The sequence below is a fragment of the Pseudorca crassidens genome, chromosome 10 (genome assembly GCF_039906515.1).
Source record: "Pseudorca crassidens isolate mPseCra1 chromosome 10, mPseCra1.hap1, whole genome shotgun sequence".
NCBI lineage: Eukaryota > Metazoa > Chordata > Mammalia > Artiodactyla > Delphinidae > Pseudorca > Pseudorca crassidens.
The window spans coordinates 62043140-62114173 of record NC_090305.1 but is presented as its reverse complement, the minus strand read 5'-3'; the positions used below and the strand labels follow the sequence as shown (position 1 = coordinate 62114173).

At 42.5% G+C, this 71034-nt stretch overlaps 2 protein-coding genes, 1 long non-coding RNA gene and 1 other non-coding gene across 10 annotated transcripts in view; 2 read left to right on the top strand and 2 right to left on the bottom strand.

Moving 5' to 3' along the window:
- The window catches only part of LOC137233091 (uncharacterized), a 6117-nt gene extending 2369 nt beyond the window's left edge, over window positions 1-3748 (top strand). The window contains exon 3 of the long non-coding RNA XR_010947293.1: window positions 2001-3748. This is a non-coding gene — a long non-coding RNA (uncharacterized lncRNA). The remainder of the gene's footprint in view (window positions 1-2000) is intronic.
- Window positions 3749-21533: 17785 nt separating this feature from the next.
- Window positions 21534-63823, top strand: CTNNB1 (catenin beta 1). Of its 4 annotated transcripts, none has more exons than XM_067753984.1 (16): window positions 21534-21745; window positions 50243-50303; window positions 50744-50971; window positions 51179-51432; window positions 51564-51802; window positions 51891-52092; window positions 53225-53369; window positions 56790-56893; window positions 56974-57312; window positions 57591-57749; window positions 59249-59368; window positions 59995-60145; window positions 60233-60354; window positions 61451-61511; window positions 62526-62745; window positions 63208-63823. In XM_067753984.1, the coding sequence occupies exons 2-15, from the start codon at window positions 50291-50293 to the stop codon at window positions 62732-62734; spliced, it is 2346 nt and encodes a 781-aa protein (XP_067610085.1). In that variant the 5' UTR covers window positions 21534-21745; window positions 50243-50290; the 3' UTR covers window positions 62735-62745; window positions 63208-63823. The 4 variants fall into 4 exon arrangements, with proteins under 4 accessions (XP_067610085.1, XP_067610084.1, XP_067610086.1 ...); XM_067753983.1 differs by having other exon boundaries at window positions 63049-63823; XM_067753985.1 differs by adding an exon at window positions 39219-39395 and having other exon boundaries at window positions 62526-63823.
- Window positions 55662-55734, bottom strand: TRNAR-CCU (transfer RNA arginine (anticodon CCU)). The gene has a single exon. It is a non-coding gene; the product is annotated as a tRNA-Arg (tRNA).
- A 5315-nt stretch (window positions 63824-69138) lies between the features above and the next one.
- ULK4 (unc-51 like kinase 4) overlaps window positions 69139-71034 on the bottom strand; it is a 518420-nt gene continuing 516524 nt past the window's right edge. For all 4 annotated transcript variants that reach the window (XM_067753978.1, XM_067753980.1, XM_067753979.1 and 1 more), the window contains one exon: window positions 69139-69316. In XM_067753978.1, the coding sequence (XP_067610079.1) occupies window positions 69253-69316 (64 nt within the window). In that variant the 3' untranslated portion in view covers window positions 69139-69252. The remainder of the gene's footprint in view (window positions 69317-71034) is intronic.

Here is a 71034-nt window from a genome sequence, read left to right as displayed (position 1 = left end):
GCATTTCCACAAGACCTACAATGAGTGAATAAGTGACGTCCCTGACTGCAGAGGACCCCATCATCAATCTTGTGCCTCAAGCAGGCTCTCAAGGAGACCGAGTCGCTTTGTCCATCTTTGCTTTAGTTGGTTGTACAAGGCACAGCTTGGAGTGTTTCTCTGTTTCCTCGGCGGCTGTGGACCGCACCCGCAGTGTTCACCTGTGAAGTCTCTGCCGGAGCAGAACCAGCGTGCTGCCCCCCCCCCCCAGTAGTGCCAAGCCTCAGGGAATGCTGCCCTCCTGTCTCCCGCCGACAGCCAAGGCTCTGCAGAGCCTCAGAGGCGAGAAAGCAAAGCTCCCCAGAGGCCCAGTGCTCCCTGGCAGGCATCCCCAGGGATTCAGGGCAGGCAGAGAATTGTCTCAGGGGCGGGCTTCCCTCCCACTTGACTGTGGCTCTGTGCAGGGCATGGAGAGGGAGTGGGGCACTGTGTGCAAGGCCGGGGAACCAGAGGAGGGCTGACACTCCTGTGAGACTGCTCGGCTCCCCAGCTTCCAGCCCTGCACAGAATCTCCACATTGCTTCTCCTCCAAGTTCTCCAGAAGCAGTGGTCTCAGGAGGTACAGCCTGGACACCCCCCCACACCCAAGGACCTCAGGGTGGGCGGTGCCCTGCCATGCTGAGGCCACGCTGATTTGTAACTCAGCTGAGTTGACATCAAAGCCATCACTGTGCTCATCTGAGTTTTCTCTCCCTGGGCAGCTCATCCACAGCTGGAACTAACCACCCCAGTGCAGACCGTACCCACTCTGAGCCCGCATCTTCAGGGAGGAGCTGCCACTGGGGCCTCCCACAAGCATCCCAAACTCAGCATGTCCCAAAGCTCATCTTCCCCCAAACCTGCTCTTCATCCTGCCTTGGGCAGCGTCACGTTCCAGCCAGAACCGTGAGAGCTGCTCTCCCCACAGTCCCGCTCCTGCACCCAGTCATTCACAAAGCACAGCTGATTCTACCTCTCGACTCACTCATACGCCTTCTCTCCTCGTTCTCCCTCTCCATTTCTGTTGCCCTGTTTGGTCTAGGTGGGTCACCTCTTCCCTGAGCAACTGGGGAGTGCACTGCAGGTCTCCCTCACCCACTGCCTCCTGCCTGACTCTATGGCCCTCTACAGACACCTGTGGATGTACAATGTCTTCCCTTGTGGTTTTCCAGAAACGTAATTCTGATCCTGCCACCCTCCTGCTGAAAATCTTTGGAAGGCTTGCCCTAGCTTCCAGAAAACTCCAATTCCTCTGTGCTGGGCAGAAGGTTCTATTGATATTTGACCCCTCCTTTTCTTTTGAGCTCACCTCTGGTCAGTCAAATCCCAGGGAGAATGATAATTAGACAAATCAGTCACAGGGAGAGCAAAAGCCTCTGGACCCATGGCTTTGCCCATTTTAAAGGTCATCCAGGCAGAGGCAGCCATCCATGCGGGGGAGGCTGGTCAGAGTTGAAGGCTCCCAGCTGCCACTTGAAAGGGCAATAGCAGTTGCCCCAATACGCTGTTCATGCTCCTGCACCCCTTTCAGGATTCCAGGCTCCCAGGAAGCTTATGTCTCTCTCCTCTGCCCACATCTGAGTAACGGGCTAATGATTGATGTTCGCTAAGCTCCTACCGAATGTTCCAGGTACCAGGCTATGCCCTGTCTCATTTAATCTTCACAGCACCCCTGTGACGCAGTACAATCGTTACCCTCATTTTACAGATGACCAACTTGAGTCGCAGAGGTCAAGTTGCTTGCCCAAGGTCACGTAGACAGAGAGTGGCAGAGCCGGGATTTGTAATCATGGGTATGCCCTACACTGCCAGGCCATGATGTTTCTTAGGTTCAGGAAGCCAAAGCTCTTCCAAGAGCAGAACGGGGAGGGCGATCTACAGCATGGTGTTTTATTCTTTTGTGTATACTTCTAGCACGGGTAATCAGCAGCTGATTTGGCATCTCTTCTGAAAAGTTGCTTTTGCCCCCTTTGTGGATTTAGGCATCCCGTTGAACAGAAAAAATGCAGAAGTATCTTGGTGGTGAGTTGCAGCTTGGCCTACTGGAAGATCTTGTCTTGGCCAAATTTGGGGAGAAAAAGAGGAAGCTCTACTTGGTCACTCTGATCTCGGAGGCTGCAGGCAGGGAACCTCAGTTCAGAAAGTGACCTCCCACATGCCCAGAAATGAGTTTGATTGTGGATTTAAACCCACTGCCGTGGTTCCACCAGGGACAGGAGGAAGTGTGCTCTGCATCCCAGAGATGGCAGCTGAGAAGTGTGTGTCCTGTGTCTCCCCTTCAATGTGAAGAAAGCCTCGTCATCTCCTACAGATGATAGGAGATGAGACCAGAGCCCACAGGATGCCACAGGGGAGGTCGCGAGAAGCAGTGTATTAGGCGTGAAGACCGGCACTTGGGAGCCGAGATGAGATTTCAGACATGGCTGATCCCTTAAAAAGTGAATCTCTCAAGCTTCCTGTCTCATCCTTATGGCTCTTCTACATCGATTTGGCTTTGGATTTAAGGTCAGTGAAAACATACAGCATAGGTTATTCAGAAACTGCCTCTAAGGAGGTGGCTGCTTCCTTCACAGTGGAAACATGGAATTTGACCTGTGTTCTTATCCCATCCTGGGCAACGCAGAGGAGCCGGGCTTGAGGATTGGGGATGCAGGAGCGGACCCTAACTGCGGGGCAGTCCACGCAGGGTGGATGTGTATTCCTGGCATTCAGGAGAATGATTTATGACTTCATTTTATGTTTTAATGCTTTCTGTCAGAATTCCAAGAAGCCATAGTGACTGATGGGCAGCACAGAAAGAGGAAGAATGCTGTAGTGGAAACAGCCCAGATGAATGTTTAAAGTGAACAAGCAGTTGTTCAGCAAATGTCTTCTGAGCACCTACCATAGCCTCCTCACTGATTCCCAGGGAAGCAGAGTTCAGAGCCACCCCCCGCCCCCCTTGAAGGACACTGAAGGCTCTAGCAATGCCTGACCTCTCTGGCAGAATGAAGGTTGACAATCCTTCTAACCGGGGTGTGGGGAGAGAAGAGCGTCTTAGAGGAGCCCTGGTTCATGCCAACCCCACCCCAACCAGCAGTGAAGCTTCAGAAAAACTGAGCCGATGAGCTCACCCAGGGCAGAGAGAGACAAGACACAGCTCTTTGCTCTTTCCGTGTTCCAAATCCTGCACAGCCCCGAGCACACACCAGTTAGACGCGATTCTGGCCCCGCCGATGTCTGCCCGACCTCATCTCTCTGACACCAAGGTGTTCTCCCCACAGGCTACCCAGAGCCTCCTGCAAAACAGCCGAAAAGCCCCGCCTCGAGGAGCTTGGTGTCCATGGCGGGCCCTCCGCCCATTTCCACTCTCTACTCCAGCCTCTCCTTTGAAATAAATGTATTCAGTACAGCGGTACAAAATGGATGAAACAGTTGTTTTTAAATGATTTCATGCCCCTCCCAAAGGCACTCTTTTGTTCTTCTGTTTAATTTTTACATCACCTTGGCAATAACAAACTCGAGGGCGGATTCATCAAAGGAAACTGATAATTGCTAACTGTACATTTTATTTGGTTCATTATTTTGTTAACACCTGATTCCGAAAAATACTCCTTCTGAACAGGGTGGAAGCGGCATAAAAATGATTAGCAACAAAGAGATCCTTTTTTGCATAGAAATAGGTTCATTACCTGCCAGCTGCAGTAAGTGTGTGGGACTTGCTTTGTGGCAGCCAACAACATCTATCAAGCACTTTCCACCTGCCTCCAGGTAAACAAACACCTTATAACCTAAGGGCTTGTTTCTGTTTTGCTTTGCAGAAACTTACCCGTATTGTCCTGGTTGGGATTCCAGATGGGTGGAAAATAGTACAGTACCAGGGACGTGGGGTCGAAAAGTGGGCCTGGGGCAGCCCCGAAAGGGCAACAAGGTGTAGGATGTCCTAAGGGTTGGTTGGGGGGAGCATACTGGGAGACCCCTGAATCACTGAGAGCAGTAGAAAGTGTGTGGGATTCATTCCACGTTTATGAAGTACTTCCTATGCGCACAGTCAGCAGCAGAATTCGAATGTATGTAAGTTGTGGGTAGTGGGTACCCGTGGATGCCTCCCAACGTTTTTCAATGCCTTTACTGTGTTTGGGGAAATTCCCTGGTTCATGACTGCCCCCCTCCCGCCCCCACCCAATGCAAGAGAGAAGCTATTTAGAATGCCTCTTGCCCAGCTGCTATTGCTTCTCAGGTGCAGGCACGAGATAGCCTTCACCAACCTGATACCCACAGGAGACTTCGATTGGGAAGCTAATGCCATGAAGAATTTGGTGGTGCATGGAACCCATTCAGCTGAGCGAAGCGGCAGAGTATCCAGTTCCCTGTGACAAAGGTTCCAAGGAGCATCCCAGCCCCAGACTCGGGTACGTGAACGTGATATTTGTGTCCAGGGATGTATTCTATTTGTGATAGAAGCTGGCCACTGTTTTTTGCCGCTGGGCGTTCAGGTTTGTTCCTCTGGACCTCTCAGATTCTCTGAGTTACCTGATAATGCTTGAACAAATTCCTTTTCTGCTGAAACCGGCTAGAATGAGTTTCTGACATTTGCAGTTGGGAACCCACTGTGCTCATAGCTCTATATGCTGCAAATGACAGAAGCCCAAAGGACATTTGCTGGGTTGTGAAACCGAAAACATCCAGGAGTATGTAGCTTCAGATATGGTTAGATACATGGACTAGGTCCAACTACATAATGTGCAAGGCCCAGCACAAAATGAAAGTGCAGGACCCTTTTTCAAAAAGTATTACGAATTTCAAGTTGACGATGTAAGAGCATTAAACCAAGGGTCCTTCTAAGTGCAGAGCCCTATGTGACTGCACAGATTGCATTCCCACAAAGCTGGCCCTGCTCCAGGACCCCCGTGTTTCTCTCTCTACATCTTGCTTCTGTCAAGTCCCACCTGACCCCTTGCCTGCCCACGCAACTCCAATTTTCCAGAGGGAAAGGCTGGATTCACACAGTTAAGACTCGGAGACCAGTTGTACCCACAGTGTGCCTAGGCACGCTAACCACCAGCACACAGATTAGCCGTGGTATGTGGACTCTGGTCTTAGGTCAGGCCCCTGAAAGTAGCCTCTGCTGTGAGGATCCCTGTGCAGGGGATTTCTAGAGGAAGTGCTCCCAGGGGAGACCTGTAGGGAAGCAGGGAAGGGGAGGAAACTAAGCAAAGGTGCGTTCCCCCGCAGAGACCCTCGAAGGGGCCTTGCCTGATCCCATAAGGCAGGGGTCCCCAACCCCCAGGCCGCGGACCAGTCTGTTAGGAACCGGGCTGCACAGCAGGAGGTGAGTGGTGGGCGAGCAGGTGAAGCTTCATCAGCCGCTCCCCATTGCTCCCCATCACTCACATGACCGCCTGAACCATCCCTCCCCCCCGTCTTCCGTGGAGAAATTGTCTTCCAGGAAACCGGTCTCTGGTGCCAGAAAGGTTGGGGACCGCTGCCGTAAGGGGCTCTAGAGTGTGAGTGAGGCCTTAGCGTCGTCTCCACCTGGCATTTCAATGCTCCCCGTGTGCACCCATCAGTCATTGATTGAGGGCCACGCCCCGTGTGGGTGGGCACATCTCTTCCTAGGCACTGCTGGCTCTCTGTGCATACGGTTCCTATAGACTGAGGACCAGCTGCTAAAAAAGAAACACAGGTGCTAGCTCTTGGAGGTCAACACCAAAGTGAGGGGAGGGGTCCCAGGCATTCTAAAGCCCTGGATTCAATGACTTCCCAACATCCCGACCCTACCTGCAGCTGCCCTGAGAAAATGCTGAGGTACACGACCCCAGAATTCCACTGGGAATGTTTGTGTGTGATCCCTCCTGCCAGTGAATCAGGAAGTAGCAGGTGACGGGCAAGTGGTGACCAGAAGATTATGTGTATTTCTGAGCTTTTATTTACCCTAACATTTTAAAAATTAATCTTAGGCTACGTAAGTAAGTAATACAAAACTCAGATTCCCTATTTTGAAATGAATGAATTGCATAACAGTGTTTTGTAAGAACTATGTGAGCTTCTGAGTCTGTCACAGGAACAAATTTTGCACCAACTCTGCTCATCTATTTTGACACCTGCCCTTAGTCCCAGGTGATTCCTATTGGTCTTGAGAGATGCATATCATTAGATTCATTAAGGATGGGATCCTCTAAGCATAGGATTAATTATTAACAATCAAATATATGAATACAGTTTTATAACAGCTTTGTTGAAGTACAATTCACATACCATTCAATTTCCCTATTTAAAGTGTACAATTCAGTCATTTTTAGTATATTGATAAAATTGGGCAACAATCACCACAATCAATTTTAGAAAGCTTTCATCACTCCAAAAAGAAACCCCCATACCCATTATCATTCTTTATTCCCACTAAGGATTTGGAAAAACCTTAGTCCTAAGCAAAAAATATTTAGGGCTGGTGGACCATCCCTCTCGTTCCTAATTTCAGGAACCATCCAGAAAGCCCTCTGGGAACAAATAGCTCTGGAAAATCCTCTGTTGTCTACATGCACTTGGGAGAGTCATGACTTCGATTGCCTTTCTGACTGCCAGACTCAGGGACTGAGAAACAGAAGAAAGGGAAAGGCTATATCAACAGAAAGAAAGGGAAAGGCTATATCAACTCAATCAAGCCATGCCAATAGGTCCGGCCCGGGTCCAGTCCAAGAGAAACGTGAACATTTGCATCCCCAGCTACCGTGAGAGCAGCAGTCCCCTCCAGCACATGAGGCAGAGTTATGGCCTGTTTCTTCCCTGAACACCGAGAGGACCTCAAGTCACTTCCTAAAGAGGTCTTGCATCTCCAAATTCCAGCTTGGAGAAAACAGGGCGTTCCTTACACAGGAAGCTGGCCATGATGGCTGACCCAGTTTATACACTTCTGTTCCAAAAAAAAGCCGCCTTTTAGGAGAAGAAAAGGGTAACGGAGCACCCAGCTAAGCGTGTTAGAAAATCTTTAAGAAATAAATTGACAACGTTATTAAGGGATTTATGTCTGACAAAACATTTTTTTAAATTCTTGTAACTGAGACAAAGAGTTTAGAAAAAATTATCTATGAGCCCCAGGGTTATTAAGTCAATTAAACATATACCTGCATGTAACTTTGCTGTAATAAAAGTCCTGCCCAGAGTGTGGTGTTACCGAGTGAGGTACACTGAGTAAACACTCATTTGAAGACCTTTCCACTGGAACATAAGAGTAAGGCAGTGAAAAGAATATATGTTCTGAACATCACATCGGCCCCATTAGGAGGGCTCTGTGATCACATTATTATGTGCTTTGTCTTCAGAGACTTCCCTGTCTTTTTCACCCATAAGCAGAAGAAGTCCTCTCCCTCTCATTATCAGGCTCCCAGGGCCCGTTCTCTCTGATGTGCCTCCCTCCCTCACTTTGGAGCTCAGACTTCCTTGAGATCTGTCATTGTCACCTTTATTATAATGGAGTCTTACAATCCCACAGCTAGTGACACTCAGGGGAGGAGTATGCTGATGAGGAAGGTGGGGATGCCTGGAGGAGACGTCTGTGATGGAAGTTTCCACAGAGGCGACACTGCAAACAGGCAGGAAGAATGAAGGTCTGGTAGGGAGATGGGCACTCCACCGCCCAATTTTCCTCCCGTGGTCTCGTGCAGGAAAAAGGAAGAAAGGCCGTGGAGGGTATCCATGAAAGGGGACCGTGTGTTACTTTAGTTGCAGCAGGCAGGAATATTCTCTCCTCAGGTAGAACAAGCAGAGTCTGGTACACACAGAGGCAGATGAGTAAACAGACAGAGGTGATGCATTTTCTTTGTGGCATCTGTGGGCAAAAGGAGCTTAAAAGGCCCGTGGGAGGAAGGAATGATAGCTGGTTTCCTTTTCTCTCGTTGAATAGAGCCTCTGATTCAATGGTAGGACAGTTAACCAGGCCAATAGAACATGATGGGCTTCTTTCATTCCAAGAAGAGACTAGCCCTCCATGGGTGTTACTTAACTAGAAGAAGGTCAAAGATCACTGAGTATGATTCACCCACATTTAGGGGGCAGAATTGACCTAGAATGTCATAAAAAAGCACCAAAAGTGCAAGAGCAGTATTTTTAGAAGCACGCCTAAGGGATGGCCAAACAGAAAGGCAGCAACAAATCAAAAAAAAAGGTTTAATCCTTCTAATTTGTCCACTTTGGCCAAAACAACAGAATTTAATCAAGTTCATATGCAGATGTGATTTGGGTGACTTATTTAACACTCTATAGATGAATACAGATCAGGTCTGTCTATCTGTCTGTCGATCTGTCTATTTTTGGTATTTTTCTCCCTAAGAGTGAATAATTATCAAGACAAAAATAAATTTAAAATGTACACTGCAACATCCCGAGTTGCAAAAGGACCCCACAGATTTATAAAATTGTTTGTGGCACTCTCAATCCTTTTTATTACTTTTTTGAGGCTGCAAGGAAAAACACACCGCAATCTTGAGGAGACATCCGGTCCAATACCGTATGAAAATGGCACACAAGTTGCTCTGCCATTTTGAACAGAACAAAAGGGAAAAAATGAAGAGTTGTGGGAAAGGAAGAAAATGTACACTATCAGATGAGATAAACTATGGGCTCAGTAAGAAAAAGATACAGGGGAGCTATTGCAGGTAGAAAAAGGCTGCAGCGGGAAACTCTTCTGCTACTAAGGGTGGTAAAGGCCAACTTAAGAGGAAAGCCAAGAGATCTATAATCATCTACAAGAGGAAATAGGTTGGGGCAGTGAAATAGGACACCTCGCTCAAAGTAATCCAAGGGCAGTTTCAGGGTGATCGTGATTCTAGGGGAGATCACAGTGCAGGAGAAGCATGATGAAGGTAATAGTTGATGAATATCCACTAGGATAAATTCCAGTGGGTTAAAGATGCAAGCCAAAGGTTTTTTTTAAAGATTTATTGGAAAACATGGAATTCTTCTATAACTTGGAACGGAGGAAAGCATTTCTTACTATGACTCAAAATACAGAAGAGACAAGAGAAGATTGATTAATTTGTCTACATAAAAAGTAAAACTTCTGAATGGCAAAAAAAAAAAAAAAAGAGAAGGAGAAAAGAAAGCAGAAAAACAGAAAAAAAAAAAGGACAACAAACTGGAAAAAATATTCATATTGCAGACAAAGAGCTCATCTTCCTATTATGGAGTGATTTTTATAGAAATTGAAGAGACTAATAGACAAAAGATTTGACTATCAGTTCACAGAAATAGAACTAAAAATAGCTCAAATGAATGAATATGTGCTCAACTTCACTCACAAGAGAAATGCAAATCCAAATGACATTGCAGTATCATTCATACAATTCCAAAATTTTGATGACAGGCTGTTCAATTGGGTTCTCCCAGAAGCAGGCCCTGAGATGAATATTTCAGTGTAGGTAGTTTATTTGGGAGGTGAGGGCAGGAAACACAGGTAGGGAAGTAAGGAGGAAAGGGAAAGGTGTTATGAAGGGCGTGTTCTGAAGCCAAGCCTGGAGCCCAGTTGGAGAACCGTGGGGGACAGTGCAGAACACATTCCAGGGTTATCCCCTCTAAGAACGGGAAGCTGAGGTATTTATCCACCAACTCCCTTACCATCACTGGTTGATGGTTGCTTGTGGAGAATGAACTCTCAGGCCTTTCTGCCTTGTCCTTCCCCCAGGCTCACACACAGGTCAAGCCTGTTTCCTGGAGCCAGAAAGAAGCCCTGGGGCAGAGTGGCAGCTGGTCTAGAGAAGACCTTCTAGCAGGTGTGGGTCAGGCAGGGCAGCATCTTTCCCCACACTCTCCATCAGTGAAGCTCCCAGGGCACAGGCTCTCTCTCATTGCTGGTGAGAACAGACACTGTTACAACACCTATCTATGGCAATTGGGAGTGCCAACTAGTTACTGGGAATCTAACAGTACCTAGTACTGATTCCGCCCTCCCGGTACATATACCCTTTGACTCAGCAGTCCCACTTCCAGGAATTTATCCTACAGTTAAGATTTGCACCTGTCGTAAATGACACACGTGTAAGATGATTTATGCAGTGCTATTTGTAATGACAAACTCTTGGAAACAATCTAACGTCCATCGATGGGAAGGGGAGAGTTAAAATGAAGCTTTTTAAAAAAGTATAGTTGCTGTACAATATTATATAAGTTACAGGTGTACGATATAGTGATTCACAATTTTTAAAGGTTATACTCCATTTATACTTATTATAAAATATTGGCTATATTCGCCATGTTGTACAATATATCCTTGTAACTTATTTCTTACATGATAGTCGAACCTCTTCCTCCCCTACTCCTATGTTGTCCCTCCCTGCTTCCCTTTCCCCACTGGTAACCACTAGTTTGTTCTCTGTATCTGTGAGCCTGCTTCTTTTTTGTTATATTCACTAGTTTGTTGTATTTTTTTAGATTCCACATATAAGCGATATCATACAGTATTTGTCTTTCTTCAGCTTTAAAAACAATTGAGGCAGTTCTCTGGGTAGTGGATGTGGTGAGATTTCCAAGATACGTTGTTAAGTGACAAAAGTAAAGTGCAAGAAGATTATACTATCTTTTGCGTAAAAAGGGGGGAGGGTAAAAGGAAAATAACACAAGGTCATGTTTGTTTACATATGCACAGAGAAAGTGGCGGAATAGGGAAGAAATAAGAGAGCTAAGGTGAGGGTTGTGGTGATGGTAACTTGTGGATAGGGTGAAATATATTTAAAATATGTGAATCTATTATTTGCTTCCAAAATAAATTTAGAAATGCTGATGAACGTGGAAATCTGAGGGGCATGGAATTATGTAGCACTTTTTTATTCCATGTTACATCTTTCGGATTTGTTTGACTGTTGTACATGGTGCCTGCGTTGCTTTGCAATGTGAAAGGATACTGGAGATATAGTGACTAGATGCAAACTAGGGAGATAGATAGACAAAAGTCAAAAATACATTACGGGGCTTCCCTGGTGGTGCAGTGGTTAAGAATCCACCCGCCAATGCAGGGGACACGGGTTCGAGCCGTGCTCTGGGAAGATCCCACATGCTGCGGAGCAGCTAAGCCCATGCGCCACAACTACTGAGTCTGCGCTCTAGAGCCCGCGAGCCACAACTGCTGAAGCCCGCGCACCTAGAGCCCGTTCTCCGCAACAAGAGAAGCCACCGTAATGAGAAGCGTGCGCACCACAACGAAGAGTAGCCCCCCCCCCCGCTCGCTGCAACTAGAGAAAGCCCGCGCGCAGCAACAAAGACCCAACACAGCCAAAAATAAATGAATTTATTTAAAAAAACACATTACAATGGAAATGCTTATCAGAGCAAGTGTTGAACTTAAGGAAAATGACTGTCTGGCTAAAGCAGAAAAGGAATGTATTGAAAGGCTATTAGATAATTCACAGAATCACCAGGAAGGTAGAAGCAACAGGCTCAACATAAAAGCTGAAGCCCAAGGAGGTGAGGAAACAATACCCACAGAAGCATCTGATGAGGTCACTGTTGTCATCGCCCTCACTGCTGTCCCTAGGGGAGCAGGAAGTCAGGCCAGAAGGTTCAAGTGAGCCACAAAGATATGACAATTTTTAAATGTCAGAGTAAGGTATGGGGCAGGTCACCCGGCAGAAATGTCAAAGCAGATGACCCAGAACTGAGCGTAGTGAGGACGTGAAAGGGATGAGAGATCGAGGTTGGAGGCAGATCCTTGAAGAGAACGTCAGAGGGGCTGTTGTGGAGTCACTCCGTACCCAAGGGAGTGGCAGAGTGTTCTGGCAGGGGAGCTGCCCAAGAACCCACAAAAATGTCCACAACAGGGCCACCTTTAATCATTGGCCGGGCCCAGAGAGCAAAAGCCAGTTGACAACAGTAACTAGTCTGTTAAGAAATACTACGTTCCTCTTACCTTTCCTCATGGCCGCAACCCCAGAAGGGTCAAAAACAGCAACTGGGTGGCGGGGAGGACATGACGGTGTGAGGCAGGAGTCAAGCCACCCTCCTCGCAGCCCTAGCTGGGACGAGGGGAGAATTTTTACCTTCGACTGAAGATGGAAGTGTTAAATTGAGACCGTGTTTTGCAACGTAGTGACCAGAAAACTTGGTTAGCTGACAAAGACCAGGAAAGTCACGGGCATTCATTTCATGTGGCATCCAATGGTAATGGTGGGACCACCCCTAAGAAGGAGGCTTAAGGGGGTGTCAGGTTGGGGTGGACAAAATAAAGTTGCTTTTAAGATTAACCATCGTAGATCCGGTAAAGTGACAGTTGCGTAGAAAGTGGACATTACTGCTGCAGTCACTGAAATAAGTAAACCTGCTTCTTCACGTCATGCGCTCTAGTTTCAAAGTCCCAAGCAGAGAATCTGATTGGCTGAGCTGAGGCATCATGCCCATGATCCAGCTCCACGGCCCGTACGCTACCTGATGAATTCCCCTAATTTAGGAAAAGGGTTCAGAAAGTGAATGGATAAAAACTGACACATATGCACTATAATGGGAAGCTGTGCATTCACATCTGATGGGTACGTGCTGGAGGTGGGGTGGGGGAGGGAGGAGAGAATTCCAAGAAGAGTAATATAGACCCTGCCCTCAATGAAGCGGAGTCCAACTATTATAGCAACTGCAACCTACAAGTATCTCACTTTCATCTAAAACTTTATAGTTTAAAAAGCTCTTTTATGTCTATACATTTGCCCTTGACAACAACACAGTGAGATAACTCCCCAGTGTTCAACGTGGTGCCTGGCATGTAGTAGGTATTCAGTAAATGTTTGCTAAATGGATGGAAAAGTAAAGGAATGTATGAGTAAGGAAGATTCAAATCCAGTGGCAAAAGTACAGCCTTTGCAGTTGGACAGTCTTGTTCAGCAATGCCCAATGGAACCGATGATGGCTCTTTATTCATGCTGTGCAATATGGTAGCCAAATGTGGCTACTGAGTGCTTGAAATGTGCTAATGAGACTGAGGAATTAAAATTTAATTTAACCTTATTTTATTTTAACTTTAATTCATTTAACTTTAAATAGCCACCCACAGCTAATGGCTACTGCACTGGACAGTACAGAGTTCAAATTCCAGCTCTGTGTATCTAGCTCATAACCTGAGCAAATGGATGTCACCATTTGGATTACTGTGACTCCCGCCACCACTGCTGTTTCTGCCACTATAGAGGGGATGCCAGGACTCAGAGAGGTTAAAGAGTCTGTCCAGGTCACTGAACTAGTGCACCACAGAGCGGGATTTGTGTTTCCTTTTTTCATTCCTGCAGTGGCTTTCTCATTACCAAGTTAAGCAAGGGCCCAAATACCCCAGAAGGGCATGAAGAATCGTCTGTGCACTGAAAAATGAGTCTTCCACGTATGTTTGTGATTAGTATTCACATTCATGTAGATTCCACAGTGATTAATAAAACATAAATTTGTTTAAAAGCCTTATTGATTTTATAGTAGCTTTTTGTCGTCATGCAGATTCTTAATCAACAGATACTAAAAGTACAGCAACTATCGTGTGAGGTATCTCAGAATCTTTTGACATTGAAAAGGCATCCTCATCCTCTTTGTTGAAAATGTCATTAACACCCCCTTCTTTTATTTATTTATTTTTGGCTGTCAGGTCTTGGTTGTGGCACGTGGGATCTGTCATTGCGGCGGGCGGGCTTCTCTCTAGTTGTGGTATGCGGGTTTTCTCTTCTCTAGTTGTGGTGCAGAGGCTCCAGAGCACGTGGGCTCTGTAGTTTGCGGCACACGGGCTCTCTCATTGAGGCATGTGAGCTCAGTAGTTGTGGCGCTTGGGCTTAGTTGCCCCGCGGCACGTGGAATCTTAGTTCCCTGACCAGGGATGGAACCCACGTCCCCTGCATTGCAAGGCGGATTCTTTACCACTGGACCAGCAGGGAAGTCCCCAACACCCCCTTCTTAAAACATAGTTAAAGAAAGAAATGGGATACATATCCACATACACAAAAGAGTTAAATACCAAGAGAAGATGGTGATGCAAGAGACCCCACAAACCAGTATATAGTCTAGGTACATTTGCTAGAAACACAAATGGTGGTTTTTTTTGTTTTTGTTTTTTTTTACCAAAGGGGGTTTATTTGAACTCAGTTAATAGAAAAGATCAATGTGTAATTTCCAAAAGGGTCCTGCAACAATCAGCAACTATGATAAATAAAGCTGAGTTTAGTTTTAAAAAACAAATTGCACACATTCAGAATAGATGAACAATGTTTTAAGGCAGATTTTGTGGAAGATTTCATAGTTTTAGAAGAGTGGTCCTGAATAGTGGGAATATAACCCAAAAGGTGCCCAGGAGGATCTATTGGGATGAGGAAATAAAATACTGCAACTCCTATACTGACTTTTTATCTTAAAAAAAAGAAGCCAAGCTTCATTGGTATTTCATATACGTATTGACAGCAGTACCTGTATATGATTTAAATAAATAGACATCTAGAGAGCATATGCTCAAATTTTTTTTTACTAACCAGACTGCATAATTTAAAATCTTTAGACATTTTTGTTTTAGAAGACAACAAGCTCAGGATAAACCTGTGGTATGATGTGATTATTAAAAACAAGGCAAAAGTTGTATCATCTTAGCTATATTAGTTAGCTTTTCCCGTGTAACAAACCACCCCAGAGCAAGCTGGTTTACAACAATCATTTTCTACTATTTAGAACTTGCACAGTGTCCCTTGTTCTGATAATGTAAGAATAAGGGTTCTGAAAACTAAGTCTTACGAGGAAAGGTTGAGAGATTTGGCATCGTGATGCTAGGAAAAGAGAACATTCACAGGAAAGAGGAATATGTGTGTTAGACACTTACAGTCTTGATTTCCTATAGCTTAGATTCTAATACAGTTTATAGGGGAAGGGTAATATTTTGAATGGATGATCCCTTAAAGCAACAGAAATTAAAGCATTTTTTCTTTCTCTAATTGATTTCATAATTATAGAACTATATGATTTCACAGAGTTCCATTTGTGTGGAACGACACAGTCGACTAACATCAAAATTACTGGAAAATCCCAGAGGAGATGGATATAGTCCATACTTACCAACTTTTCTCATTTTTATCAAAGAATTGGCTGTTTCTCCTCTTTTTATGAGAAAAACAATACAGCCTTTGTTTCTATTTCTTTCCCCCCTAATTCAGATTCTATAATCACAAATTCAAAATGTGGGCAGATTTGAAAGTGGATTATGAAGAAAAAGCTTTAGCATAAACAAAAGAAAGATGGAGTAAAATGTATGTCCGTCACTGCATGAGAAATGGTGTGACAAATACACGGTAATTCCGTCTAGAGAATGGTGGTAACTCAGAGCATTGCTGTCCACCTGAAAGAATATGTGAAGTAAAGTATATTTAAAAGAAAACCCGTGCAAATGCAGTGTCCCTTCTGGATACAGCCGGAACAGTGTTCTGTTTGAATAATTTTGTATCCTCTCCTAGAAGTAAATTTCTGCAAAGTTAAAGCAAAATGCTATTTTAAAAAAATCTATGCATTGTTTAAGAAACTATAGATCTAATTTATTGTAAGATTTACAATTAAAATTTAAGATCATCCAATAAAGTAAATTTGAATAAACAATATCCTTGAAAATTTAGATCAATGGTCAAATTTATATTTTTTGACTTTTAAACAAACAACAAACTGAGGCTGCAATGAAAACAGAAATGTCATTTCCTTCGGTAGCATTATTGGGAGAAAACTCAGAAATGACTATATCCCTATGCTAAGAGAATTTTTTTTTTTTTTGGTCAAGTAGTTAAAAAAATCAATCTATATGTTCCTCCACTTTTCTAGGCTCAAAGTTATTTTTTGCTGAGTGGTGCAAAATGGAAAATGGACATTTGCTTCTGGCACTGTGACCTTCCCCAGGCCCTGTCCATGCTGCCCTGTCTCATGCGGTGTATTTCTGGAACACACTTGTGATATAACCAGCAATCATTCTCCATAAACACTCAACTTGACAGCAAGTGAGAGTAAAGAAAAAGTCTCTCTTTCACATCAATGAAGAGTGCCACACTATGAACACATTTCCTCTTTTTGTAAGAGAGGTGATTTTTTAAAAGATTAATCATCTTTAAAAGATGGGCTACAGCTCAACACTGTTATTTTCCTTCTGGCTATACACATGAATACACTAATTTTTGTTTTAAAACCAATGGAGCTGATTTTTAAAAAGAAATCTATAGCTGTTCCATACGTTTTCCAGCTAAGACCCAGCATCAAACTTCCATATGTTTAAGAAAGCTATACCCTCCACCTGCGTACATACACACTCATACACATAAACACCCGATCCAACTCCACTGTTATCCACTGATGACTAAACCATTTGAGATAGGTTGGTGGGGGACAGGGGGGGAAGGGGCTGGGGAGGATTTTTTTTTTTTACAATAGGCACGCATAATATTTACTGAACAAGACGTTTTGCTCTGTATTCTTTTAGCATGTGGGGGGACTCATCATTTTATTTAGACTTTATATGGCATGGGTTACTCAGTTCGCAGCAGAGGCACCTGCAGCAAATTAATTTGTTGTAGCACATTAATTATCTCATAGCTTCTATTTAGGCTGCAGCTGTTGCTATTATGTTAATAATATTTTTTATCACCACTGTATACAACAGGTTATGGCAATAATAGAAATATCTCTTTTTTTGCCCCCCCTCCCTGTTGTTTCCATGTTTCTGTGTCAGAAGGGAAGGCTGGGAGAAATTTAGGCAAATTAAGCCCCAAAGCACACTATAATTTTCTATTTCTGAACCGATTTGTGAGAGAATGGGTAACTGAAATTAGCAAAGAATCACCCCACACAAAGATGGCGCGTGCAGAATTTGTGAAAGCGAAAAAGAAGACGAAGGAGAAGCAACAGAGGGACGGAATACTGCAGTGCTGGGGTGGTGAGTGTTTGGATGGGGGCGGGGAAAATGCTGCAGTTTTCATGAAATAATAAGGTGGGGGAAAAAAGGCATACAAAGAGTAGGTTTTTCATTGTTTGTAAAATATAAACACAGATGAATTCTGTCTTTGGTTTGTTCATGCTTTTCACTCTGCACAGCAGGGATGTTCTTAAGAAGTTGCCCTCTGCGAAATTTCACTAAATGGGAACCGTGGACCCTGCATGATGGGATTATAATCACACCAGCCACTCCTTTTACATAATTTTTTGTTTAAGATCCAGTAAGACTCCCTGTTTTTAATATATATAAAGCAATAGACCTGGATATGTCGATAAACTGAGGGTTTGTGTCCCTATAGCCTAGTGCAAGCTAAAACAAAAAACCAGTGGTATCACATCTACAAATCTCAATGGATTCAAAAACAATATGAAAATTTTTAGCTGACAAGAACATGTCTGCTGCCTGCAGTCCCTGCAGTAGCTCACCATGTTGCCTACTAACCGAAAGATCAAAAATTATCGATTTCATGGCGCTGCGTGCTCTGGAAAGAAAAAGCTACTTTAAAATTTGCATTGTTTAAGAAAAGAGTTAAAAGAAAAGAATCATTTTTTTCCTGAACACTTTGGAATGTGAAAATGGCTTGTTTTAATCTTATCCATGATTTACTATAATTCTATTATTTTTAACAGCTGGAGTCTAGAAATGATTTTTTTCGATGAATTTAGGATTTTGTCGCAGTATACATCTGCAGTCCCAGAATCCTCCGGTAAGTTAATCCTTCTTTCGATGGGAAACGCCTTTAACCTTCTTGTGAATGAAGTATCTGCAACCATTTTGAAATTTTTAATAGGTGTGTGTGTGTGTGTGTGTGTGTGTGTGTGTGTGTATTTGTGTATGTGTGTGTGTATGTTTGGGGGAGGTATGTCTCCAAAGCATGATTTCTTAGCAATGCAGCGGTGTTTGCCTTAGTTCTTAGAAACATTGAGAAACATATACCTTTGTGCTCTTTGAATATGATGGACGATGTCTCCATTGCTTCTCCTTACACCTTCTATGGTAGCCATTAAAATGTACTTCCTTAGTATGGCAGAGACTCTTGTGTCAAGCCAATGAAGGCCTGGAGAACACATAACTCCAAGCATGAAAAGTGTTCCTGGCATAGCTGAAGCGGCCATGAACATAACTACCACTGCTGCTGCCGCCGCCACCACCATGGACATCGCCTCCCACCACCTTCACTGCCCCCCCTCGTGCCGCAGTGCACACCAGATGCAAGCTTTCCATAGTGGCTCTCCGCCGAATTTGCCCAGTGGGTTCCTAGATGACTTCTGTGTGTAAGAATAGCCAACCATGTAGTCTGACAAGAGGTATTTACAACTACTTAGTCTGTTCAGCTGGAAAGAAATCAAAAGATAACACTGAACCCTGAGATGATGGATTGCAAATCAAAAGCCCCAATCCATAAACAGCCCACTTGATGAACTGCTAAATGAAAAGCTGATTCTGATTTTTGTCCAGTGTTTGCAGGTTGTTGAAAAGAAATCTTTTTGAACGAGCCGAGCCTTCTTAGAGAGTCGGGAGTTATTGTTTATAAATGCATGGAATATTATTTAGTCTTACCTTTCTGCTGGGGGAGGATTCTTCCCAAGGAGATTCAGATTGTCCACAAGAGACCACACCCTCGTTTCACTGTTTTCTACTGTTTCTGTTTCTTTTCAAGGAGGGCTTCTTAACAATTCCAATTACACATTCATTTAAGGATCCTCATCAAAAGGAGCCAGGCATCCATTTCTCTCTAAAGGAAGCTCATTGTCTTAGTGTTCAATAAATGTTTAATTAGTGGTTTTGATAGAGTTAACTGTCCCAAAAAGGAACGGGCCTTCTTTGCAATGCTGCCTTGATTAATGTTTCTGTCGGAAGTGCAAAAACAATCTGGGCATTTCTTTCTTTGCCTAAGGTGATTCAAAAGTATGTGTTTTAGTGAAGGGACGCTGCACCTTCAGGCTCCATGGAACCACTGCTGGATGTGCCAATGGTCTGAAATCATGACAGGTAATACTTCCTCTGTTAAACCAGCTGGAGACACTTTTGGTTTCCAGGAACACAGCCTGAAATTTAGAACCATTTGTCCTCTGCAGTTTCACAAAATGGATTAATTCACGTCAAACCCAAGTGGCTAGCTCTAGAAGGAAAAGGTGTAAAAAGATAACCAAGTGTTTTTTATGAAATATATTGCCCAAGGTCAATTTTTAAAAATCATTTTTACAAAATCACTTATTTCACTAACTCATCAGGTATTTTGATGCTTGTATTTCTTGTTGGTTTAATGTTAATATTTGTCTTCATTTCAGAGAAGTTATTCATCTCATATTTTTGGTGAGGCAATTGGAACAATTTCTATCTTGGGGATAAGCAAATAAAAATTCTGAGCAATTTGTTAAATTCAACTAATTCGTCTTAGTGCTAGTCACCCAGTAATTCTTCAGTACACTTAGATGTGATGGGAAAAATAGCTTGCTGCAAATTTTACATTTCCTTTACTAACATGTGTTTGCTTAAAGTATTAACTAGAGATTTTAAATATTAATTATAAATTTAGATTAAGATATCTAAATTATAGAAAAATGCTTCAATTATTTTGGCATCTAAATAGAGAAATACAAACCTAGAAGAGTTTTTATCCTTTAGATGTTCTAATGGTGCAGATATTTCTTAACCAGTTTTAATAGTGTGCCTTATTCAGCAAAACCAAACCAAACCTGAACACAGAAAAAGGAAACGTCTGTTAAAAAATTACTCTGATATTTATTAGTCATCTTATTTTAAATATATGACTTTAATCAAATCAACTGCATATTCTTTAACTGTGTACATAAACATTAAAATTGGGGATCAGTACCTGAAAAAATGCCATTTACACTTTTAAGTTTATATTAGAAACACTGCTTTGATGAAGTATCTTTTTCCTTTCGATCTGTTCAAATTATGACCAGATGGTTAACTGCAACCATCCTCTACTCTTAATTCTACAGAATTACTAGCAAAGACACAAATGAGAAAGTCATTGTAGACAATGGATCTCACTGAACATCATCTTAGTCTGTGGACTTTTCCCACTGCAGGGCCCCACGTATGCTATGGTGATAGACAGCAGTTAACATTACCACGGTATATAATAAAATATCTTTAAGATAGGGGGAAAAATTGAATTATTTAAAGAACATGTTGCCCCTGAAGCATAGCTATGCGTAAAACTACATAACCTACTCCATGAGTGAATGAGTAAGACGGTTTCCTGCCAGTACCTATGTATAAAGACCTATTGTTTGCATGCATTAATTACAGAGATAAAGGCCTCAAGATAACTTTGTTGCTTTTTGTACTCTCTCCATTGTTTTGGAGGAAAAATAAGCATACAACAACAGACTAGAGAAAGTGAATCGATCATAATTTTTTCAGCTTTGACAAATGCCAATCCTGCTGGATTACAATGGAGACATTTCCAAGGTAAATGAAGAACCAACTTCAACCTATTAAGACGAATTCGAAAATGTTTTTGAAGAATAGAAAATGCGTTTTTAAAAATTAGAAGCTGCCTAATCGATAGCCCTTTCCATAAACAACATACTTGGATTTCTTAAATAAGTGATACCCTATAAATGTACCTCCTCCAAAGAAAAATCCTCGCCACCACCACAAAAATCTATTGATACTTAGTAACAAAGTGGAACCAGATGAAAATGGAATCTGTAAGAATTAACCTAGTTGGCAGGGCTCTAGAGCTAGTCCATTTCTATCAGTCATTTGTTCACAGTAGGGACTAATCAGGACTTGTTGAATTGCGGGCTAGGCGCCTATCCTAACGCGAGTTCACAGCTTTCGGGAGTGGGGAGAACCGGCGGCTCGGCCGGGTACTTCATTTCCAGATTCGGGGTGAACAGCCGGTAGGAATGCGAGATCCACGATCCGGACCGTGGGGGGACTCTGGGGCTCTTGGCTCGCCTGCGAGCCAAGTCCTGCAGACAGCCTGGGGCCCAGACCGCAACTACGGCGGAAGCACGAACGCGCCGGGGTCCCCTGACCGGGAGCCGGGCGGCGGCGGCGCCCAGCAGCGCCCGGAGCGGGCGGGCCCCGACCTCATTCCCCGCGCCGGCGGCGCGGCCCCGGTCCCAAACTTCCGCCCTCCCGGGACCTGTGCCTCCTGGCCCGCTCGGCCCCAGAGGGCCTGGGTCCCGATGCCGCCTCCCGCGAGCAGCGGGCAGCGCGCGGCCAGCCCCGCGTCCGCTCTCACGGCCCGGGGCACGCGCGAGGCGGGACGTCGGGCTCGGGACAGTGGAGAGTACCAGCGTTCGTCCTCTCCCCAGCCTACCCCGGCTCGCGGGGGGCCCCCGGCCTCCCTGACTCGGACCACGGCGCCTTAGCAGGCCGCTCTCCCGTTCCGCACGGCGGGGCAGCCGCCGGCCTCTACCCGGGACAGCGTCCGTAGACGACGCGTGCGCCCCGCCCCTGCCCCGGGCGGGCAGACGGCGGCGGGCTGCTCCGCAGAGCGGGGACTACTTTCCACCCCCCCCCGCGCCCCGCCCCTTGTCCTCGCGCGGCGGAACGCTTCGCGCTGCGCCGCTGGCGGCAGGATACAGAGGCTCCTGCGCGACTTATAAGAGCTCCTTGTGCGGCGCCATTTTAAGCCTCTCGGTCTGTGGCAGCCGCTTTAGGCCGGCCCCGGGAGCGGAGAGCGAGGGGAGGCGGAGACCGAGGAAGGTCCGAGGAGCAGCTCCGTTCCTCGTTGAGCCGCCACTGCAGGCCGAGGACGGTCGCACTATCGCGGCGGGAGGAGCCTGTTCCCCTGAGGTGCTTGGGCGCTCCTTTCCTTACCCTTCTGGGGCTGCTCCCACTCCCGCTTCGGAGCCAAACTTCGTCGCGGGCGCGCGGTCCCGGCGGCGGCTGGGAACCGGGCCCAGCGCAGCCCAGAGGCCCCGGGTGGGGAGCGGGGGTTGCGGACTGGGGACGCCGGAGAGGCGGCGGAGGCGGGCCGCGCTCGGGGGGTGGAGGGCGGCGGCCTGGCCCGGTTCCGGTCGCGCCGCTCCTAGGGGGCCCGGGGGGCACCGCTTTCGGGGAGGGGGCGCCGCGAGGGCGCGTCCTGGAGCTCGGATGGCCGGCGGGGTGTGGGGGTGAGTGCTGTGGTTTCTGTCCGGGGCTCCGGCCGTGGCTGAGTTTGGGGGAGGGACCCTGCGCCTCGGGATGCGCCGGGGTGGGGGGCGGGGTGGGGACGGGGGACTCCGCCTTCCCGGCCTCCGCGGGCAGTTGGGGTGCGGGCGCTGGGCCTGGGACGCCACCCGAGGTCCCATCTCCAGGTTCCCCCTTTCGTGCTTAAGGACGGATTGCTAGGAGGATCGTTAGTATTTTTTTTTTTTAATGCCCTGCCGGTGTGAGTGCGCTTGTTTAAATCGAAGCAACTTTAAACCTTAGAGGATCCAAACTATTATTGCAGACGGTGCGATGCGCCAGGAGGGTTTGCACAGGTAAAAATCCATATCTTGCACGTATATTTTCTTGTACGGTGCAGGTGGGTGAAAGCGGCGTGCAAGGGAGGTCCTGGGAAAAATAAGGGCGAGGGCGACTGGCTTACTGGCTCTTATCAAGTGACCCATGGGATTCAGCCTCTGACTGCTTCGAAAATTTTGTTCGTGGAAATTCTTTATTCAGATAGTTTCATGGCAGCTAAACTTGATTTTGAGAACACTTTGCAGCGGGTTGAATTTTACCCTCGCTACGAAATTGCCCGAAGGAAATTCAAGCGTTGCAACTTCGTTCCGTGTTTTGTCTGGGGAGAGGACTTGGAACACAGACTTTCGAAGTTCAGTTCTTACAGCCCGCTTCTGAATCCGCTAAACTTGAAAGCTTTGGCAGTCGGATGTAGTTGTTTCCTTCGTTTTCTGTTCCCTGTTGGAGGGAGCATTGTCTCCTACTTTGTATCTTCCAGACATCTGTGGTCTCCCCTCCCCCCCGAGTTTGTGAGTGGTGAATGAAGGGAGACTGGCCTGCTGGTATGCAGAGGTCGGCAGAAGGAAATCGAGGAGTGGTTTTAGTGAAACGAGAGCTTTGTGTCGTGAATAGTGGTGGCTTAGACTAGACAGCAACTTGAAGAGACGGCGAGCCTTTGATAAAGTCTGGGCTGCTGTTTTTTAGATAGCTAAGTTATAAAGTATTTTGTCTGGAACTTGGGAAGCCATTTCATTATTGTCCCTTGGTGTACATTAAGTACCTTTAGCTATCTTCCTGTTAACTTGTCTTCGTCCTAAGAAATAGTGGACATAGCTTGAAATGTTATTTATATAATGCTGCTGTTTAGTATCTGCTTAAATTAGTGACGTAAACTTCTACTTGGGAGGCTCACCGCCCCCCCGCCCCCCGGTGTGAACTAAGGCGGCTGCTACATTTATTTTACTTTTACATTTAAACCCACAAATATCTGGGTTAAAAAAAAAAAGTACCATTAAGGTTTGAGAATATCCTTTCACAAAATTTGATTAAGTTGTGCCCAGTATTCATTACTTTGACCTGGTCTTTGTTCTGAAGGCCATGTACAAGGCCCTAAAGTGATTGCAACAGTAGCTTGAAAAACTTCCAGAAGACTATTCTATAGGATTAAAGGAATGCTGAGACTATTCAAGTCTGAAGTCCTTGAGGGGGAAATTTAAAAACTGCACTAGAAAGTTTAGTATAGTATGTAACTTAGAGCCCTTGTGGAGTTCTAGGCCTGAGATTCTCCCAGAGGCTAGAGCAGTCATTTAAAATCACTTTCAGGAAAAACCAATTTAAAAAAAAAAAAGTGGTTAAAAAAAAAAAAATTTAGCAGTGTTCAAGTGTCAGTAAGTGTTCAATAATTTTCTTTCTTTTGAAATGTTGTCTATTTCCTTTACCAAGGTAATTATGTAGAAAAATGTAGATTCCCATATTAAAACTGAAACTGAATTGAGCTTCCTACTGTTACTAGTGATGAAGAGAATAAAAATTATACATATAAATGAAGTGTATTTTTGTTTTCATAGACACTTCCCTCCTCCACCTCCCCAAATGGGAAAGGGAAAATATGAAGTAGGCAAATTTCTCTAAGGGTGTTTTGAGATTTGGTTCTTAGGAAAACTTTATCTGCAGATATCCTTTTTTATTGTTGGGAGGGGTGGAAAGAGGAGCGTAAGTATTGTTGAAACTAGGAACATGGAGAATTCAAAAGTTTGAATCTCAGTCTTTTATAGTTATAAGTAGCAGTGAACTTAAAACCACAGAAATGGAGTATATGTAGTATCTTCAGCCAAATGAAACTTTTGTGTTATTGAAATGAAACAATATACATCTGTCCAGTTATAATAAGCTTTTATTTCTCTTTTATGGTTTACTAGTTGCTGATAATAATTGTAGAGGAGGAGTGGTAAATTTTAAGTTTGTACTTTGAGCTTGGTTGGAAGCGTGCTTGATTGCCAACCCAGGGCAGAAGGGATGAATGCATTTAGAGCAGGACAAACTTCTAATAAAAAGTATTGGCAACTCTTTCGTGCTACATGTTGACTTGTGACATTGGTTGTGAAAACATTAGTTGTGTTAACTTAGTTGTATTCTTGTAGCTCTCTCTTTGTTGCGAATATGGTATCTTTAGTTGAAACACCTTGACTAAAAACATTTTTATACCATAAAAGTAAATAGTAAAACATAGACTAGGAGCTACTGTTTGCTGATTAGTCCAGAGCATGTAGCTGTTGCCTCTTGTTCCCTCATTGAGAGGATACTGAGTTGCAGAATCAGTTCTCATTCTTTAACAGACTATTGTTTATGTAATACTTTTCTAATTGTGGTGTGATAGAGTAATAGGCTAAAATAAGTACTTAAGTTTCATGAAAGGAAAATATATGATTTGTATTGCTTGCAAATGAGTAGGAGTTAACTTGTGTAGTTTTTCATCACTTAAACTCTGGAGAAAGTTCTTTATTTCCTCTGTTTACTTAAGAATGCTGTTTTTGTGTTTTACGCAAGTCTGAGCTTGACCAGGTTTGAAATCTAGATACTTCTGTTGAGTCCTGAACCCTGCCTGTATCCTTGAAGTATGTATTTAATCTGCTTTCTTCCTAAGGAAAAAGCAGCTCTTAATAGACAAAGTCAATCACATTAGGAACCCTTTTTAGAGTTTAACTATCTTTGTAAGTTTGTTAATTGTGGGCATCTCTTCTTTTAAGAGAGATTCCCTATCCCCAAAGTCTCCCTCAAACTTGATGCAGTTGAGTGAGAATAGAGTTAGGGCATGTTATTGCATGCTGCGGTCACATTGAGTGCCCTCCAGTGGATATAATGCCAGTGGTATTTTTTTCCCCATCAAGTTTGCGTGGAATATATTTACAAACGGTTTTGATGGGAAAGCATCAGTCAAGGAACCTTTTGAATTCTAGAATAGCTTATTTATATTATTACTGCCAATTAAAAGATTGTCTTGAGAACATGTCATCTCAACCATTATTTGCAGGAGAAAGGTCAAAGTTAAGTTTGGGGTTAAATTTTATTTGTTACTTAAAATAGGAAGTTCTGCTTAAATATATCATAATTATAAACCAAAAACTCAGTATAATTTTGGGGTAAATGATCCTCATGTCTAGCCATATTAATGAATTACAGAAACTAAAATTCTCAGAAGTTAACAAAGAAGTGAATTGTCAATTTGTCTAAAATCTCTTATACAGTAGAACATGAGTAAGTCTTCAACTTGGTTTTATTTTCAAGGAATATTATGTCTGTGTTAAGAACTGGATATCAACAAAGCTAGTTGAGTCAACTTACGTGAACTCAAGAGCACAATGCCTAGTGACTATAGGCATTTGTGTAGCATATACATTTGTAAAGTGCTGTGATGCACAATACCAGTATTTTGACCTTTAAAATTTTCAGTAAAAACCTTTCTCCACACTCCTATGTTAAAAGTTCTTGCTGTTTCTATTAGTATCATTATTTTATGAAAATACTTGTTTTAAATCAGATTCTGATTAGTAACAGGAAGAAAGCCCATTTAAAAATAGCTTTTAGGGACTTCCATGGTGGCACAGTGGTTAAGAATCCGCCTGCTGATGCAGGGGACACGGGTTCAAGCCCTGGTCCAGGAAGATCCCACATGCCGCAGAACAGTTAAGGCCGTATGCCACAACTAGTGAGCCTGCGCTCTAGAGCCCGCGAGCCACAACTACTGAGCCTGCATGCCCTAGAACCCATGCTCTGCAGCAAGAGAAGCCACCGCATTGAGAAACCCGTGCACTGCAATTAAGAGTAGCCCCCGCTCGCTGCAAATAGAGAAAGCCTGCGCGCAGCAACGAAGACCCAGTGAGCCAAAAATAAATAAAAGCAAACATTAAAAAAAAAAATAGCTTTTAGAAGTCAAATGGTCATTTTATGGAAAATTCTCAGTTTAGAAAAAAAATTTTAACTTTGTATATTTTCCATAAATAGGTGCTTGAAATGAAATTTAAAAGTTGATTGAGTAGGGAGGGAAAATGACTATTATCACTTACTGCTCTATTTTGCTCTTGGAATTTAGTATATTTTTGTGGAAACATTGATAATGATTTTTGACTATTTAAGAAATGTATTGTTATACTTTTTTTAATAGATTTCAAAAAATTATTTAACTTATTTATTTTTGGCTTTGTTGGGTCTTCATTTCTGCGTGTGGGCTTTCTCTAGTTGTGGCGAGCGGGGTCTACTCTTCTTTGGGTGCGCGGGCTTCTCATTGTGGTGGCTTCTCTTGTTGCAGAGCATGGGTTCTAGGCGTGCGGGCTCAGTAGTTTTGGCTCGCGGGCTCAGTAGTTGTGGCTCACGGGCCCTAGAGCGCAGGCTCAGTAGTTGTGGCACACGGGCTTAGTTGCTCTGCGGCATGTGGGATCTTCCTGGAACAGGGCTTGAACCTGTGTCCCCTGCATTAGCAGGCGGATTCTTAACCACTGCGCCACCAGGGAAGTCCCTGTTATACCTTTTTAAAAACATGAGGCAAGATTGCCTCAGCTGTTTTATATAAATGGTTATTTCAGAATGGGTTGTGATCCCTCATAAAGCATCATGTGTGGAATAAGTAATGTCTAAGTCCATAACTAGTATTTGCATCATTTACTGTCTGTAGGTCAAATAGCTTCTATTCCAGTTTTCCAAGATTTTTATGAGATGAGAGTAGATTTGAAAGTTCTCCTGAAAACTATGTACATCTTACTTAAAAAAAAAAATTCTGCCTGTTGAGGACCTAATTTATCTCTTGAAATAGGCTGCTTGTCTTCATTTATATAGCATGCAACAATTTGACATTCAAGATAAGTGACTAAAGTAAGATTGCTGTCACAAACCATATAGGATTGATGTTGCATCACAGTGGGAATAACTACTCAGTGTCTCCAGGGCCAGGCAGGTATGGACTAACTGGGACCCTGTGAACTACGACAAATTGGGGAACACATGTCCTATCTAAGCCAGTCTTCAGCTCCAGCCATTGTGTGGGAAAGTAGTTCATGTTTCCGCATCATCTGAATTTTTTTTCCCCTAAGAGAAGCAGGAAATCTGGATTAATGTGCATCCCATGATTTGCACACATTGGTGAATGAAATTCGTGTTTTGAGACACTGTAACACAAATTAAATACACCTGTTGGCAGGATCTGCCAGTTTGTGACATCTGCAGTAGTCCATTTAGAGTATAGTTTTTTTATAATGATGATTCTACTAAATGATTGAAGGTAATACGATTCTCCGGGTGTGTATGCATCTGTATCTATGTATACATAAGTATATATATGTATAACTTAGGAAGTAAGATTTGTTAAACTATTAGGTTCATATGTGGCACTTGAAAAATGCCTTGTATCAATTGATTATAGATTAGGAACTTAAAACAGGTTCATATTACTAAGTTTGTGAAATCTGGGAAACGTACACTTATAAGTTTAGGAATTAAGATGGGTTGGGTCAAGGAAAAGGAGGAGAAATAACGTGTTTATTACTTGATCATCTTAAGTATAGTTTTTTAAAATGTTTTCTTAAATGAGGTCTCAAAACTTAATATTTGAAGGTACCTAAAATGCTGGGCAAATTCTGGCTGTGTGTACACAATCATGTCAGCCTGAAATTTTATTGATGGCGTTAACTCATGTCCTGGTTTTCAGCCAAAGTCTGCATTTCTGTGATAAACTATTGTCAGACTAGATTTAAAACTGAAAAGCAAAGTTTAGGTAATGAAAAATTAATTGAATATTAGTTTTATTTAAATTAATGGCTTACTGCTATTTGGTCAGAATAAATTTATGCAGGCAATTAAGTAGATATTGGTTAAATCTTTTGCTGCTAGGGCAAGGTTTTTCATTTCCAGAGTTTGGAAAGTTAGGTATTTAGTTTTCTGACTACATGTTTAAATGGCAGACTATGTCTGGGCTGAAAACGCAAAACATAGGCCAACATTGGTTTTAAAAAAAATCTGAAAATAGTGCTGTAGACTGCAATTGTTTTTATATGATATGGTATAGAATGCAAGCCAAACTGATCAGTGGACTTTTCACAAAACATTCATCCCAAGGTGTTCATCCCTTGGCCTGTTCCGCAATCCCCATATAACTTTACAGAGCCACTGTAAAGTTTCTCTTGTAATAGTCCAGAAATTTCCTGCCCCTGATTTCTTTTGAACTTGTTGAAAAGGCCTCCCCCGCAACCCCCCCCCAAAAAAACAGTTTGAAAAGTATGAATAGCTGGATGATGCTGGTTTGAAACTGCTTCATGCAGTGCCATTTTGCTCCCGTTTCTTTCCATCTATTAATTTCTTCACTAATATTCCCATGGTTTTACTTGTGATTTCATAACTTACATGTTGCTGGACTGATATTTTCCTTTTAACTGATGTAACAGGTGTGTTAAACAATTAGTTAAAAAATTGGGGGTGAGGGAGATATTTTTAACCTGTTTCAGTTCTTTGAAGTTCATCAGTCCTCATGGCATACAAAGGATAGCTGTGATAAATCTTATCTTAAATGCTGGTAGCTGATCTGACTTGGAACGAAAAGATGTGCACATGTTAAAGGGTTAGTTAATAAGTTTCTTTTATTAACAGGGTTTTATGATAGCTGAAATAATTGTGATATTTATGTACACACACTATTGTACATTATCCATATAAAATTGTGAGAAGTTAGATTTACTGCAGACTTTCTCGGGAATGCATTTTGAAGATGATCTTAATGATTGTAATTTGCTTCTCAGGGAGGGGGTTGTAAAAGCTGCCCCCCTACTTTATAGTATAATTAAGTGGTTTGGGGGTAAGGGTGTAGGGAGTGAGTCTGTCTTTGAAGTCTTCTGTATATCAGGTGAATGACCCATGTGTAAGGGAGGAACAAGGGTTTCTTGGAAATATTTTTCAATCCAACTAACTATGGAGGTTTCTAAGTGGAGTTCCATTCTATTGTGTAGAAAGTGCTGAGGTAGACACTTCAAATCTTTCCTGAGCAACTGAAAGAATGTAGCAATGTCAAACATTACTTTATACCCAACAGTTCATTTAGATACAAAAGTAGACACTACATAAATGTTATATAGGAAACATAGTATGCTGACATGGTACTCTTTAGATAGATTCTTATTAGTCTTTCTGGTACTTTGCTTAAAGTTGTTTTACCTAAAGTTTGTTTAGTTTTTAAATTATTTTATTTTTTTTTAATTTGATATCTTCTCTTGGAAAAGCCATATGAGATATGAGTGAGGTTTATATCGTTGTAACTTGTACTTATGAATGTCCTCTGTGATCCATTTACAAGGTGAAACTCATATCTGATAGTTGTCCTCTATAGGTCACCGTTTCCTGCCTTAATTCTGCTGTCATTTTTCCTAGGTCCGAGTCAGAGTGCCAGCCAGTCTGTTCCCCATAGAATGAAAAGAGGCTAGAAAGTTTAACAGATTAGAAATCTGGGAGTCACTCATAAGACAAAGTAATGATAGTTAAAATACTAAAACTGGATCTTTTTTGTAAGAATACTTACATTCTTGAATCATGCTTGAAGAATGCCCTGACTATATGCCAAAGAGCCTTAGGTTTCTCCTTATTGCCGTTACACCCCAGATCGTATTACATTTCTCTAGAAAGTGCTAAGACAGAAGACTGTTTAACCATCTCTTTGCTCGTCATACTAGTCCCCTTTTCCCCATCAGAAGCTAAATAAGTAGGAACTCCTTCACCTTCTTATCATCAATCTGCATGGATGGAGGGTCCATCTTTATAAAGGAGTAAGCATTATATTCTGGTCAGAGGTCAGTCCTAACACATGCCTTATGTAGGACTTTGTTTCTTTAGTTATGCCTCACTCTTCTGTATGTATTACCCGTATCCCTCCACATTTGAATCCCATTGCTGTTTTTGGTCTCCATCTCCCACATATTATCATCTCCTGAAGTCCATTCATTGTGCCTTCTGGAACTCTTAGTCCTTAGCAAATCCTTTTTATTGTCTATCTGTTCTGGGAATGTTTCCTTCTCTTTCTTGCTCCAGCTGTAACCTAGCCTCTCCGCTGATAATGCTGCTGACTTTGAAACTCTCTGAAGTGGTAGATGTTTCCTCTTCTTGCACACCTTTTATTGGTGTATGAAGAGGTAGAGTAGATGTCTTCTTTGTTCCTCATTATCACTTCTTGACCATTCTTTTCCAAAACTTTAAGCTTTGACTCTCATGCCATCAAATTATACCACCCACTACCCCTCCTCATTTCAGTCATCTCCCAACTTTCCTGGGTCATTCCCCTACTTCCTTGAATACCATTATCTCCTGGCTCACTGTCGTCTTTATTTCTGTCATAATTCTTGGTTCTTGGTGATATCAATATCCATGTGGAGCAGTGCTGCTCAAAATGTCACCTGGTCTGTGAACTGTTTGTTACCAGTATGAATTGCAGTAAGGAGTTTGTGCCAAAATGTAACTCACCTGTGTTGCTAAGTTCAGTGTTTAGTTCAGCTGGCTTTTTTTGGTACCAAAACTTTTTTGATGAAGGAAGCAGTATGTTGGTTTATATAATCTGGCACAAGCTCCTTAGGGTGTCGTGGTCTGGTACTTTGAGTAACACTGATGTAGAGGATGCTTCCGCTGTTCTGACCTCTTAGTTCCTTGATGTCCTCTCCTCCAGTGATCTTATTTTTCCATCTGATTCAGCCACCCCAGTACTTCAATTCAAACAGCCTTTCAGCCCCACTGAAACTTACACTGTCTTTCTAAGCTTTTCAGTATCCCTCACCCTCACTTCTACCCAACTGAAATTTCATGTTGAATCATAATCACTTCCTTATATACACTCTCAACAACCTTGTCCCTCTCTGATTTCATGTCCAGTGGTCCTTGGTCTCTTAGTTCACCCCTCTTTATGACTGTATCTTTTTCCTCTCTCCTCAAACCTCCCCAAACCCACTCCCCCATCCTTGCTTTCATCTATTTCCCTTGCTTTCTATTTCACAAAGCATATTGAATAATTGGAAGAATTCCTGTATGCTTCCACATCTGTGACTGTGCCCTTTACCTTCTCCTCTGTCATCATGGACAAACTGTAGTGTTCAGAGATAAGGACAACCAGCTCATTTCTATACTAGATCCCGTTCCCTCTTGATCTCAAGAATACGACCCTGTCATTCTCCTTCTCTTGCATCATTGGTTTTTCCTTCTATGAGCATACAGACATGATATTATTTGTCCCATTTAAAACAAAAAAATCTTTTCTTCCTGTTTCCCCTTTCATCCACCCAGTCTGCTTCTTTTTCGAACAAGACACTTTGAAACAATTGCTTGGATACACTCTCTCCCCTTTTCTTTTCAGCCCCTACCAGTGACCACCATTTTATAAATCTCTAGTCCTCATCTCACTTAACCTCTCAGTAGCATTTGGTACAGTTGCTTGAGACACAAGTTTCCCTTGGCTTCTAGGCCACCGCATCTGCTAGCAGGTTTTATTTCTACCTCACTGGTGGTTCCTCCTTAGTCTTCCTTGCTTTTTCTGTCATCTCTGACCTCTATGTTGTAGTGGCTGAAAATTTAGTCCTTGGACCTCTCCTTTTTCATTGTGTAAATACACTCCAGTCTCATAGCTTTAAACATGGTATTTAATCTATTTGCTCATGGCTTCCAGATTTATATCCCTAGCCTGGATTTCTCCCCTGAACTATAGATCCTGATAGCCAACTTTTCCCCCAACATTTTGGATGTCTCAGAAGCATTCTCAAATGTAATATCTAAAACTGAGCTCCCAATTTCTCTTAAAGCTGCTTCTCTTAGTCTGTCCTAAATGGAACTCTGTCTTTCCAGTTACTCACACTTAAAACCTTGCTGTTCTTGACTGTCTTTATCGCACCCCATATCCAAACCCTGTCTGAGAATTGTGTCTGCTCTCCTTCTAAAATATGTCCAAAATCTAGGCATTTCTTACCATGCCATTTCATAGCCTTGCTGTCCTAATCTTTTGCCTGGATTACTGCACAGGTCTTCTAACTGGTCTTCCTGCTTACACCTTTGTTCCCCTTAAACGTATTCTCAACACAGTGGCCAGAATAATCCTTTTAAAGCAATAGATCATATAACTTCTCTGTTTGAAAACCTCCAGGGGCTTAACCGTCTCATTCTGTAAAAGCACTAACTCCTATGTGTTTGGACTACTCTCTTTATCACCTACTCCTTTCCTCCTCTTACTCTTCATAGAAATAAAACTGAAAGGAGATAAGAAAGAAAGAGAGGAAACCAGTAAAATAACTACGGCAATCATCCAGGTGACAGATGGTGGTGGCTTAGGTTAGGGTAGTAGCAGTAGGCACAGAGTAGCTAGATTGGAGGAATGCTTTGGAGTTAGAAACAATAGGCTCTGCAAACTCAGTAAAAGTGCAGTTCTTCCCCAACTTCCTATCTCCTATCTCGCTTTATGTTTTTCCTTAGGCCTCATCACTGTCTAACATGATAGATATTTTACCTTTTTACCCCCTTTTTCTTAGCCTCCTAGAACATAAGCTCTAGGAAGACAGGGATTATTGTCTATTTCCTTACTGTTTTCTTCCCAGTACCTAGAATAATAGTACATAACTAGATGATCAGTGAATATGTGTGGAGTGAATGACTTTTAAATCTTTTCACCTCATTTTGGATCTTTCCCAATAGCATACAAATATATTCCATCTTTGCAGAGGTGGTTCCTTCCTGTCATTTATGGCTCATGTCAGATTGAGTTCTTCCCTCTTCACTCATTTTCACTTTATTATATTCTTTTATTTAGTTTGTGGCACTTAATCATACTCTGAAGTAACATTTGTTTACTCGCTTGTTCTTTCCCCCATCACTGTCTTTTTCTGATTTGTATGCCTGGTACTCAGAACAGCATCTGGAAGTTGTAGGTGCTAATAAATACTTGTTGAATGGGTGAATATTCTGGAATTGGACGACCTTTGTTTTTTTCCAGCTAATGCCCCTTTAATTTCTCTGCTCCCTTTCATAGTCTGAAAGAGATATCCTATGGATATGGTCTTCATTTTTCATCTCCTATTCCAGTGTGTGTTCTGCTTTCATTATTTCAGTGAATGTGCTCTTGCTGAACTCACTGTTGGACCTCCATGCTGACCAGTCAAAGAGATACTTTTTACCTTTAGTCTTGCTGGATCACTCAGCATTTGGTGCATTTTTTTTTTTTTTTAACTTCCCTCTGGAACCGCAGTGTCCAGTAGAACTTTCTGTGATGGTGGAAGTGTTCTACATATGTGTGGTCTGATACGGTCGCCACGAGCTACATGTGGCTCTTGAGCACTTGGAATGTCACTGATGAGCTAAATTTTAATAAAATTTAAATGTAAATAGTCATGTGTGACTAACGGCTACTGTATTGGACAGCGCAGTTCTAGAAACGTTCTCCTTTCTTACATTGCACCAAACTCAGTAAGTATCACAACCTAATTGCTCAAGCCAAACACCTAGTAGTCATCTTTAATTCCTCTCATCTACATTAATTTCTCTCATCTACTGCAATCAGTTCATCAACCAGAGACTCTTTTCTATCTCCAAAGTATTTCTCTAAGCTAGCTACTTTTTGTTCCTAGTGCTGTTACCCTAGCCTAAGCCACCACCGTCTGTTACGTGGACATTGCTATAGTTGCTTTACTGGTTTCCCTTTTTTCTGTTCCCCTTTCAGTTTTTTTTCATTATAGCCAAAGCCAGTTTTGAAAGACTCAAATATGATCTTGTTATTCACCTGCTTGTAACCTTTTATGGACTTCCAGTGGCACTTAGAGTAAAAAATACATTTTTTAACAAAGGCTGTAGAGCCCTACATGATGTGGCTATTTTCAGTCTCATCTCATTTTAATCACACTTTCCCACTTTAATCGAACCACCGTGGTCTTAAAAGATGATGGGGTCCTGATGATTGTGGGCTTCTGCACATGTTTTCTTGTTTCTGGAATGTTCCTGCTCTGCTCCTTACATGCTGGCTCTTCTGCATCTTTCTTCAGGTTTCAGCTTGAAAGTTATCCTCACAGCTTAAAGGTACCCTTGAAGGTTACCACAGAAGCCTGTGGCCACTCTGAGTAGGGCCTTGCACTTGTCCTAGTATCATTTCCACTCCATTCTCCCACTTGTTACTTAGTTATACACTTATCACTCTTCGTAATTGTTTATTCAGTTGTTGTCTGTCTATCAAGAATGCAAAGACCACATCTATTTTATATCACCACTGTGTCCCCAGAATCTATTGCTCTTCTTGGTATGTAGCAGTTGCATAACAAAATTTGAATATATGAAATCTTTACATTGCATTTATGCTATTGGTATTGCTATATCCTGGAACTATGGAATAAATGAAAGAATTGTGGGAGAGGTTTCTTGTGGAACAGAAAATCTCTTGATTAAATCACAATTTGGTAAACTGAGAAGATAATATACCAATTGGGCATTCTTATATAGCTCCAGGTTATGACTTATTTATTGGTGTATTTTTGGACTCACAATAGAACAGAGATTTAGAGTTCCTTGAAGTTCTTTGTTTTGAGGTAATGGAGTCACATTTTGAAAATAAAAGTTTCCTAGCTTACCCTACTTTCTATAATATTCTACTACTCTTCCTAAATTTAAGAGAGCCTCATAATTAGGAGACCTACTGCTATGGTAAGGCTGTCAAAAGCAGCAAGATGTCCTTCTGCTTGGGAGAGTGCCGTAAACTTGATATGCGTCGTGTGGGTCAGAAGGTTGCTAAAGATTAAGTTAGAATATGTGCTGTCTTAATGAATAGATGCTTCGCAAGGAGCTGATGTTAGGGTTACTCTGTGGAGTCAGGTTTATGTTTTGGGTTTTTTAGCTTGGGTTACTGACTAATGTTATATATAGAGTTGAGTCATATAGTTTGTCTACAGCTGTAGCCCTTTGCTCTGAGGGTAGCAGCATCAGCAACATGTATGGCACTTAAAAAAATAATACAGTGCCAAGGTTCTATCCCAGCCCTACTGATAGAAAATCGTGGGGATGGAACCTGGTAACCTGTGTTTTTTAAAGTTCCAGGTTAGAGCCTTTGGAAGGATCTGTTTGCCAGTTTAAAGGGCTCTACAAGCAAGCTTGGAGATCTTTTTAGTAAAACACAATTTTAAAGGGGGAAATTGGATGAAGGCAGTCAAAAGGTACAGACTTCCAATTATAAGATAGATAAGTACTAGGGATGTAATGTACAACATGGTAATTAACATTGCTTTATGTTATATATGGAAGCTGTTAAGAGAGTAAATCCTAAGTTCTCATCACCAGAAACAATTTTTTTCTATTAATTTTGTATCTATATATGAGATGATGGGTGTTTGCTAAATATACTGTGATAATTGCTTCATGATGTATGTAAATCAAATCATGCTGTATATCTTATACGGTATGTATGTCCGTTATATGTCAGTAAAACTGGAAGAAAAAATTATAAACTCTGGAAAAAAAATAAAAATAACTGTTGGAAGGTACCAAGAGAGCTGCAAAAGAAGTTTGAGGAGATGTGACCCATGAAAGAAGGGAAATACACTCACTGGGTGACATCTGTATTTCTAAGGCTTCTCTAATGAGAACAATCACCAGTGTTTCTGGTGCAGTACGACTAGAACTCATGAAGTATCAGACGATGGAGCTCAGGGTTGCCAGGATGGCTGGAAGTTGAGTTGGGGGGTAGGTAGATTCACAGTGGAGGGAGTCCCAGAGGGGAGCTTCAGAATCTGTACATAACTCCCTTCAGATCCTCGGCCTACCCCAGAAGTGTGTGTGTGTGTGTGTGTGTGTGTGTGTGTGTGTGTGTGTGTGTGTGTGTGTGTGTGTGTGTGTGTGTGTCGAGGGGTGGGGGGTGGCAGCTGCAAGGAACTCATTTTAAAGCAATACACGGAACACTGAGAAACATGAGCAGAGATTTCAGCTTCCACCTTCACAGTGAAGAAGAGTTTGGAGCTTGGTCCTGCCAAGTTAGGGGGTCTTGGTAAACACCTCATGCTTTTCATTTGAAACCAGAGAAGGGTCACACCTTAGGAGTAAAGACGTTTCCCAGGATTAAGGTAATTTACCCTAAATCTAAGGGTAAAATCTGAAATAGATTCCTCCTAAGAAAGTGTAAAACCAAGCTCCGTAAAATTAAGGTGATTTAACTGCCTTAAAGAAGAAAACTCAACAGTCTTTAGAAGACTCCAGAAACCAGAGTCTCCACAATATATCTAATACACAATCTATAATGTATGCAATATACAATCAATAATTACTAGACATGTGATAAGAAAAAGTCGCCCAAAGTCAAGAGAAAAAAAATGCTGAAATAACCCAGATGTTAGGATTTGCAGACAAAAGTAAGACAAGAGGAACAAGACCAGCATATAATTTATAACAGCTATAAATGAACAAACATGTTTAAAAAAAAGACTCTCCAACTGGGTTAAAAAAGATAACACCCAACATGATATTCAATGTATGAGGCACATTTAAAACAATTAAAACAAAGATTCAAAAGGTGAAAGAGAAGTAGCAAAAATATATCAAATGATATATAAATAGCAGAAGTAACAGTATTTGTATCAAAGTCAGTTTGCTATAAGAAATTTAAATTCTTTGATAATCTGTACAGTTTTACAGAATTTGGTATTATATCTACATCCGTTGATATCTCTGTGATACATTGTTTAGTTAAAATGCTTTAGAAAACACATTTGGTATGAAGATATGTAGTACAGTAGACTTTTTTCTTTTTTTTTTTTTTTGCGGTACGCGGGCCTCTCACTGCTGTGGCCTCTCCCGTTGCGGAGCACAGGCTCTGGACACGCAGGCTCAGCGGCCATGGCTCACGGGGCCAGCCGCTCCGCGGCATGTGGGATCTTCCCGGACCGGGGCACAAACCCGTGTCCCCTGCATCGGCAGGTGGACTCTCAGCCACTGTGCCACCAGGGAAGCCCCGTACAGTTGACTCTTGAAGAACACAGGTTTGAACTGCATACATCAACTTAAACACTTTTTTCCACCAATAAATATAGTGCCTGTATTTTGATTTTACAAATCTTTAAGTGTGAGGAAAAGTTTCTGTTGGATTAGAGATCGCAGTATGTGGAAGAAAAAAACGAGGGTTTGAGTTTTGATTCTGTCCCATCCTTGGGCGAGTCATTTATCAGTTCCTTTGTATCTGAGGCAGAGATAGCAGTATGCAGATTTTCTACCATGTGGGGGCTAGTGCCCCTAAACCCCTGTCGTGTTGTTCAACGGTCAGCCGTGTATATATCTTCAAAAGTGTTCATTGAGCACTTTCTGAAAGTACCAGGTGTGTAACTGTTGAAAAATTAGACTAAAATGCATAGAGAGAAAGTTGGAATTATTAAGACAGTAATATTCTTCATATTCCTCTGTATAAAGGTATTTATTAACTTATAATCAGAAAAAAAATATATATATACACTATTGGGGGAAAAGTAGATGAAAAATCATTCTCTCTATGACAGTAACACTAGAAATTGTTTCTAGAGAGTTAAAAAATAATTCTAGGTAACTCATAATTTCTGTGTCATCATAACATCCTCTGTAGACACTGTCTCCATTGGCCAAACGTGCGGGTCTAAGTGATATTAATAATGATCATTAATTAATAACAACAACAGTGGCTAACATTTTTTATGGGGGGAAGAAAAAGGCATATTGAAGCCATGTTCTAGTTTGGCATATACCTGATCTTAATGGCCTGATATGTTTTTCCCAAACAAATGGACTTGATGTGGCTTTCATATGTCATTTGGTCCAGTTTCATTTTTTTCACACAGCCTGCTTTTGAAGATACTCCTGGGAAAAAGGTGAGTGACTTCTCTTAGTAACCTAGTAGCCCACTTAAAAACCCTTTCTGTTGTTGATCTTCACATTTAGGTTTAATGTACTTAATTAAAATGTAAACTCACTTGCCTTTCGTTTGTACTTAGTGAAAGTAATAAATAGATGAAGGGTTGGCCAACTGCTGCCTACCACCTGTTTTTGTATGGCCTGAGAACTAAGAATGATTTTTATACTTTTTAATGGCTGATAAAAATCAAAAGACAGATAATATCTCATGACACGTGAAATTTACAAAATTCAAATTTGCACTTTCCATGAATAAAGTTTTTTTTTGTTTGTTTGTTTTTTGCGGTACGTGGGCCTCTGGCTGTTGTGGCCTCTCCCATTGCGGAGCACAGGCTCTGGACGCGCAGGCTCAGTGGCCATGGCTTACGGTCCCAGCCGCTCGGCGGCATGTGGGATCTTCCCGGACCGGGGCATGAACCCGCGCCCCCTGCATCGGCAGGCGGACTCTCAATCACTGTGCCACCAGGGAAGCCCCATGAATAAAGTTTTATTGGAACCTAGCCATGCTCATTAGTGTGCATATTGTCTGTGGTTGCTCTCTCACTACAATAGCAGAGTTGAATAGTTGCTACAGAGAGCTTAAGGCCTGCAAAACCCTGTAATATTTACTGTCTGGCCTTTAACAGGAAACGTTTGCTGACTTCTGTTCTAGATGATATACGGTGTTCACAAATGAATCTTTCGTGTTCGTAAAGGCATTTAAGAAGTCTCAGGTATATATAATTGTTGGCTTTCTAAGCCTCTATATTACATTTTAGTTGTTCTGCCTACTTTTAGAACATTTTTCTTGTTTTTAGCACATTCAGTCCATCAAGTATTTAAGAGCTTAATGTGTGCTAAGCACTTTGGAAGCAGTGAGGAGCTAAAGGTACAGCCCCAAGACTTCTCAGAGTTCACATATTGAGCTTGCTTTTTCTTTTTTTTTTTTTTAAAGATCAGTGTGCTGGTATGGTGGGGAAGGGGAACTCTTATAACAAGTGGAGAAGAGGAAGGTTATTGTTATGGGATAAAAAGCAATGCATTTAAATTGCTTCTGGAAGTCTTTGATTCCCTTCCATTAATTCTGCCTGTAGCCTGAATTTAGAGAGTAACATCTAGAAACTTCCTTGAAGTAAAATCTTCCATTTCTTTGGCATAATGTACTCATGTTTGAAAATCCTGCATTTTCTTGTCAGCATTTTTGCTAGGCACAGAGTCAAAATATGGAGTATGTACTGATTCAAATCTTAGAAATATTTTAAAATTTTTTTTTTTGCTGTGGTTACTGTTTAAAGAATGTAGTTCTTTAGTATTACTTATGATACTTTTATCTAAAAGTTGCTAATCCTTCTCTTGCACTTAACTGCAACAGTGATTGTTAAATACTAATAGTGTGTAACTTTGGGGTGGGGATGGGATAAATGATTTGATTGAAAGGGCATGTGACTGAGCTAAACAGACCTGGATATGAGTTTTAACAGAGCAGTTTAATAGCTCTGCTCATATTAACTGCTGCTAGTCATTTTTTTCATCTGATGATTTGGGGGAATGTTATCTACTTTATGAGGTTGCTTGGGAAGATTCCATTACTTTGTGATGCAGTTGATTTTTAGAATATCGCCGCTTTAGTAGAATAAGAACTGAATGAAAAATCTGTTAGATTAAATTACTAAAAATAGAAATTTATTGATATAATAAAATGACATTTGCCTAAATATTTTAAAAACCTACAGTAAGTTTGATTTCTTTGCTTTTAGAAAACATTGGTTATTTTTCCTAAGAATGTCTCTTTTTTAAGCAATTTCTTTGTGCCTTGAGGTGCTAATGGTTGGCTGAGTAGTTTCCACATTTCTTTTGCAGAAAGTCCATTTTATAGGCCACTTAGCTTTTATGTTTAGAAACATTTACTTAATGCTGTATATCACTGGCTAACATAGAGTGGGCTAAATGATAGATATTTTCTTGGGCAAATACCATTTCTAATACCGATGTATTATTTCTATACATTTTCTTTGCAAATGCATGCAAAAATGTCTATTAAAAAGTATGCAATGCCTTGCATATTAGATATATGTTGAATTTTTTCTATGTATTCTTTTTAACTTTTAACGGCTTCATAGTAATTCTCTAACCCTCTCAACGTGGATGATTTACAGTAGTCTCCTAACTCTTGTCCCTGCTTTGCTTTTGACCCTCGTGGTCTTTTTTTTCCATATAGACACTAGAGTGAACTTTAAAAATCCTAAATCACAGGTGTTAGTTATTCCAGTGGCTTCCCAGTATGTACCCTTATCCATCTGCTCCCTACCTCTTTTCATGGTTCTCTGATTTCTAGTTATACTGGTGACCTTTCAGTACTGTTTCCCTACAGGTCTTTCCTTCCTTTGCATTGGTTTTCTGCATGGAGTGTTCTGCCCCATCTTCACTTGGCTAGCTCCTCCTTCTGTGCTCCTGTCGCTTCCATCCTCATCACTCACTCTTACATAGTGTAGCCCTCCTCCCCAACTAAGTCACTCTATTCTTACCTTGTTTATTTTCTTCACGGCAGTTCTCACTCTTCAAATTATCTTGTTTTTATTGCTTAACTCTCTAATAGTAGAATGCAGGCTTTCCTAGACGTATGACCTTGACTCTCTCTTATTCACTGTTCCTGCAATGCTAGTAACGTAAAAGATACTTAAATATTTGTTGAAGAGATGAATATACATTCCGTTCAATGGACACATTATTTTTTATTCACTCCTTGTTGATGAGCATTTGGGTAATTTCCAGCTTTTTCTCTGAATGCGTCACTGTGCAGCCCCTTGGCATGCTTCTGTCTGTGAATATTCTGCAGAGTACATTTCTATTATAAAATTGGAATTTTTATGTGAAAGTGTTTACACTTATATTTAATGGATAGTGCCAACTTACCATCCAAAAAGTTTCTGCTAGTTTAACTATATCCATCTCAGCAGTCGGTATTATCTTTTCAGTCTTACCAGTCTGATAAGCAGAAATAAATGAGTTTAAACCTTTTGCATATGTTTATTGCTTACTTTCTATTTTTCCTTCAGTGATGGTTCCTGCCCTTTCTCTGCTGTACTTATTGTTTTCTCCTCAGTTCTTTGTGTACTATGGATATTAGCCTTTAATCATATTTTGCTTCTGGTGTCCAATATGTCATTTAAAAAATTACTTTATACATGGTGGTTTTTTGCTTGGGATTTTAAGGTTTTATGCACACACACAAATTATCCTATCTTTTTGATTTCAGAGTTCCAAGTCATGCTTATGTTGGGCTTCTTACCATGGTTTTATTTCCATATATACCACCCTTGTATAGACCATATTTTATCCCATTGGTATTTTTTTTTAACCTGTAAATATTTGGCATATGTAGGTTTAATTTTAATACAGTAAGAATGAAAAAATGGTATTTTATAAGGAAAAGTCCCTTTCTCCTAATACTATTAATCAAGGAATCCAGCTGTCTCCCACCAGTTGAAATATCACCGTTTACATTTATTAAATTGCTACATTAAGTCTGGGTGCTTACTGATTACTATAGTCTCTTAACCATTCCTACCCCCTATAATGTAATTGTTAATTGCTTTGGCTGTTGTTTTATAATGAATTTTAGTATCTGATAGAATTGGTCCCTTATCGTTATTTTAGTCTTTCTTCTATTATCTTCACACTTCCGTTCCAAATGAATTTAAGAATCATTTTCAGGGGCTTTCCTGGTGGCGCAGTGGTTGGGAGTCCGCCTGCCGATGCAGGGGGCGTGGGTTCGTGCCCCGGTCCGGGAAGATCCCACATCCCACATGCCGTGGAGCGGCTGGGCCCATGAGCCATGGCCGCTGAGCCTATGCGTCCGGAGCCTGTGCCCTGCAATGGAAGAGGCCACAGCAGTGAGGCCTGCGTAACGCCAAAAAAAAAAAGAATCATTTTCACTCCTAAAGAAATCTAACTGAGCATTTTCTTGGGAATACATTGAATTTATAAACTAAGAGAAAACTGGCATCTTTATATAGTACAAAAAAATTCTAGTCAAGGATAAGACAGCTCTCCTTTAATTTTGTATGTACCTTTTTTGTTGTTTTTATTGTTGCAATTATGAGTGAACTCTTTGTGATTATGTTTTTCTGACTGTCCTAAATGTATATAGGAAACTAGTTTTTATATAATTTAATAACTTTCATTAAAAATTTGGTTGAACTGTGTTTTCTGTGCAGCTTTATCAGACTGTAAAATCCACTTAAAATGGGTATAAAAGTGTCTCTAGAATGTTAAAAAAGAGTGTCCTCAGTTTAAAAGTATTTAGCCAGTCATCATTTTGTGAACTTTGAGAAACAGAATTTTCAGTTTCAAGATGTAATGGAAACAGATCCTCCCACATAACTACAACCCCTAGCCTTTTAAAATAGACTTGTATGTAGGCTGTTTAGCTTTTGTGACTGCTACCTTTTCAAGGAGATGGACATGCTTATTTTATTCTCATATTCGAGACTTGAGTGTGTAAGGTTTGGCTGATTTAACAAAAGTTTCTATAAAATATTCATGTTGTTTTTGGTAACTCCATTTTAATGAACTTCAAAAGATTAACATACAAAAGTGTTTTAAAATCATATTTGGAGTTTAAATTATTTTATCTGAAATATTGATGTATGGCTGTTTTCTTATTTTTATTTAGCTATTTTTGCTATGCAGAGTGTAGAGATTAATGTAATAAACACTCATGTACTCACCACCCAGATTAACAGATGTAATTTTGCTGTTTTTTTTTTTTTTTTTTTTGTGGTACGCGGGCCTCTCACTGTTGTGGCCTCTCCCGTTGCGGAGCACAGGCTCCGGATGCACAGGCTCAGTGGCCATGGCTCATGGGCCCAGCCGCCCCGCGGCATGTGGGATCTTCCCGGACCGGGGCACGAACCTGTGTCCCCTGCATCGGCAGGCGGACTCTCAACCACTGCACCACCAGGGAAGCCCTTGCTGTTTGTTTGATTAAACACACACACACACACACACACAGAGCTAAAGAGTTGAAGCCATCTTTAATATCCTTTTGCATACTATGCCTTTTGCCCCTGAGTATTAAGAAGCTGGTGTGTATTCTTTGTACTTTTACTACATAAACAATATGAAGTGTTGGGTTTTTTTTCAACTTGCATAAAATTATATTTGGAAATTATAAAAATGTGCCTGTGTCGATAAAGGCTATTCTGTATGTATTTTGAAATAGCTGTATTTTAAAATATCAATCTTACATGCACACCAGTGTTCATAGCAGCACTATTCACAATAGCCAAGACATGGAAGCAGCCTAAGTGTGCATCAGTCCATCAGCAGATGAATGGGTAAAGAAGATGTGGGGTGTGTGTGTGGTGTGTGTGTGTGTTCGTGTGTATATATATATATATATATATACACACACACACACACACACCACACACACACCACACATACATACACAGTGTGTGCGTGTGTATATGTGTGTGTGTATATATATATATATATATATGCATGCAAAGGAATATTACTCAACCATAAAAAAGAATGAAATAATGTCATTTGCCACACCATGGATGGACCTAGAGTTTATCATACTAAGTGAAGTAAGTTAGAGAAAGACAGGTATCATATGATATAACTTATATGTGGAATCTAAAAAAATGATACAAATCAACTTATTTACAAAATAGAAACAGACTCACAGAGATAGTTACCAAAGGGGAAAAGGGTTACCAAAGAGGAAAGGGGAGGGGGAGGGATCAGTTAGGAGTATGGTATTAACAGATACATACCACTGTATATAAAACAGATAAAAACAACAAGGGTTTACTGTATAGCACAGGGAGGTTACAATATCTTGTAATAACTTATAATGGAAAAGAATCTGAAGCTGTACACCTGAAATTAACACAATATTTTAAGTCAACTTTAGTTAAAAAAAAAAGGAAAATTAAAAGAAAGAAATTAAATTGAAAAAGATCCGTCTTTTTGGTAGCTTATATTAGTATAAGCTGGAGAAAAACAGTTTCTACTTTTTGTAGTAATTTGTTCTTAGAGTGGAAAAAGTGAAAATTTGTCTTAAAACATTTTTTTTTTCCTGACGGATCAGAACTATTTTAGGATTGTGTTTATTGACCAGAGATGCTGTGTGCAGTTACTCATCAGTGAGAGACTAAGGATGCATCATACATGTAAAGTATATTGCCATAATTGAATTATTTTAAATAGTAAAATCATATTCTCAGACACACGTAGTTGGTTTAAATATACTATATCAGCGATTATTCAAGTGACTTCTTATGCATGACATATACATGTACTGCATAAAAATGTTAAAAGGACGACATAAAAATCTGGCAAGACAAACGGCTACAAGTAGGGGAAAAAATTAAGCATTCAGTCTTCTCAGAATTTGGAAAAACTTGTAGGGTGGGGTGGTGGTATATACATTAGATGGGTGGACATAGCTATTAAAAGTTGTCCGAGGGCTTCCCTGGTGGCACAGTGGTTGGGAGTACGCCTGCCAATGCAGGGGACACGGGTTCAAGCCCTGGTCCATGAAGATACCACATCCTGTGGAGCAGCTAAGCCCATGCGCCACAACTACTGAACCTGCTCTCTAGAGCCCTCAAGCCACAATTACTGAGCCTGTGTGCCACAGCTACTGAAGCCTGCACACCAGAGCCCATGCTCTGCAGCAAGAGAAGCCACCGCAATGAGAAGCCTGCACGCTGCAACGACTAGTAGCCCTCGTTCCTCACAACTAGAGAAAAGCCCACACACAGCAACGAAGACCCAGCGCAGCCAAAAAAGAAAAAAAAAAAATTGTCCAAGATAACAGTTGACGCTTGATAGGCCCTTGGTAAGGTGGTCACTAGTACAATGCCTTCTTTGAAAACTGTATCAATTTATGCTCCATCAGTATTTTGGAGCTATATATCAAAAGCCTTAAAACTTAAACGTTCTTATTCTTTAACCCAGTAATTGAAGCAGTCCTTAGGTGGAAGGGAGGTGGAAGAAATTAAGAGAACTATTTATATGCAAAGATGTTTTTTCAGTGTTGTTTGAATAGCAAACTAAATAGGAAAGACAAACTAAATATTCAAGAATGGGAGGTGTGGTTAAATTATAGTATAGACCTATGATACAGTACAGATAATATTTGGTAAGGGTCTGCAACACAAGGAATTGGCTTTTATATTTTTATATTTAAAAAAAACACCTAACAGTAAATTTTTTTTTTTTTCCCCCCGGTACGCGGGCCTCTCACTGTTGTGGCCTCTCCCGTTGCGGAGTACAGGCTCCGGACGCACAGGCTCAGCGGCCATGGCTCACGGGCCCAGCTGCTCCGCGGCATGTGGGATCCTCCCGGACCAGGGCACGAACCCGTGTCCCCTGCCTCGGCAGGCGGACTCTCAACTACTGCGCCACCAGGGAAGCCCCTCCTAACAGTAAATTTAACAGAATACCAAATACAACAATGTCATTATTATGGGAATGCCAAAGGAAAATACCATTTTATACTAAGCATATATTATTTTATGGATGAGGTAGAAGAGACACTAAAATGAAAGAAGGAAAATGATCAGGAACATCCTAATTTTCCCTAGCCGCAGACAGTTCAGATTTCTAATGGCCATTTTTGTACCTACATATTTAAAGATAATACCAGGAGTATCAATCTAGGTGTTTCAGAGGAGCGCAAGTGTCATTAAATGTTTGTTTTTTATTGCCCAGTTTGGGGAAGACCCCTCCCAGGACATGGACTGACTCACTCTCTGTCTCTCTCTCTGTCTCTCTCTCTCTCTCTGTCTCTCTCCCCCTCTCTCCCTCTCTCTCTCTCCCCCTCTCTCCCTCTCCCTCTCTCCCTCTCCCTCTCCCTCTCCCTCCCCCTCCCCCTCCCCCTCCCCCTCCCCCTCTCCCTCCCCCTCTCCCTCCCCCTCTCCCTCCCCCTCCCCCCCTCCCCCTCCCCTCCCCCCTCTCCCCTCCCCCTCTCCCCCTCCCCCTCTCCCTCTCCCTCTCCCTCTCCCTCTCCCTCTCCCTCTCTCTCCCTCTCCCTCTCTCTCTCTCTCTCCCTCTCTCTCTCCCTCTCCCTCCCTCTCTCTCCCTCTCTCTCTCCCTCTCTCTCTCTCTCTCTCTCTCTCCCTCCCTCCCTCCCTCCCTCCCTCTCTCTCTCTCTCTCTTTCTCTTTCTCTCTTTCTCTCTCTCTCTCTCTCACACACACACACACACAGCTGAGGAGTAAAAGCAGAAAGGAAACTGGAGTAAGTTGTGACTTAAAAGTGTTAATGTTGAATAAAAAGTGCTGAGACAGGAAGATTTGAGGAGACTATAAGTTTTTAAATGGCAAGGTATTAGTAGTGACAGTTAATAAAAATGCATATGTATGTGCTTTTAGATTTACAAAATAGACTTTAGTAAGAACTTTTTTTCTGATTCCTGAGAGTATATCAAGTTTTTCGTGCACTTTCTTACTAGATTCTTGGAAAAGTTAATTGTTAGCATGAACAGCCAGTAATCTATTATAAACTGGTTTTATAATCTGTTTTATAGCAAAGTTACTTCTAGTTAGTAGTACTCAAACTTTGAAATCCAAGGTAATTAAGATAATTTTGTGTTGATGGGTGATATCTATATTGTGTCAAGATTTCTCATGTAGATTTTGACTGAAGGCCACTTAAAATACAAAAGGTGAAGTAGAGCCCCCCAACAATCATTTTGAAGTTAGCTCTAAGGCTAATCTTTTATAATAATGTTGTGGTATGTAAGAAAATATCGTTACTTTTTATAGCCACATAATGTACTAATGTATGTAATTTATGTATGTAATTTACTTTAAAATCATTCTGTAGGAAGGCATCAGTATGGCACAATATTAATAATTGTTAAGTATAGGTGATGTGTGCATTATAAAGTTGTGTCCACTTTTCTGCATATTAGAAAAATTTCATAAGAAAAAAGAAAAACCTAGCATGCTTAAGTAGTCTTGTTAGAAAAGCTGAAGGAAAAATTACTCATAGTAATACTTTGAATAAGGTACGGTGTAGGATGAACTTTCTCCTTAGATTGAAATTATATGTAATGGATATATATTTTTCTAAACCTTATAGAGTTTAAGTCAGAAATAGATGAATTTTGAGGTGTTCTTTACAAAATATATAATTGGAAAAGAGTATATGTTAAGCAAAAAGAGAAAAATAAAAGGAAGTGTGCATGTATCCATTACCTCATTAGACTGGATAAGTTGGTGATCCCCCAGCACCCTGTTTCTTTGTCAGAGCACCACTTGGTGGTGATAAAGCTGTCAGGACACACAGCATTCTAAATGTAGTCTATAGTTGTGGTCACTTGCATCTGGGAACATTTAGTACTTCATTTTTTTTTTTTTTAATCATTATACTCCCTTTATCTTGATTGGTACATAGTGGGCTTTTCCTCATTTTTGTTTCTTATAATTCTTTTTGAAGTTGGAGCTTTGATCCCCTGAGTTGATCCTCTTGTTTCTTCTCTTGTATTCTGTGTGTCTTTCTCCTTTATCCTCTAGGAGTTTTTCTCAATTTCAGTTATCTATTGAACTTTTTATTTATTCTCTCCAATTTTTATGAGGGCAATAAAGTGAAACATTCTGTTTCCCTCCCCACCTTACCCCGATTTTAAAGTTTTGTTTCTCTGGAGTCTGGTTTTCCTTAAGTCTTTGATAAGCCTTAGTTAATTAGGAGCTCTAGGCCCTTAATGTATGGCAGGGGGTAGTAGAGGAGAGCCAGCCCTTGGGCTGAAAGCTCTGCCAAGAGGAAGAATAAGGAAAGCTTTCCTTTGGGGCAAGATTCTGCCGTAGTTCTCTGGATAGGAAATTCAATTTCTTCAGTAAATATTTCTCAAATTTTAGGTAAATTTGGATTTGTCTGCAGATCAGTGTAGGGGTGAGTTGGTATATACTGCTGCTTATGTAGATCCCCATTTTCATTCCTACTTTTTACTTCTTTACTTGCTGATTGACACTTGGCCTCCCTCACTTCAGAGGGTTGCCGTGAAGAGCAAGAATAATTTTTATGTATGTTGCATAAGTTTGAAAGTGCTATAAAAAAATAATAGTACTAAGACGTCCCCAACATGCAAGTAGATATTGTAAGTTTGGAACATGAACTTGCTTTTTTCCATAAAATCATTATAATCTTGGTCAAGTTACTAGGTCAGCCCACATAAGTAGATTTTACCCAGTAATATGGCTAATATGTTTTGTCTTTGTCTCAACAAGGAAAAAAACACTGTATTTTTTTTTTCTTGATGCCAGGTACATCAAAGCACTTGTTAAACAGCTGCACCTGTAGATGTGACTAGTTGGTTTTTGAGTCCTGTGGCATTGGCCAGAGGAGAAGCTCAGCGTAAAACATGTTTTAAGTCCCCTTCCCTGGAAATATATTGGGAGCTGGAGTGGGGAACCCATTTTTCAGAGGGGTGGAGAAATGGTTAAATAGCCATTCTCAAAGATAGGCAGAAGATGCGAAGTAAAATACAGCCATCAGTGGACAGAGAACCTGGGTTTCTTCCATCATAGTATTTCTCAGCATATGGTCTGCAGATCACTTTCTGCATCCTTAGAATGTTCATTAAAAGTGCAGGTTTCTACACACCCCTTCCCATCCTATTGAATCGAAACAGTAAACACATAATCCTACTTAGTACATGATTTTAAAATATAAGTTTCTTGTTGACAGGAATCACCTTTGTTATTTTCTGTCCTTCACTTTGCCTTGTAAGTAAATCGTCAGTTGTTCCTACTGTGGACGATAAAACAATTGTGTCCACAACTCTTGTCAGCTTTAGGTGTCAAGTGATCTTCGTGGTTATAAAAATCTAGTTTTGGAAGAGCAAATCCAGGAATAATCAACACATGCTTCCTTTACATAGAGAAAATAGGACTTCAGAGTACAGTTTCCAACTGCATTGTATTAAACACATTTAAACTTTTTTGGACACTGATAGAAAACACAGTTCACACTTAAATATCTTAGTCCACGTTGGTAATTTACATCTAATTTTTAATTTGTAGTGCAAGAGGAACTTGTTTGGGGCAAACTATGTAATAAAGGAAGTTTTGTTATTAGGAATATCTAGAGACCATGAGCCCTTAAACTGGTCTCATTTGCAAATAGCTCCCTGTGTAATTCAGTGTTTTCCTGAATATTACACAAAAATGCCAAAATGCAGACATAAATTAGATGCTAAGATTTTTAAATATATATGTGAATGATTTTTACATTGATCAAAGCATTCACTTGTATTTATAATAAATCATTGCTATAAAATTGAACTTAGAAAAGTTTGATTAAAATGGTGCTTTTAATTTGTGTTGCAAACTTTAATTTGAGAAGTAATTTTACTTCTTAGTACAAAATCTGAAATCTACTGTTCTGATCCAGTCACCACACATAAAATACCTTATGAAGTTATTTTAGATGGCATTGTATTATATCAGAAAAGAAAACAGTAACAATTGACCCGTTAAATGAAAATTTGGTGTTTTTAAAATCCCACTGGACCTCTCTTGTCCAAAGAAGCCCTATGAATTTTTCAGTGAAAGAAATTAAAAAGGGAGAGGAGAGGACTTTTGGAACTCAAGGAGGAGTTGATTTTGAATAGCTTTTTTCCCCTCCCTGGCTTTCATTAGTAGAGTGCTTATGCTTTCTTTGTCATCTTCAGTAATTTTGCTTTTTTGACATCCTGTTTATCTGTAATTTATATTTCTCCTGAAAAGAGGTGCTTGTTAAAGAGAAGTTTTCACTTAGAAGTTTGGCAATGATAGAGCTGTGGTTGAAGTGTTTGGAGGAGACCATGAGGTCCGTGTTTCACTATATCACATGGTAAAAGACGACTTGGGGCTTTTTGTGGATGTAGTCCATGATGTTTGACAGGCCATCCTAGTGACTTACGAGTATTAAAGTCAAACAATTTTTAAATCCTAATGACTTTGATTAATTCTTTTAGGGTCTCTGAAGTACACCATACTACGGTTTTGAAAGTCTTGCGTGGACAATGGCTACCCAAGGTTTGTATCATAGTCTTTAGTTACTGAATTGGGGCTCTGCTTCATTGCCATTAACCCAGTCTGGCTCAGATTCCCCTGCTTTCCTCTCTCCCTGCTTACTTGTCAGGCTACCTTTTGCTCCATTTTCTGCTCACTCCTCCTAATGGCTTGGTGAAATAGCAAACAAGCCACCAGCAGGAATCTAGGCTGGATGACTGCTTCTGGAGCCTGGCTGCAGTACCATTCTTCACTGATTCAGTGAGTAACTGTTAGGTGGTCTCCTAAGAGTACAGAGTTTTCATCACTGAGCTGATCCTGGCCATCATTCTCTTATCCTTGGCTGTCTTTCAGACTTGACTTTATTTCTAAAAAGATTTCAGTAAGTCATATCGTAGATTTTTATTTTCTAATTAAGGTAACATTTCCCTGGTAGTAATACTAGTGCTGTTTGATTTTTATAGCTGACTTGATGGAGCTGGACATGGCCATGGAGCCAGACAGAAAAGCAGCTGTTAGTCACTGGCAGCAACAATCTTACCTGGACTCTGGAATCCATTCTGGTGCCACTACCACAGCTCCTTCTCTGAGTGGTAAAGGCAATCCTGAGGAAGAGGATGTGGATACCACCCAAGTCCTGTATGAGTGGGAGCAGGGATTTTCTCAGTCCTTCACTCAAGAACAAGTAGCTGGTAAGAGTATTATTGCCTTACTGAAAGTCAGAATGCAGTTTTGAGAATTAAATAGTTATTCTAATAAAAGTTAGTGTGTAATAGCTTAAATAAAATGGTGTCGTAAAGAGAAGGGAGTGATTGCAATATCACCTTGACTGTTTAGGATAGCAAATACTTGGTGAATGCTGAGCTGTGGATAGTGAGTGTTGAATTTACCTTTTCCAGATATCGATGGACAGTATGCAATGACTCGAGCTCAGAGGGTACGAGCTGCTATGTTCCCTGAGACATTAGATGAGGGCATGCAGATCCCATCTACACAGTTTGATGCCGCTCATCCCACTAATGTCCAGCGTCTGGCTGAACCATCACAGATGCTGAAACATGCAGTTGTAAATTTGATTAACTATCAAGATGATGCAGAACTTGCCACACGTGCAATCCCTGAATTGACAAAACTGCTAAATGATGAAGACCAGGTAAGTAGTGACATGGCTAGCTTTTTAATCTGCTTTGAAGGAAACTCCCAAGGAAGTAGTCTTATAATATCTACCCAGTATCAGTATTTGAAAACTGGAAAATGACGTCTCTTAATTCCTGTACATTATAGGTGGTGGTTAATAAGGCTGCAGTTATGGTCCATCAGCTTTCTAAAAAGGAAGCTTCCAGACACGCCATCATGCGTTCTCCTCAGATGGTGTCTGCTATTGTACGCACCATGCAGAATACAAATGATGTGGAAACGGCTCGCTGTACTGCTGGGACCTTACACAATCTTTCCCATCATCGTGAGGGCTTGCTGGCCATCTTTAAGTCTGGGGGCATTCCTGCCCTGGTGAAGATGCTTGGGTAAGAAAACATGGTCAGAATGCTCCAAGCTCAGAAGGAGAAGAGTGCAATCACAACATTTCTGATGAGACTTTTTTCTTCTTCCCAGTTCACCAGTGGATTCTGTATTGTTTTATGCCATTACAACTCTCCACAACCTTTTATTGCATCAGGAAGGAGCTAAAATGGCAGTGCGTTTAGCTGGCGGGCTGCAGAAAATGGTTGCCTTGCTCAACAAAACAAATGTTAAATTCTTGGCTATTACAACAGACTGCCTTCAGATTTTAGCTTATGGCAATCAAGAAAGCAAGGTAAAAGAATTGTACTGAATGTGGTTGTCATGGAGCATGGGAGACCCCCAATGTCATGTCCTTCTATGGATTTTGGCAAATTCATTGTATGCCTCACCCTTTGTATGTATCCTAGAAAAGTTGGACATCTCTATTTCTTTAAATATTTGAGTTGTCAGTATGTAATGCACTAATGCTAGGTGATAGGGATATAGCATGCAAGCTTCTCTTAAAGCTTTTATTCTTGGGTGGAAGAGAGACACTGAAATAATACCCTAATTACTATTTAATTCGTGTGTTAGGAGGAAGTAAAGGGGCTATGAGAGCATGTAAATGAACCAGACCCTCTTCTGAGGGTTCAAGCAGATTTCTTGGAGAAAGTGATAGTTGAGTTTAGCTCTTGAGGATAAGATGGGATTGATCAAAGGTGAATGAAGGTTAGGGAGAGGAAATGGCATCTTTGACAGTTCTGCTGAGGGAGGAGCAGGGCAAGGTTTGGAAATTCAAGAAATGCAGAGTAAGGAAGAGGAAGTGTGTGAGGTGAGACTGTTGAGATAGGGCAGATCCTGCAGGGCTTAGTGGAACATGTTAAAAGAATAATGGGAAACAGTTTTTAGCAGAGGCCTGAAGTGATGAGATGTGTTTTCAGATCGGGGTAGAGTCAGGAGGTGGGGGTGTGCGGGGGAGTAAAGGGCAAGAATGACTATTTTATGCTGTCTCTTTTTGAGGTGGTTATGATTAGGAATAGCAAAGAGCCAGATCATTAAGAGTTTTTAAGTGCCCATTCTGGTTCACATTTTCAGTCAACATTGGCTTTGATGTAACTTGTGTATCTGGGCATTACTGTTTCATACCAACATGGTGTTTGGTTGTTTTTGTTTTTCCTTTTACTATGATCGTGTGGGAAGAAGAAAACTGGGCCAGAGTTTATATATTTTTGGGAGGACTGGGGTGCATGAATTTGAGTGAAATGTTGTACAAGGAGGGGTTAAATAGGGCCCCAGTATGGGGGTCTAGCTAATGACGACCAGGAATATATTTAAGTCATTAAGCTGGCTGAAATTTTTGTATAATAAAATAGGTTGGTAATAGTAGCTTTTCTCAGGCATTTGATCAAGATTCCATGACTAACAATATATATGCATCTTTCTAGCTGATAATTTTGGCTAGTGGTGGACCTCAAGCTTTAGTGAATATAATGAGGACCTACACCTATGAGAAACTACTGTGGACCACAAGCAGAGTACTGAAGGTGCTCTCTGTCTGCTCTAGTAATAAGCCGGCTATTGTAGAAGCTGGTAAGTATACTTGTCAATTCTGGGTTCTCATGTTTGCAGCACGTGTAGTTCTAATTAGATTACCTTTCTTAGGAAAAGGGTGATAGAACTGACGTTAACAGGCTGAAAGTAGATGGTCCTATTCAGTTTGAAGCCAAAGTTGCATTCAGACAAAGTGTATGTTCTGCTAGACACCTTCTTTGGTGCTATGCAAGCCTAGTTTAGGCAGTGTTCATATTACCCATCAAAAATGATGGCTAGGGGCTTCCCTGGTGGTGCAGTGCTTGAGAGTCCGCCTGCCGATGCAGGGGACACGGGTTTGTGCCCCGGTCCGGGAAGATCCCACATGCTGCGGAGCGGCTGGTCCCGTGAGCCACAGCTGCTGAGCCTGCATGTCTGGAGCCTGTGCTCCGCAACGGGAGAGGTCACAACGGTGAGAGGCCCGCGTACCGCAAAAAAAAAAAAAAAAAAAAAAAAAATGATGGCTAATACTTGGCTTGATAACAGCTATTCCAGAAATACCTGGAATGTGTGCAACAAATACAGATTTTTAGACTTATTTAATCAGAATCCCTGGAGTGTTGAGGTGACAAGAGAGTCAGTAGGCAGCTGGAAATGTATGGGACTGGAGGCCTAGGAATCTTGATTTTTAGAAGTTCCCTAGGTTATTCTGATGCTCATTTGTTTATTCTGAAAATATTCAGCCCCTGTGTTTCAAGCACTGTAATAAGCACATGGTATACAATGGATAACAAAATAGGTATGGTCCCTGTATTTATTCTTATAGGTGGTGAAGGTGACAAAAATATGCAAAAAGATGGAGTGATCACATTGGAATGAATGTTACAAGAGAAATGAACAGCAAGCAAATAGTGATACAGAATTAATGGGGAGGGAAGGGGCTTCCTTGAGAGGGGGAGATGTTAAGTGAAATTGCAGAATGAGAAGGTGTAAGCTATATGAGAAGGATTAAGTGCCTTCCAGATGGTCCCGAAGGTAGGAAAGAAATTGTTGAGTTCTAGGTGCCGAAGAGAAAGTCTGTGTAACTAGAACCTAGTGAGTAAATGGGATGAATAGCTCAGGATGAGGGTAATGAGCTAGAGCCAGGCAGGGCTATATTGTGCAGGAGTTTCTAGGTCCCTGGAAGATGTTTATTCATGCTTTATTCCAGCTTTGGAAACACAGGTGTAGAATGCTTAGGTCAATTTGAAATACTAGGTGGGATCCAAATCCTAAAGGGCTCCTGAAGGTTATGCTAAAGCATTTGGTCTTTATCTTTCTTTTTTTTAAAAAATTAATTATTTTTGGCTGCGTTGGGTCTTCGTTGCTGTGCGTGGGCTTTCTCTAGTTGCGGCGAGCAGGGGCTACTCGTCCTTGCGGTGTGTGGGCTTCTCATTGCGGTGGCTTCTCTTGTTGCGGAGCACGGGCTTTGGGCGCGTGGGCTTCAGCAGTTGTGGTGCAAGGGCTCAGTAGTTGTAGCTCATGGGCTCTAGAGCACAGGCTCAGTAGATGTGGCGCACAGGCTTAGTTGCTCTATGGCATGTGGGATCTTCCTGGACCAGGGCTTCAACCCGTGTCCCCTGCATTGGCAGGCAGATTCTTAACCACTGCACCACCAGGGAAGTCCCTGGTCTTTATCTTATAATGAGAAGCTATTGATGGCTGTTGAGCAGTGGCACAGCATCACAGTGAGGTGTTGGGAATATTAATACTAGCATCGTATGACAGTTCGAATGACCAAAAGCAAGCAGACCAGGCCACTGGGATGTGTTACAGGCTTCTAGGAGTAAAGTCATTAGATATTAAAAATACATAGCAAAGGATGAATGTTATTTGAGTTGACATATTCAAAGTGACTAAAGATCAGTAGGTAGCTGGCAATGTATGCTACTGGAATGCAAGGGAAGACTGGGCTGGGATAGAGATTTGGGAGTTGCCCTCTTAGTGTATATGAGTAAGGGCTACAGGGAAGAGGCGGGGGTGCCTCTAAGCCATCTGCACCGGACTTTTACCCTGGGCATGCTGAATCAGAATGTGTGTGTTTAAGTCTCGCAGGCTATTCTGAGAGGCATCTGGAACTAAGATCCACTCTCTTAACAGTGGAGGGAGGGAATGAGATCTGAGGGGAATCAAGTCTTTTTTTTCTAAATATAATTTTAATTTTTTTAAAAAAATTATTTATTTATTTGGCTGCGCCAGGTCTTAGTTGCGGCACGTGGGATCTTCGTTGTGGTGTCAGGGATCTTTTAGTTGGGGCATGCGGGGTCTTTAGTTGCGGCATGTGAACTCTTAGTTGTGGCATGTGGGATCTAGTTCCCTGACCAGGGATCGAACCTGGGCCCCCTGCATAGGGAGCATGGAGTCTTAGCCACTGGACCACCAGGGAAGTAGCATCAGCCTTGTGCTCTCTGTTAGCAGCTGGAGCTACTGTGAGGAATGAACGAGATAGGGATGATATTGTCTTACTGTAGGGGTGGTAGGCTAAATTATAGTTGTGATAAATGCTGTGAAGGGAAAAGTACAGGGTGCCGTGAGAATTATAGCAGGTAGACCTAACCTAATTGAGGAAATAAAGCAGACCTGAAAAGATAAACAAGGAGACAAGGGAAAGTACATCCCACTGCATTTAGAAGTGATGTCGGTAGCAGAGAGATGGTAAAGTTAAGCCAGTGTGTGGGGAGTTGAGCTTCCATTTAGACTCCTCTGCCAGCGTAAACGTCCTTCATTAGGGTCCTAAAATGATGGAAGGTTGCGAAGCTTGGAAGCACATCTTTTGAGTCAGTGTCTTTTATACAGTCCGAGACATTAAGCATTCTGGTGCCTTCTTTTTGGATTGTTCTCACCCCATGAGTTTACATAACTCCTTCAGGTCTTTGCTCAGATGTCACCCTCACACTTAGGTGACCTAATTACCCTACTTAAAAATGTAGCCCCCTCCTTTGTCTTGTGTTATGTTTTTTGTAGCACTTAACACCATTTGACACACTGTATAGTTTTAGTTTACTAGTTGTGTATTTGTTTATTGTCTGCCTCCAAGTAGACCATGAGCTCTGTGAAGGTAGGAATTTTAGACTGTTCTGCTCACTGGTATAGCTCCAACTCAAAACAGGGCCTGGTATTAAATATTTTTGAAATAATTGGATGAAGGAAATAAGTAATAGGAATATTACCTACAGGGGTACTGTGGAGAGAATGAAGGCTTTTTCCACACAGGGGAGGAACAATAGATATTTGACAGAAATTGTCACTAGGTGAGATGAACTGGAAGAGAAAGGGAAACTGAGCAGCATTGTAGAAAATGAAAGGAAATAAAGGACTTCGATGGAGGGGATAAGCTTCGGCAATAAAGAGGGACACCTTCTAAGACTAGAGAAGACACTTTGTACTGATACGACTTGTGAGCTAATAGCCATCGCCTTAGATATTTTTAAATCTTTTTAGGTGGAATGCAAGCTTTAGGACTTCATCTGACAGATCCAAGTCAACGTCTTGTTCAGAATTGTCTTTGGACTCTGAGGAATCTTTCAGATGCTGCAACTAAACAGGTAAATTCTGAGTAAACTGGTGCCTTAATGAAAAGAGTCAAGCTGAATATGTCCTGAGCGTCTGTTTTCAATCTCCATAGGAAGGGATGGAAGGTCTTCTTGGGACCCTTGTTCAGCTTCTGGGCTCAGATGATATAAATGTGGTCACCTGCGCAGCTGGAATTCTTTCTAATCTCACTTGCAATAATTACAAGAACAAGATGATGGTGTGCCAAGTGGGTGGTATAGAGGCTCTTGTGCGTACTGTCCTTCGTGCTGGTGACAGGGAGGATATCACTGAGCCTGCCATCTGTGCTCTTCGTCATCTGACCAGCCGACACCAGGAAGCTGAGATGGCCCAGAATGCTGTTCGCCTTCACTATGGACTGCCAGTTGTGGTTAAACTCCTACATCCACCATCCCATTGGCCTCTGATCAAGGTAAATTGTCAGTGAAAGTAGAAGGTTGCAGAATTGAAAATGAACTGCCTCTGACTATTATTAGATGGCTGTCTAGGCACCGGGCATTGGTAAGTAGGAGTTGTATGCTTTAGTAAATAGGAAATATGTCTGGGATGGAGGTGAGGGTTTGAAGTGTTTCTGTAGTCAGTTTTGCTTTCAAGTGATTGTGATAGATGTAGTGTGTTAGGAATTTTAGGGTAAGAAAATGGTTTTGTTGAGTTGTTTGCCAGTTCTTTAATCTTCCTTCTTTTCTGCAGGCTACCGTTGGATTGATTCGAAATCTTGCCCTTTGTCCCGCAAATCACGCACCTTTGCGTGAGCAGGGTGCCATTCCACGACTAGTTCAGTTGCTGGTTCGTGCACATCAGGATACCCAGCGCCGTACATCTATGGGTGGAACACAGCAGCAGTTTGTGGTAGGTGAATCTTAATAGTGACATCTGGCTATTTAAAAGGAATGCAAAAATCCATAAGATTCTGAACTACTGAGGTCATTGGCTCCCTCCATCCTCCTGCCTGCCTGAAGGGCTGCTTGCTATTGACTAAAAAAACTGACGTGTCTCTGTGGCTGCATAGAAGATAAGAAGGAGTAATGTGGCCCCTAGTGGTATGTCCTTTGACATGTCCTTAACATCGTTGCCTCCTCAATCGTACAATGGGGGTGTGGAGTGTGATTTACTGCTTTGGGGTCTCATTTAATCCATACAAAAGGTTCACATCCTTAGGAAGTAGCAGAGCCATAATTTGAATCCAAGTCTGTCTGATTTCAGAGTCTCTTATCCCCCACTGCAGTTCTACCTATAAATGTTTAACGTACCTTTTACTAGCTCTTCCAAGAGTGGTTTAAAACTATTTCCCTCGACTTAACGAATGCCAACAAATTACAAGACTAAGTAGTAGCATTTCTGGGATCTTTACCTATAATCTTAGCCTGAAACTTTGATGTCAAGTTTGCAGTCTTAAAACTAGCTTCATTACAAGTATCTAAAGACACTTCTGATTCCTCAGAATGTGTTTTAAGACTCAGACCTTCAAAGATTCTCTCGTATTTCATCAGGTTACTTTAGAGAACAAGACTTTACAAGAACAGATCTTGAGACTCTGATTGCTAGTTGTGATATGGATGCACTCATTAGGAGGCTTTGCCTTTCTCTATTCATTACTTTTGGTGTTGGCCTGTCTCCATGAGGTGGCTTAATAGAATGCAAAGGGTACCTTTTAAAATCTCTCTAGGAAGAAAGGAGCTTTTGTGTCCTTATAAAAATGAAGTTGAATATAAAAGCTGCCGCAAGTAGCAGAATTATGACCTTTTAAAAAACTCAGATAGAGGGAAAGGAGATTGTAGTTATATTTTGCAAAAGCTAACTTCCTTCTCCCGTATAGGCTATCAGTTGAATAGTCTTGGAGGGGGTGAGTGGATTTTCTACTGGCAGCTCAGTAGAATTTTAGCAGTTGGTGATAAAACTTTGCTAAGTTTTCACCAAATACACATAGATGTACAAAGATAGAGGGAGCATCTGAAGGAAAACACTGACATAGTCTGCACGTTACTTTCCCATCTTTGTGTATCTTTTCTTTATATATCCCTTTACCCAGAGTGATTGGTGCCCTGACTGTAAGAAAGTTATCTTTGGGATTCAGAGGTATATTGAAGCTGTGCTTTGCTGTGCACAGTACCGTGATGGGGGAGGGGTGCTGCTTGGAATTAGTGCTGACAAGAGGCCACTTTCAGAAAGTGACATTCAACTGAATGGAGTCCACCTTCATTCCTGAACTAATTAATTGCAAATTCGGGGGAACTTTGGGTTTATAATGTGAATAATCTAGTAATTGCTACTCAGAACAGAAAGCCTTTCAAGTATATAAACTTTAGAGAGGACAATGCCCTATTTATTAACCATATTTCTTTTGGTAGGAGGGGGTCCGCATGGAAGAAATAGTTGAAGGTTGTACTGGAGCCCTTCACATCCTAGCTCGGGATGTTCACAACCGAATTGTTATCAGAGGCCTAAATACCATTCCATTGTTTGTGCAGGTATGTTGCTTTTAAGTGAGGTGTTCTAGATTCTGTGTGTCAGTAGAATTTCAGGATTTTAAAGATAAGCAAAATATCAGGAAATTAGAGACCAAAATAGGGGCACCAGCATTTAATTTTTCATCTACTATCACCATTTCTAAAATGGCAGTACTGCCCATGCTTCCTGTTCAAAGTATAAAAAATAGAATCTCAGCGTGTCATGTCCTTTTAGTTGAATACATTTATGAAAAATTCCCTTCGTTTTTCTTGGGCAGTAGAAGGAGAAACACTGGGACTAGAACCTCAAGAAAGGAAGGAGACTTTCTACTCCACCTTTAGGGTTGCTCAGTTTTGAAGGGACGAAAGCTGGTCTGGGCTGCTAGAGCACAGGCCTCCAGCCACCTCTGGGTCTTCCAAGTTTTAGCTTGAATAAAACTCTGAAGAAAAGGTTCATAGCTAAAAATGCTCTAGAAAACCATTGCTCCTGAGCATCACTCAAGAACATAAATTTAGAGTTTATGATTTAATACAAGCAGTACAAATACCGCTTACACTCTGAATTGGGAATGTTTACAGTGCAGTGGGTGCTTGTCATGTTTTAACTTTAGGCTTAATTAGGTTTTGGGTGTATGTTTTCTCCTTAGCTGCTTTATTCTCCCATTGAAAATATCCAAAGAGTAGCTGCAGGGGTGCTCTGTGAACTCGCTCAGGACAAGGAGGCTGCAGAAGCTATTGAAGCTGAGGGAGCCACAGCTCCTCTGACAGAATTACTTCATTCTAGGAATGAAGGCGTGGGTAAGTAGGAAAGGAACCAGAGCCTTTAGGTTGTGTACAGTGACCCCCAGCTTCTCCTCAAGGACCTTTATTCCATCCTTCTCCCAGCAACATATGCAGCTGCTGTTTTGTTCCGAATGTCTGAGGACAAGCCACAGGATTATAAGAAACGGCTTTCGGTTGAGCTGACCAGTTCTCTCTTCAGAACGGAGCCAATGGCTTGGAATGAGGTAGGCAGCGTGAGCACGTTTATTTGGCTGTTTGCTAGAGCAGGTATAAGGCGGTTTGTGGTTTCCTCTCAAACCACTCAGTACACGTTCATTTGCACTGACTGTGTCCTTGGCTTGAATATTCATTCCTTACACTCTTTTAGCAACTGCTGTGAGGAAAAACTACAGCTTTAAAAACAGCCTATTCAGAACAAACAAGTTAGAATTTCCAAGGGAGACAGATGAAAAAGTTAGCAGATTAAAGAACATTTTTCAAAAGGTTGTTAGGAAAGAGGCAGTCTATTAACCACTGTTAGTTGGAGGTCGGTTTATCAGTACTTCTTAAAAAATGCTCAATTTTTCACCTACTTTTCTACTTGAATTTCTATTAATTTTTTCAGTATTTGTCCTCAGTACAGTTGTTCATTGAAACAGTAGAACCACCCTGAAAGTTTTTTCAATTATGGTACATAGTCATAAAGTGAATTATATTTGTTGAATGAAAGGAGAAAGATCCTGTATATTGTTAGGTGGAAAAAAAATAAAGCAAACTGCCCAACAGTGAGTAGTATGTTAGTTGGCTGTTTAGTAGGCAATCTTAATATGTTCCATCTTGAGCTCTGAACGTCCTCACCCACTCCCTTTCTCCAGACCTCTCCTCTCACAGTTAATGGCAACTTTGTTCTTCTAGCTGCGCAGGCTCTAAAAGTCTTTTCATATAACATATCCTGTCAGCAGCTCCTTTTGGGGGTAGACACTTTGCCTGTTTTGTTTCCTGTTATATTTCTAGCACCAGGAACAGTGCCTGGCACGTAGTAAGTACTTAATAATGTATACTTGTGGAAAGAATAAATTAGTATTTTTAATACTGTGTGCAATGGGAAAACATGTTTCTCTAGGTATCTCTAGGTATCTTTGAAGGGTAGAGTTTGAAGTATTTCTGTATTGTATACATCTGTATTTCAAAATAATTCTGCATTTTCTAAGTATTTTTATAATGTTTGAGTTCTTTATTCTTTTCATAATCTGAAAATAAGTATGTTTTCAAAATATTGGACAGTATGCTTTGAGTTGAGAATTTTCATTTTGCTTCTTTGCTTTATACCTGTTTATCTAGACTGCTGATCTTGGACTTGATATCGGTGCCCAGGGAGAACCCCTTGGATATCGCCAGGATGGTATGTGTCTCACATTTCTTGATTATCTCCAGATCAAGCTAAAGGTCCAAAGCTTTATCAAAAGAGCTGGTTTGCTCATCTGGGAAACCAGTGTTGGCAGGAAAGTAGTGGTAGCAATTAAAGGCAGTTCTTAAATTCTAGAGTCAGCAACAGTATCTTTATTGGAGCACAGGGAATTCTGAGCCACACACTGAGCAAGCAGTAGGATCACACCAATAAATATGTATCACTACTGCTAGGCCTCCGCGGTGCAGTGCAGGATGTTACAAGTCGCCTGGCTTTTTATTCAGTTTTTTTTGTTCAGAGAACCCATAATACCTGTGTCTACAACCCACCCAGGAAGTGAGAGTATGGAAACTTCTGTCCCCAAGCTCAGCTCTGGGACGGGTATTTACATAGTTAGCTTTGCAGAAAACTCTAAAAATACAATTCAAACCTGGGTAGTGGCGAGTGGAGCATAATTAGGGGTAGACCACTAACAGCTGTAATCTTACCTGGTTTTTCCTAGTTAACCACTAAAGCTTATAAGCTTCTTACCTTTCACAGGTACATGTAAATGTTAACCCTTAATACAAAACATATAAAGGTTTCATTGGAAACTGGCACGTTTTCTTTTGTGGGTGTCGCCTGGACTTTCTAACAAATAGATTAGTTGCCAGACCTCCTTGTTATTGCCTTCACCTCCTGCCATGACTCCTTGATGCCTAGGTGTCACACACAGTAGATTGCTTGCTGCTGCTCCCCCCTCAGGAACCTGTCCCTGCCTGGGTAAATGCCAGAGGCTCAGGACTAGAACCTGCTGGTCTGCCTCTGGTGGAAACAGGCTTTGTGTGGCCTCGTGGGTGGCCTGGCACTGGCACTTAGCTGAAGAAAGCCAGACGCTGAAGAGGTTAGAAAGCAGCGCTTTCTGACAAGCTTGCTGCCCTTGGATGTCCCTAACCTTAGTGTTCACTTCTATGTCTTCTCTCTCTCTCTCTCCCTTACCCATTTCGTTGCTACCCCTGACTCTCCTAGATCCCAGCTATCGTTCTTTTCACTCTGGTGGATACGGCCAGGATGCCTTGGGTATGGACCCCATGATGGAGCATGAGATGGGCGGCCACCACCCTGGTGCTGACTATCCAGTTGATGGGCTGCCAGATCTGGGGCATGCCCAGGACCTCATGGATGGGCTGCCTCCAGGTGACAGCAATCAGCTGGCCTGGTTTGATACTGACCTGTAATCGTCCTTTAGGTAAGAAGTTAAAAAAGCCAGTTTGGGTAAAATACTTTTACTCTGCCTACAGAACTTCAGAAAGACTTGGTTGGTAGGGTGGGAGTGGTTTAGGCCTATTTGTAAATCTGCCACAAAAAAAGATACATTGAAAGGAGATGTCTTGGAACATGTGAATGTTCTCAGATTTCTGGTTTGTTAACGTGGTCATGTGTGGAAGTTATTAACTTTAATGTTTTTTGCCACAGCTTTTGCAACTTAATACTCAAATGAGTAACATTTGCTGTTCTAAACATTAATAGCAGCCTTTCTCTCTTTATACAGCTGTATTGTCTGAACTTGCATTGTGATTGACCTGTAGAGTTGCTGAGAGGGCTCGAGGGGTGGGCTGGTATCTCAGAAAGTGCCTGACACACTAACCAAGCTGAGTTTCCTATGGGAACAATTGAAGTAAACTTTTTGTTCTGGTCCTTTTTGGTCGAGGAGTAACAATACAAATGGATTTTGGGAGTGACTCAAGAAGTGAAGAATGCACAAGAATGGATCACAAGATGGAATTTATCAAACTCTAGCCTTGCTTGTTAAAATTTTTTTTAAAATATCTGTAATGGTACTGACTTTGCTTGCTTTGAAGTAGCTTTTTTTTTCTTTTTTTCTTTTTTTTGCAGTAACTGTTTGTTAGTTTTTTAAGTCTCTCATAGTGTTAAGTTATAGTGAATACTGCTACAGCAATTTCTAATTTTTAAAAATTGAGTAATGGTGTAGAACACTAATTCATAATCACTCTAATTGTAATCTGAATAAAGTGTAACATTGTGTAGCCTTTTTGTATAAAATAGACAAATAGAAATGGTCCAATTAGTTTCCTTTTTAATATGCTTAAAATAAGCAGGTGGATCTATTTCATGTTTTTGATCAAAAACTTTATTTGGGATATGTATGGGTAGGGTAAATCAGTAAGAGGTGTTATTTGGAACCTTGTTTTGGACAGTTTACCAGTTGCCTTTTATCCCAAAGTTGTTGTAACCTGCGGTGATACAATGCTTCAAGAGAAAATGCGGTTATAAAAATGGTTCAGAATTAAACTTTTAATTCATTCGATTGTGTCACCTTTTTTTCCTTGTCACTTAGTGGTTTGCGAGGGTAATAAATTATTTCACTATGTGTCTTCCTCAGGATGAAGTTGAATAAACTTAAGTAATGATGGAAAGAGCCTTACTGCTAGTAGACGGAATTGTTTGTTTGCCAAGCCTCTTTAGCACTTATCCCTGGGTTAAATTGCACCAAAAGTGTTTCAGCCTTGAACGTTGATTCTGAGCTTGTGTAAGAAGAGGGGGGAGTCCATCGTCTCCAACTGAAGGACTCTGGGCTTAGAGCCTATGGCCAAGACTCCTTCATCCTGGCTGCAGCCATGTGTATAATCCTGCCCACGTGACTAAAGGCATCTAGTTCTTTGGCTTTCAGTTTTGTCCTGTGTTGCCCAATAGGCATCCCCCACCCCAGACTCCATCACATGGTTTCATTCCTTTAAGGTAATAATGAAGAATTACTCACCTGGATTTGGACTTCAAGCACCTTCACAGAAGTGTGACTCATTTGGAGCGGGGAATTCCTTCAACTCCACTTTGAACTGATAGTTAAGATGGTTTACCTGCCGATGTTTATCTGAACATATCAGAGAGAACTAGAATGGGCCTTCTTCCATGCTCTCTGCCAGGTGAGCCTGTCATCCTGGTGGTAGGTCTGACAAGCTTAGTTCATCCCTGAGGGCAGAGTCAGTAGAGCTGTTTGTTAGAACTTGTGTTTTGGGCTTTAAAAAGCATGGAACTGTTTTGTGCTTAGGGAGGGCTGTTTGTTTGTGATTTACTGTGTATTTAAAAACATGTATTCAGTACCCTTTTGTTGGATGAGGACCCTTTGAGAAAGCTTTATAAATTCTTCCCTGTGGTCTAAGATGTAATTGGGATTGGAGAGGAAACATTTGTGTACCTGGTGAGGGGGCAGTTGTGCCTCCAGTGCATGACACAGCGAACCAAGGCAGCATTGCATAACTATTAGGTAGGCTAGAGCTATTGGTTAGAGTGAAGATCTCTAGTGAGTTCAGCTTTTAACATAAAGAACCACAGCAGGGTGGTTTTTTTTTTTTAAACCAGAGAACATTCCAGAGCTTTGCCTAAAATCATTATAGTTTTGAAGTTCCATGTAAAAACTTTACATGAAGGTTAATCTGATTCAGCAAAGGTAGTTCTGCAATGCACTTAGAAGGACAAAGAGCCAAGAACGGCAGAGACACTTGTGAAGAATAAGATGACAGGAGGACTTGTTCTGTCAGCTGTCAAGGCCTAACTGTAAAGCTAGAGGTGGTTAAATTTACACTGTTATTGGCATGTGTGTAGAAGTATACACTAAGGGAACAGAATAAGATGAAGACAATAGACACTTTAAGGGTAGCACTGGAAGTCAGTGTGCAAAAGAGGGACTTTTTAGTAAAAGTGTAGAACAGTTAGGTAGCCATTTGGATAAAACTGAAATTAATGCAAGAAAAAATCCATGATCAACAAAATATCAGAAGCCCTCACTGGAAGCCCATGTGTCCAATAATTTGCAAGAGAATGGCCGCAATGCAGTAAAAGACCACAGCTTCAACCCAATAGTATGGGTATATCTCAAATATGATACTGAACAAAAGCAAGTCACAAATGCATGCCGTAGGACTGCACTGGTGCAAAGAGAAAGGCAAACTGCTTTAAGGAGATCATCCAGAGCTGGTAAAACTAAAGAAATTAGTGCCCCCTAAGAGGCAAGAAAATTTAGATTACCACAAAAAAACAGAACAGTGGTTACCTGGGGATGGAGGTGCGTAGGACATCTGATCCCATTGCAGTGACCACCAATGAGCTGAAAAATGAAGCTTTTCCATGTTGGATGAGGTGTTCTAGACATGAGGCTTTGATCTGGTTATTGGAATCCTTGACAGTGAAAGATCTTGAGATAAGTATGTCTTGATTAGTGTAATAAAAACAGAAGATCCGAATCGTGCCGTATGGTTTGTAAACCAGCAGAGAGCTGAGTTGCTCCACTGCAGTTGTTTTGTTCTACTAGGTGAGAATCTAACTGCTTGCCTTGCTTGAGTGAACACCCATCAAATGCAATTAGAAAATAATGGGGGCGGGAGGCTGAAAGGTAGTGCTTCCTTTTTCTTATTCATCAACGTCCTGTGTGGTGTCCACTCCACCTCCCCACCTCATGCGTAATCTACAGGGGGGTGACTGGCCTCCTCTGCCACCTCAGCATCAAGCCTCTGAGAGGCCAGAGGCCAGGTGTGAAAGGCCAGCCTTCTTCCAGGTCACATCAAGACTCCACACCGCCCTGGTCCCTATTCTGGGCCAAGGCTGGTGCTTGTTGCCCCTTCCCTCCCTTGGCCTCCTGGAAGCTTGAGGCTGTTGGGGCCAAAGCCTCCTGAAACTCAGTGAGTCTTGTCCCCACCCCACTCCAGACAGGTCTCCCCAGGGACCAAGCCTCTTTGGGCTTTTGTAGCTTCTTGCCTCCCCCTTCCCTACCAGTTCCCTCCTGAGGCTCCTACCTCAGCCCCTGCATAAGTCCATTTATCAGAGAGATTTATTTCTACATATTTTTCTGTTGTTGGAGGAGGGAGAATAAAGGGCATTTTGCTTCAAGCGGAGGCAGGAGAGACCCAGGTCCTCTCACTATCGCTCACTATGGACAAAAGCCTTAGCCACCAGAGCCTCCACTTCTGAGCTGTCCCACAGGGCTAAGAGCTGCCTTGCATTCACAAAATTGACCTCAGAACCTCATGAGGTAATAGGGGAAATCTCATGATAATATGGGAAACAGGAAGAGCTAGACAAGCCCAAAGAACCGTCAGTCAGTAAATTCTGTTGCTGCGTCCTACAGAGCCACTTGCTTAGCTGCCAGATGACTGTCAGTTCCTCTCAGGATACCCTCCAGGCCAGAGGCACCCCAGATAGATCGTCACAGAGGGACAGCTCACTGGGCACCTACTCTCAGGCTGTAAGTTGAGGCAAGGTCTCAAAGCTTTGGGCCTGTTGTTAGGGAAAGAAGGCAGCCTAGTGCAGCCACTCGCCGGTCCGCTCTGCTCCGCTCCATGCAAGGCATGCTCCTGCTGCCTCCTTTGCCCCCTCACCCTGCAACTTCAGTGATGCCATTCATCCCTGGGGGGCTCAGCCGACGGACTACATGTAGCCAATTAGCAAACAGCTAAAGCTTGGAGGTGGTGGGAAGAGGAGGGCCGGTAGTTACCTGGGTCTGGGCCTCTGGTCACTGCGAGCATCCTGAGAGCTCTGATGGGTGGCTGGGGCCCAGGTCTTCTCAGAACTGGAGCCGGGGAAGCCACAAAAGGGTATGGGCCTCTCGTGTGGGGCAGGGAAGGGCACCGCTCTCCGCCTCCCTCTTGTCTACTCAGCCAGACTGCTCATGTCCCCTGCCTCAGCTCATTAGGATTGGGGCTGCTGCTTTCATAAGGCACCTTTGTGAGAAGGACAAAAAGGAGGACATAGCCTCATGCCAGGGTGCAAAACTTGGCGTGGGCTAGCTTTAGCGCCTGTCACCCTGCGCTGAACACCCTTGGTGGGGTACTAGCCCTGCTTGGGAACATCTCCTCCTTGCCCCTTGCCTATTCAAATACGCCTTTCCTCAAAGAGGCGAGGCTGTGGGACTCAGGGCCAGGCACGGTCCACTTAACGTGGTTCTGGAATTTTAAAACTTTCCTCCTGTTTCACCTTAAGCAGCAAAGACTCCTCCCTGCTCAACTCAAAAGGGTAGCGAAAGACGAATTCGATGGCTCTGAAATACCTTCTGGGGGACTCTAGGTCCAGAACTCCAGGGTGCTTCCCCTAAGAGCTGAATGAAAGAGGAGAGAACAGATTTTCTGGGAAAACAGGGAGAACTGTGCCTGTTCCCTGGACCAAAGAGGCAAAGCAACAGGAGCTGAGGGCCAGGCCTCCAGCTGCTCCCCATCAGCTTCCCCCACCCCAGGAACAAATCCAGCCAGGCCAGGGCCACCTGGGTGCACAGCCTGGTGATGGGCACATTGCCCAGCAGGACTTCCTGTGGGCAGTTAGGAGGCTATGAGAGCAGAGGACACTGCCTGCTCCTGGGTGGGGTTCCCCCCTTACAGCCCTGCTACTCAGCTCGACTCTGGACGTCCCACTGGCAGACACACAGGCTGCGGAGTCCTAGTCCCGAGTTCAACCCAGCAGTGGGGCCTTGGGCAAGTGGACTGGCTCCTCTGAGCCTCAGTTTTCTCACCTGTGAAATGGAGATAAGAAGGTCTGCTTGGCAGGTGGTGAGGTTTAAATAAAGTAAGTGACATCCACGCCTTTGACAGAGGGGGGCACGGAGCTGCTGTGTTTGTTACAAAGCCAAATGGAAGCTGGCACATTACCCAGATCACCGCGGCAAAGTGGGCCTGTTGGCGACAGTGTGCCCAGCTTCCCGTGATGCAGTAGGTGTGGGGCCGCCTTTGTGCCCCTGTGCCTCCTGCTTCTGCGTCCCCCGCCCATTCCCCCCACATAGGGGCTGCTGCCTGGGACAGAAGCCCATCTGGGCTCAGGCAGTGTGTGTCAAGGGGCAGATCCCCTCTCTAAGCAGCCCAGAGCACTGCAGCTACTGATTTAGTCGAGCCCTTTCATTCTGCAGGTGGGGAAACAGAGGACCCAGAGAGGAGGCCAAGGAATGTTCTCAACTTGCTCACCTGGTTCAAGCTGCCCACGGTCCAGCCCTCCCTCCCTCAGTACAACAGTCCCAGCCCCTTTCCGCAGTGTCCACCCAGTATTTTCACAGGCTTGACTCTTACACAGGGGGCACTAAGGGCATATGTGTGAGGAAGAAGCCGGAAAGGCTTCGAGGATAAGGGGGGTCACTGGTAGAAGTTGGGGGTATGATTCTACCTTGATGCCATCATCCCATCTAGATGAGCAGATCTTCAAGGAAGCCAGCATTCCTTGAGCGTTTTGCATTCCTTTAGGCAAAGTTTTAACCACCTGTTCCTGTTAGTGCAGTCTTGCCCAGTTCTGCCCAAGATTCTTGGAATCACTTCATCCCTGAAATGAAGAAAAGCCAAGCAGGTAAAAGTAGGAGGAAGAGAAGAGACTATAACTTCCAAAGGCTTGCTCTGGAGCTGTAGCTGGGAGAGCATTCCTGCCTAGCCTGTTAAATCTTCTCCAGAGAAGCAAGATGCTTATAGACGCTGGCAGGCCTAGACTAGCACAGGCAGTGCAGGCTTTAGCAGAGGCCTACCTGGCCCACACAGGGAAAGAGCATTCTGAGAACAGCTAGCAAACCTGGGGTTCCCAGATGCATCACACATGCACTGAGGAGGTCCATTCTGAGTGGGTTTTCTAGGGTCTGGAGTTAGATCATCTCAGCCAGAGGTTCTGGGTTCAGCTGACTTTATTAGATCCAAATAGAGCTGTAGGTGCCACGTGGTGAACGTGTGTAGCTGAGGGTGGGTGCCGCAGAGTGGGCTCGCGCTAAATGCCTTCTTGCCTAGTGTCCAGCAGCTTGGAGGATCTCCAGGGCCAAGGAAGCCACTGCACTGTTGGCCGACGAACTGTGAGAAAAACCAAAGTAGAGACATTTAGGCATCCCCAGGGTAAAATGCTCTGTCTTCCAAAGGGGCTGGCCTCTTTTGCACCTGAGTACCTGATGGACCAGCTGCTTCCCAGAGCTGCCCCTAGCATCATCTTGAGAAGCAGAAACAGCGTTTGCAGGCTCCAGGGCCATGAGGTGAGGACCCCGAAGCCCACAGTCCCACAGGGGCTCAGCACTGGCCCTGCCACCCACCCCTCGACGTCTCAGCTCACTTTGGCCAGGTGCACCGATGCTGAGCTGTGAGGGCAAGTCAGGCGGACGGCAGCCAGAGCCTGCTGGCCCGAGGCCCACAGTGAGCCTGCCCGGCGCCTGCCTGCAGCTGACTTGTGCCATCCAGCAAAGATCCCAGCTGCTGACACTCCCTGCTCCATGCTGCCCCTTCCTGGCCAATCAGCCAGAAGCTTTGGGTTTCTTATTCTCATAGGTGTGGATGTGCAATTAAGAGCTTCAAATGGAAACTTCGTTATTGGAGCAACTTGTTTGAGACACATTTAAACCTGTGCCTTAACAACTGTCACCAAAGAAAAGAATGGCGCACAGCAGTGTGCCTTGAAGTATAAAATTAGCTGATAGCACACCCTTCGCTACACAGAAATACAGCTGTTGCCAAATGCCAGGGGGCTGCATAGAAGAGGTGGGTCGCAGGGGGACAGGACTGTGGTCGGAGATGGCGCCATGCATTCCTGCTCTGTGCATCAAAGGCCCCTTTGAGGGCTGAGGGAATGCACTTGAACTTGGCCTGCTCCCGGCTGAGACCAGGCTACCCGGGTGGAGCCGTGCTGCCCGCTCCGCCTGCCAGAGCAGCCCTTGGGGGCCAGTGACCGGCAAGGAGGACACACCCACCTGGCAGGGCCCCATCAGAACTGAGAATGCTGCCATCCAGTCACTCTTTGTCAACATGAGAAACCCTTTTTCTGGTGGGGCCATCCGAACAAAGCCCGAACAGGACAATTTCAGAGCAGCAGCCTGTCGGCCAGTATGAGATCTGCCTGGTGTAGACGTGTTAGTTGCTGGAGTGACACGTGTGGGTATGGAAGAGGCCACCAGCCTCAGGGAGGCTCGTTTTCACATGCTTGGTCCAAATTTGGGTCCAGCGCTCCCAAACTGGTACAGCATGAAGATGTGCCGGCCTCGGACCCAGCTGGGGGGCGGGGGAGTCCCACACAGGCAGGCCGTGGAGAGGAAGGGCTCTCAGCAGCTCCCCACTCAAGTCCATGCCTCCCGGTGGCTCTCCCACCCTCTGCCAGCACACATCTGCTCTGCTCACAGGGGCCTCATCTCAGCTGTCTGCACAAGCCCAGGGTCCCCAGGTATGGTCATCACCTGCTCCTCACAAAAACCAGTCTAGCGGAAGGCCTGTGGCCCAGCCCGGGGAGCCAGTGTCCGTGCCTCACACACCACAGGGGCCACCGGGCTGAGCAGGGGCCCCTCCCATCAAAGTCAGCCCGTCCTTCCCCTCAGCTCACAGTAACCACGGGTAAGAACTGACATCTTTGGCTTAAGCTACAGAGTAAAGGGGGTGGGGTAGGCCAGGAGGCGCTGTCCCCTCCCCACCCAATCCAGGATTAATACAACAAGGCTGCATGGAGCTGAGCCTTCGCAGACTCACCTTCCCAGCAATACCTCAGCCGCATATGCTCCTCCAACTAATACAAAACCCCAAACACCAGGAAGCAG

What these genes read in the sequence shown, in the direction of transcription:
- CTNNB1 (XM_067753984.1), top strand. An exon ending in TGCTAAATGATGAAGACCAG is followed by an intron (nt 51,433 to 51,563) that starts GTAAGTAGTGAC and finishes TGTACATTATAG; the next exon opens with GTGGTGGTTAATAAGGCTGC. An exon ending in CCATTCCATTGTTTGTGCAG is followed by an intron (nt 59,369 to 59,994) that starts GTATGTTGCTTT and finishes TTTTCTCCTTAG; the next exon opens with CTGCTTTATTCTCCCATTGA.